At 47.4% G+C, this 72,089-nt stretch overlaps 1 long non-coding RNA gene across 1 annotated transcript; it reads left to right on the top strand.

Moving 5' to 3' along the window:
- Positions 1–44,218: 44,218 nt before the first annotated feature.
- Positions 44,219–49,038, top strand: LOC119250198 (uncharacterized). The gene is made up of 4 exons (XR_005126301.1): positions 44,219–44,265; positions 44,349–44,502; positions 45,857–46,058; positions 48,958–49,038. It is a non-coding gene; the product is annotated as an uncharacterized LOC119250198 (long non-coding RNA).
- The last annotated feature ends 23,051 nt before the right edge of the window (positions 49,039–72,089 follow it).

Raw genomic sequence — 72,089 nt, 5'->3', positions numbered from 1 at the left:
TCAGCCCATGTGGGACATAAAGTGTTAGGGCCAAGATAGGTCAGCATTATACTGGTTTCAAGAGCCAGAACTCAAATTAGCTTTTCATGGAGGAAGTTTATTGGTTCTTGTAACTGTGTAGTTCATGGAAAGGCCATTTTAATTGGGCTGGACTCGGGGATTTTAATGGCATCCTCTCTCACTTGTCCAGTTTCCTGTTAGCTTGTTCTCAGACTAGCTTTCTCCAAGAAGGGCCCCTGGAAGCTCTGGGCTTATATTTGCCTCAAAGCTCATATTATGGGGGAAAAAGGATTTCTCTTCCTTAAAGTTTTGACTAATGTCCCCAAGTTGAGTCTGGTAGGTTCCAGGTAGATGGAAGGTTCTGATTGGACAGGCCTTGGTCATGTGCCCATGTGAATGGAAGGTAGCAATGAGGTAGAGCATGGGGTGAGTTCCTTTAAACCCTGTGGGTTAAAGTGGGGCAATGGGAGGGTGGTGCTCTCCATGGAGAACACTGTGCCGATATCAGATGAAGGGACGGCTGTCGAGGCAAGAGGTGTCCTACTCGCAGGAAGGTTTTCTGAGAGATTGTTTCCAGCTCTGCCCCTCGGACGCACTGTGCTGACCCAGGTGCTGGTGGAGGAGGCCAAGCTTCCCCCAGGAGGCCTCCCTGCTCCCTGCTGCCTCCACCATCAACTGCATCCTCTTCTCTCATAACTCTCTTTAGTGTCCACGCTCTTATCCTGCACGCCCCCCCACAAGCCAGGAAATTTCTGTGCCCCTTCCTTAGAGCCCCCACTTCCAATCTCCACCAAACCCTTTATTTTGTGTTAAGCATAAGCCCCCTGCTACTCCTCTCACCAACTGGGAACAGGGAGCCTTAAACCTCAGTTCTATCCGTGGAGAAGGACTAATAGGAGCCTTCCTAGGGCTGCACTGAGGGCTTCTAAGTTACTCTAAGCAAAGCACCAAGCCCTGGCCTGGCTGCACCAGGCCTCATGCACACCAGCCCTTCACACTTCACCCCTCACCCTGTACCAACCCCCCTTCCAACACCCCAACTCCCAGCCATATTGGACTCCTCCCCATGCCCCAAGTAAACTGATTTCCTGTGGTTTGGGGGGTCAGTCTCCCCTCACAGGTGTGTTTCCTGGGAGTGGGGCTGTGTGTTATTCACCTCGCAGCTCTGAGTCCTTGGCACAGAGCCCAGAACATGGCACAATGCTCAGAGCTAGTCGGATGGTTGAAAGACATGGGTTTATCTGCTTGAAGCCAGGACAGTGTCTAACAAGCCTTTGTTTCCCCAATACTGGCACCCAGTTGGAGTTCACCAACCCCCCAGCCCATAGCTGAAGGCTGCAGGAGGCAGGTGTGGTTAGCCATGGGGGGGGGGGGCAGGCAAGGGATGAAGGGCTGGAGGGCAGGGGGATTTGGGTGATGGGATAAAAGTGATTCCGGGTGAATCCAGACCTCTGTGAGAGGACTTGGGCCGGGACACCAGGCCACAGAGGCTCAGCCTCCGTTCCCTGGTCTTCCCTTTTCTTGCCATGTGGGCGGGAGGCGAGCCTGCCCTTCCCCAGGAGCTGTGAGCTCGGCACAATGACTCGCGGAGTGTTTCACGGGCTTATCTGTCAATAATAAAAATGAAATTATATTAAAAATACAACAATGTGTGGGTTGCAGGACAAGTTAATGATTCCTCATGTAGTCAGATGCATGTCCCTTTAATTGAGGCAGGTAATGACCTTGCTAATAACAGCCTGGGTGTGTTTATGGTTTCTTTCTTCCAAGGAGCTCAAAGCACTTTCTCTTCCTATCTCATCTCTCCCCTGAACTTCCCAGGGAAGTGGGTCTTATTATCTCCTTTCTCAGGTGTCTGTGACTCACGAGCTCGGCTCCTTGTCCCCTGGCCTGGGTGGGGTCTGTGTGCCTCTCGCTTTTCGGGGCTCTGGGCCCAGAGCACCCCCCATCTCCTGGACCCTAGAAGGCCTGGATCACTGCAAAGGGTACTCTGACGTGTACACGCAAAGGGAGCTAGTGCACCGCAATGCTCGCAATGCTCGAAGCAAAGGGATAAGGGCAGATGAAGAGGGGGCGGCCTCGAGGGGAGACCTGCAGAGAATTGGAGGCACAGAGACAGCAGAACACTAGGCTCCCAGCATTCTGAGGGCAGGGACATGTCCTATTCTTCTTTCTGTCCCCAAGACCAACAGTGCTTGGTGCAGTGTGTGACAGATTCCTATAGCCAAGGTATGGTTCCAGCCCCTGCTGAAATCTCACCTTCTCCTAAGAAGATTTCTTTGGTCTGTCCCTGGTGTCCCCAAGATGCTAAGGCTGGTCTCCCATGGCCCCCTAGAGATGTATTTATTGCCCCTCAGAGCCCCAGCCTCTTCCCAGGCAGCTTTTTGTTCAAGTTCACGGTTGACTCATGTGTCAGCCTCTGGCTCAGATGCATGTCAGACTCATCCCATCCCTCGGGGCCTGCTAGCACAGGGTGCTCGCACAGTAGGGCTGCACACAGGGGCTTTGAAATCAGACCACCCAGATTCAAACCCTGCTTGGCCTTCAGCAGCTGTGGCATGGGAAGCCCCCTCCTTATCACCGACTGTGGCCAAGGTGAACCACAGAGCTATTGCTTGGCGCCTAATAGGAACTCGGCATTCACTTCCTGTGAATAATTTTAGATCGGGTGGTTCCAAGCCCTGGCTCCACATCCACATCAGAGCAGGCTTTCTTAGAAACAGATGTGCTTGGAACACCCCCATCTCCCCTACCCTGGCCCGGGAAATTCTGAGCCTATAGGTCAGGGGTGGGGTCAAGGGCACCACCATTTACCACTTACCTCTGGTTCTTGTGATGTTGAGGGTCTTGTGGCTTGTTGATGGAACATATGATTGGACATAAAACAGTACAAAAGTCATCGATTCCTGTGGTTTCTAAGGTCTACAGAAGGGATAGTTAAAGCTCATGAGTAAAATGGAAACCCAGGGGGTCCCCTGTGGAGGCAGATGGTATGGCAAGGAATTCACCTTGACTGCTTCATGCTGGCTCTGTGACCCCAGTCAGCTGATCACCCTCTCTGAACTCCATCCCGCTGCTTTCTCTGGGGTAGAGGCCCAAGTCTTCCGGGTCTTCAGTTTTTCTCGAGACCCCTGTATACTCCAGGGCCACCAGTCAGCGGGGCCACGAGTTACCGCTTGGCCTTCGGGAAAATTTCCCAAGTTTATGAAGAATTAGAGCTGGGGAAAAATGTTCACAGACATTTATAGCTCCCACTGGCATTTGAGAGAGAGCTAAGTCTGCAGACTGGGCTGCCGGCTGAACATCTTTCTGAACAGCACCTGGAACTCTCCCAGTTCTGGGAGGGGATGACCCTGGAGAGGTTAAAGGTGGGCACCATAGAAGGAGTCCAGGTTGTGAGGCCAGGCTCTCCCTCCCACTGGCTATGTGGCTGTGTGTGGGCCAAGAAACCTTGAGATATAAGTTGACATTCTGATAAAAGAACGTGATGCAGAGGAGAAGAGACATTTGTCCCAGGGAGGAGAGCAGCCAATGACCAAGAGTAGAAGATCACAAAGCCCCCTGGCCATAGTGCTGGGCAGGGTAGGGAGCAGCGTCTGGAGGGGGGAGGGGAGAAGGGAGTTCTGGGACCCTGGGGAGGCTGAGTCTGGCACCAGCTCATGGGAGGTGCTTTAGGGTCATAAAACTAGAGGCAGCAGCCCAGGAGGGAGAGTGGAACTGAGCGCTGCTGGACATTTTCTTACAGGCTCAACCCAGAGACATTACCGCATCATGATTCAACATTGGTGATAACCAACTCCGCTTTACAGAAAACTGAGGGTCAGAGAGGTGAAGGTCCCCAAAGTCACACAGCTCTTGGATGGTCCCAGAATTCAAACCCACACGGGTCTGACTAGGATAGTTGTCCTTTTTCTCCACTAGAGTTTACTGTCAAGGTGTCGGCCCCAAAGCACTTGGCTTTCTCAGCATCTGTCTGCAGGGCTTCTTCAGATGTTGCCCCCAGGAGAGGCAGACACTCTCCTTTCCTGGGAGCAGGTGACCCTCAGTGTTCGGAAGGTAGGGAAGTGTATGGAGGGGTCAAGGCCATCAAGATGGTGCTTTCTGTCACTGGGGGAGGCAGGGAGGAGGTGGAGGCCTGTCCCTGCAGCTGGGCCTGGGTGGTAGCCCTGAAGGGGTGATTGTTAAACTGCTCAGCAGGGAGGCACTGATCTGCAGACTAAGCATTACCCGGGAGGCTCAAAGGGTAGGATTGCGTAAGGACAACCTCTACTTGGGCCCAGAAATCTGAGAAAGTCTGCCCCTTTTTGTGAAAGGTAAATGAAAAACACTTCCAAGAAGCCAAGCCATTCTTTGCAGCTCCCCTCCACACCTCCCCTCCCCCAACTGCTTCCAGCTCAGAGCTGCAGCCCTACCAGGGCAGAACGGACCAGGGGCGAGGGCAAGATGTTGCTGTTACGTGTCTTTCTCCCTTTCTCCATAGGGAGCTTGGGGCTCAGATTGGATGGGAATGGCCTTTCAAATAGGTTGGACCTTCTGCCCCTGACTATTTTGTATGTCACTCTGTGGGGCCACGGCTAGATATCCAGCTGGTGTGGGGAGGCTCACTGTGTCTAAGGCGCAGAAATGGGAGGTATAAAGGCCAAAGAGACTGTGGTGCAACCTGAGGGACAGAGTAAAGCCTTGTGTTCCTTAGTCTGTCTTCCTTCCCTGCTGGCTTCTGAGTCAGGAATCTGTTTTCAAGTCCTTGCTCCTTATGGTCCCTCCTCCACGAGCTACCCTCTAGCCCTCAGATCTCACAATTACACAGCAACCTTGAGCAAGGCACTCCAACCTACCCAGCCTCAGTTTTTCTTCATCCAGATAGTGGAGATAGCATTGCCTGCCTCTCAAAGTTGAGAATCAGCAAGCCGATTCTGCAGAAGAGGTGGCCTGGCTTTCGATCTATCCCCTTGCTCCATCCCTAACTCACAGGGCAACCTTCTCCTCTCTGAGCCTCAGTCTGCTCATCCTACACTGACCCACTTCATGGAAATATAAGGACCAAAGAAGATGATGCTCCTGGCATCTATAACATGCCCAGCAAAATTGTTAATTGCCTTCTGCTCCCACGCTCACTCCCTCATGATTTAGCTGAGAAAGTTGGATCTGTATATGTCAAGTTACTCCAGGGACTGATTTCTCTGGGTTCCTGATTCATAAAATGAGGCAGGGCTAGTGTGTATCTGGAGAGTTGTTGTGAGGTTAAGTGAGTTGCTGGAAGAGTGCTAGGCCATGCTGGGATAGTGCCCAATACATAGGAAATGCCCCACGAAGGTCAGCTTTGTGGCTGCTAAAAATAGTTCTTTCTGCTGGTGATGAAGCCTTGACTGGTGCCCTGGCTCGAGTGGTCAGGGCTGACCAGACTGACAGGCCTAGGCAGACAGCCCAGGGAGGTTTGCCAGGAGCAGCTGTCTCCTTACTGTCCCCCAGAAGCAGCTTGAACATTGTCTTGTAACAGAGATTGCCCTTGCCCTTGACCAGTAAGAGATAGTGGAAAGAGGAATGTCCATGATCATTGGATGCATCTACACTTTTTTCCTGGTTAAGAAAGCAGATGAGGGTGATGGCAGGACAGATTGTGGTCCTTTACTGGATGCTGATCAGCACAGAGGCCATAGCTAGACAGCAACTGGAGGCCTCCTACCATGGTGGGGAGCAGTGGGCACTGGGTAGAGCCATTTTGGCCAAGTCTGACAGGACGTGCTTCCTTTGTAGGAGCTTGGAGTGATGGGCTAGATGAATTTTCAGGGGTTGAGCCTGTGTTTCCTGACTCCAAGTCCAGTGATCTTTCCATGACACTGCAAATGCCCAGAGTCACCCTGGTTGCTCAGTCACTGATTTGATGGCCAACTGGATGCTCAGGGAGCACAGGGAAGAAGTGCAATTGGAGAAAGCTTGTGGAGGAGGTGACCACTGAGCCAGGCTCTGTAGGTTGAGAGGAAGGAGACAGCAGTTGTCTGTACTTCCTCATCTCCTCCTCATTCCTCTGCCTCCACCCGCTGCGATCTGGCTTCTCCCACATCATGGAACTGCTCTTATTGAGGTCATCAGCCACTTTCTTGTGGCAAATCCAATGGGTGCGTCACAGCTCTCCTCTTAACTGCTGTGTGGGGTCACACTTGACACTGAGCTCACTTTTCCCTTGAATCCTGGCTCTCCTCTTGCCTCCCCCGTTGTCCCTTTCAATTTCTCTCGTGCTCTTGTTACTGGGTAAAAGGGTCTAAAAACAGCCACCAGGTCAGAACCTCTCTTAGCAATTCTGGGTCTGGCCACCTGCCACCACAAATGCAAACAAAAGGGCCTTTGGTACAGCAAAAAAGAAAAAATAAACCACTTTATTTGAAACAAGAGGATAGAGGCAAAGGGAGGATTAACAGGGTAGATGGCGAGGAGGAAGGCTCAGTTACAGATCCGTGTGCATCAGTGGTGCAAGGGGGAGTTGCAGCCACAGCCGCTGGCAAGGTATGGCAGCTGAGGCCTGAGGACCCCCAATCCTGGGTGTGGGGTGTGTGTGTGTGAAGGCCCACTGCCCCACAGCTGCCTTCTACAGCATCTCCAGCAAAAAAAAAAAAAAAAAAAAAGAGAGAGCCATGCCCCTTACTTCTTTTTAAAGATTCCCTCAAAAATGGCCACTTAGCTCTACCCCCTCCTATGACTCCATCCTCAGAATGTCAGGGGCAGAGTTCAGACCAAGGCACTGAGCGGAAATGGTTCCAACCAGCATGGCAGTGCCACACACCAGGGGGTGGAGCATGGCCCCTCAACTGCTCCAACAATTTCATCATTCCCTGCTACCTGTGTATCATCCATCCATCCACCTACCCACCCCCTGCTTACCTACCTACCCTTTTGTCCTTCTCTCTCTCTTTGCAATTAAGGAGTTTAATGAAGGCATTATTTATACAACTAGGGAAAGATTAAGGATACTGGTGGGAAATAGTATCATACTCTTGGACAAAAATATCATGGAGCCATTATTAGCCCTAGGCCTGGAGGGAAGGTCAAGTGGTTGTCAGAGCCCAGAGAGTGCAGCTGTAAGCGGGGGCTTCCTATTAATAGCTTCCATAGAAGGACAGCCAGCCAGAGGCATCAGTGCCCTCCTAGGGTCTTCACTGTCCTTGATGCTGCCCACAGAACTCAGCCTCCTGTGCCCCTTACTCTAATGTGGGCCCCCTGTGCTGGCAGTCTCCTCTCCCTCCTGCTACTCTCACACCCTGAGGATGCTTCTCTGCTCCATGGCTGACACCCCAAAATTGATATCCTGGGATAAACTTCTCTTCTGACCACTTGAACACCCAGCGGCATACTCACTGGCCACCTCTGGCTGCTCTACAGGCATAAACTCAGCATGTCCCCAGTGGGACTCCTGGCTTTCCCCAAAAAGGCTTATCTTCCTGTATTTCCTGTCTGCATAAAAGGCATTCTCGAATCCTGCCCCTCCTTTCCTCTCCATATCTCTCCCCAGTCCTGTCACATCCACCCCCAGATAGCTGACATAGTCCCGCTCCCATTCCCTGAGCCCTCATCTCTCCCTGGATTGCAGTAATTGCTTCGCAACTAACTTTGCAGCAAGGGCTGCTAGTTGCTTCTAAAGGTCCATTGATTCTTTCTTCCTTAGTTAAAGAGTTCCAGTTTTCAGTTACATGGCCAATGATCTAAAAGACGACATTTACCAGCCTCCCTTGCAGCTAGAAATAACTATGTGCCTAAATTCTGGCAGACAGGTATAAGTAAAAATTTCATGTGGAAATGCTGAGGTTTCTTTAAATTATGTGTGTTGGGCGGGGCACAATCTTCTCTTTCCTGGCTCTATCCTGCTGTGTGGAACATGGATATGATGGCAGCTACCTTGGGCGATTTGGAGAATGGTTTTCTACAGTTGGACAGTGTTTTTCAAGAACTTTATCATCCATTAGCCACTTTCTGGACTTAAATACAAGTGTGAAATAAGCCACTATTATTTTATGTTTGTTTGTCTGTCATTTGCATGGGTGAGAACAGATTTCTTACCAGTGCATTTTGTACCCAGGGGAATTGTCGCAGATGTTTTTGTGCTGCACATCCCACCATGGACCACCTGATTTCAGCACAGCTGTGTGAACAGTTTCATGCATGATGTCAGTGTCCTATTTAAAATATGCAGGGTTTGTTCAAAACCACAGAAACCAGTCAGCCCCTGCCCAGGGAACAATCTGGAAGAATGTTGGGTGGGGTGAGAGGCAGTGCCTCCTGGAGGCAGTCCTCAAGCACTGACCACATGAAGTTCATTAATGGATTCTCAGAGGGTCTCCAGTAGGACAGAGTTCATGCTGCTCACAGAGGTAACCAGTTCAATAATGCAGCCCTAGATATTTATGCCTGCCAGTCTCTAGCTCAAGCTCCTTTCTCTGTCTCTGCTGTTTCCTGGGGTCACCTTTCAAATAAAGCACCTCCACCTGTGTTCTTTCTCAGGTTCTGCAACTGAATGGGAACAACAGGGTTTTCTGTAATATGAGCTCTATTTATGCTTCTCTTGCCCAAAGCCCATCTCTGGAACCCCATTCATTCCTGGATGGTGGTACAATTCTTTGTCCTCGCCCCGTGGCCCCCCATCTGGTTACCTCTGATAGGGTAAAAAGGAAATAATCCCATACCCTCTGGGTTCTTCTCAGCTGTCAAATAATCAAACAAGTATCATATCAATAAGAGAAAAGTAAAAAAAAAAACCACATCTAAATAATAATAGCACATATACCTTCTATTTAGATGGAGAGACCCAGCAAGACTGAGTAAGTGTAATTTATCTAAGTCCAGAGAGGTTGGGGGGAGGGAAAAAGGGAAGGTATTTAAGGAGGTTATCAGATTGGGCACAGCCAACTGAAAGATATGAAGATTAAGCTGTGACTTCTTTAATTATAATAAAGTAAAAATCAAAATCAACAAGCAACTATAAACCAGAGACCCACTACGGGGGTGGGGTATGGAGAGGAAGGACTAGGGTCAAAATAAGGGGGTGGGAATTGTATGGGGAATATAACCAAGATGAAAATGCATACATTGTGCAAAAATAAAAAATGATGTAAAATATATATATTAAAAAAAAGAGATAAGGAGATTAGATCTTCCTGGAAGAGACCCTTTTAGAGAGAGATTTACTTAAAAATATCAAAAACAACCTCCACCCAGGCTTTATTTATTTATTTTCTTACATTGTTGTTTATTTTTGTACAATAATTGATTTCTCTGCTTGTGTGTTGTCTCCATAAATTTCCCGTGACAACATCACCCGTGAACCATCTCCATAGTCCCTTGTGCTCTTCCCTTCCCTTCTTTGACCCCCCCCCTCCCCTGCTGTGCCTCAGATCTATCATTTACTGGCAAGTTTTGTCTCTTTTTTTGACCCATTGTTTGGTTCCCCTATATTCCTCTGTAAGTGAAACCATCCAATATTTTTCTTTTACCTTCTGACTTATTTCACTGAGCATAATCCTTCTAGTTCCATCCATATTGTTGTGAACAGCACGAGTTTTTCTGTTTTGATTGCTGTATAGTATTCCATTGTGTATCTATACCACATCTTCTTGATCTAGTAGCTTGTTTTTGGACATTCAGGTTGTTTCCATGTCTTGGCTAGTGTAAACAGTGCTGCAATAAACATAAACATGCAAGTTTCCTTTCAAATTAATGTTTTTGTGTCCTTTTGGTAGATTCCTAGGAGTAGAATCACTCACCCAGGCTTTAGAACCTCCCCTCCGCTCCCCCATGAAATAACCTCTTGCTGAAAATACATCACCTCCTTCACTGAAGATCTGGCCCTTGCCTGTGGCCCACTATGTGCCCTTTGCTCTGGCTGTGCTAGGGCATACACAGTTTCCTGCTCTGGTGTCTTCTCTCACACTGGAACATTCCTTACCTTCCCCACTCAAAGGTTCAGGTGCCCTTCACCATGCTGCTCATGCTTCCATCTTCTGGAAAGCCACATTCACCCTACACGCAGGGTGGAGCTGCTTCTTGTCCAGCCTCATTCTCTCTTCACACCCTTCTCCAACCATCTGCCTAGTTGCCCTGATTTCTCTTGACTCTGTGCTTCTTCCTTAGGCAGAGACATCACACTCTCTCCTCACAGAGCTGAGACAGAGCTGGAACTCAGTGTTTGTGGAGTGGCAGTGTGAGCAAGTCAGCACTGGAGCAAGGAAAGCCCGGACGGGCATAGGTGTGCTGCATTCCTGGATTCATCAGTGGTTCCCCCCAAAGGCCCTTTACTGCAGCATCGAATTTCTCCAGAATTAGGTCTCTCTTGTGCTTTAAAGCTCAGAACCTACAACCTCTCCCCCAGCTTAGCTTGAGCTCTAAACACGCCCATTTCCCCCCAGACATTGGCTTTTAGGCCATCTGACTTCTCATGGATTGTCCCCCCTACCTCCACCCAGGGAAATTCTCTCTGTCCTTCAAAGTATCAACTATACCTTTGATATCCATAAGCCGATTTTTGCCAGGAATTGTGCATTTCAGGTTGCAGTTTCTTAGAAAAGCTTGTTGCGTTGGGAGGGGGAAAGCTTGCTGTGTTGGGAGGGTTGGAAGTGTGTGAAGGGATGTATTTAACAAACATTTACATGGGGCTTAATAGCTTCCAGGCCCCATTCTACATGTTGTACACATACATATCAATTAATTTAATATGCATAACAATCTTATAAGGAATCTGCAAAGGGTCCATCATGGTATCAGAGAATGGAGGGACAAGCATCCCAGGCAGACGACCAGCAGAAGTACACATGGTTTTAGGGAGGAATGTGAATTGATGTTGGGGAATGGGCATCAATGGGTTGGGTTGGGCAGACCTGTCCGTGGAGGTAGTACTGGCTCTTGACTCTTCTGGGATGCGTGGAGGCCTAGGAGGAGTCTGTGCATGTTGGCTGATGAGCAAGGGGCTCTGATGCTGTGCCACCTGGGTCTCAGCAGTGCCACTTGCTAGCTGGGTCACTGGGGCAGATAACAGGACCTCTTGGTACCTCGCTGTTCTCATCTATAGAATGATGATGATAAGCGTAACTGCCTTGTGGGAGACCATGGAGAGCAAACCTGCAAATGCCTACAACCCGCTTTGAATGGCACCTGGCACGCGATGGCTCTTCTCATGCTGGCTGTCGGCTCAGCCTTGGTTTCCAGTCCTGCCGCCCCGTGTGCTGGTGGATGATGATTTCATCAGCTGGTTGTGGGGAGGGCGCAGTGAGCAGTGAGGTCAGGGTAGGAATCAGTCGTCACAACCTGAAACTGGGAACTGAGAGGTATAGGGCTCCTGGAAATGCAAGAAGAACTTGCCAGCAAGCATTTCTGTGAGGTTCAGGGAGGCCCCGCTCTCCACAGGGCACCCTCCGCAGCCTCATAGGTTTGTGACGCACGTGTGGGAAGGAACCGAAAAGGGGACCTGAAAGATGTGTTTTCTCAGAAACAGGCAAAGGGGGCAGCAGGGGTGGAGGGGCAGAGTTTCGAGCGCCTCCGAGGACCATCAGGGCTGAAAGGTTGTGGCTTTAGAGGCCAAGATAGCAGCCACTGAAGAGCGCTGGCTTGAAGACCTGCTTTGCTTGATCTGGTAGCGATTGATAAGATTAAAAGATGATTCTAGTCACCTTTATATATAATGCAAGATTTTTAAAAAAATCCCAGATGTCCAGCTTCTGGTGAAAATCAGAGAACCTGGGGCCTGCAGGCTGGCACGCCCATGCAGCAGTCATCAGGGGGCGTTGAAAGGTCCCTTCCATTCTTGTTCCTTTGAGGGAGGCATTTGCATGTAAGGATGTTGAGTTGAAGCCAAAAACCCTCATTTTAGAGATGGAGAAACTGAGACCGAGTTGGAGATGGGACTCATCCAATGTTCTACAAGCGAGAGATCAGGTTCAGACGGGACCCCAGGTCTCCAGCATGCTCAGCTGCACACCCCAGCCCTCTGGTTTTCTTCCCTCTCTAAGTCCCTGCTGGGAAAGACAGAGGCGTCCAGGACACGGTCTACTGTTAGCTTAATGGATGATCACTTTGGATGATAATAGGAGTCGTTGATTAAATACCTATAAAGGCTGAGGAGCTTCACATATTTAATCCTCAAAACAACTTTGGGAAGCAAATATTTTTATTCCAACTTTTCACATGAGGGAACTGAAGCTTAGAAAAGCCAGCCCGCAGTCCATAGTTGCTATGTGGCAACTGGGTCTTGAACATTGGTCTAGGTGCCTCTAAAGCTCCACAGCTTTCTTTTAAAAAAAAAAAAGATTTATTTTTATTTATTCAAGAGCTGGGGACAGGCCAGAGTCATGGGAGGGTGAGAGAATTCACCAGAGACAGAGCAAGGAGCAGAACAGGCAGACAGACTGAAAGCACTGCTGAGGGGAGCAGCGGATGAGACAGGAGAGGTCTGCCGCACCATGTGGGTTGCTCCCTGGCCAGCCAGGAATTGAACTGGCACTGCAGAGGCTGCAGACAGCTCCACAGTGCTGCGCTCAAGCCTCTGCGCCACCTGGGACGCCCTCCACAGCTTTCTTGCGGTCCTGATATGAATGGAATGTCAGGTTAGGCTCTGGAAGATGCCAAATTTAGAAAGTTCTGGAAGCCACAGAGTGGTTTACCAGTGGCTAGTTTGGGTGGTTGAGGACATGTCGGGGCTAGGGTTTGAATGATTGAGTATCTCCCAAGCTTCATGGGAGACTTGACCTCTTTTCCTGGACTGCCCACCCCTTCCTTCTCAGGCAGTCCTCATCGAGGGAGAGGGGCATCTAGAGAGGAGAGCTGGGGTCAGGCCTCAGGAAGGACAAAAGGTCTGTGAACCAGAGACATCCTACACGTCTTTAAGAGACCTACACCCAACTTCCCAATATCCCTGTGCTGGGTTAATGGCCCCGGGTGAAAGCTCCTGGCACCATGAGCTGGCCTTGAACATGGTGGTTGTCACTTGGTGGTGAGGTTTCCTTTAATCCAGTCTCCCTGCCCCAGGCCAGGGCCCTGCCCCATTTATTTCACCGACTGTGGTGTTTTACCCACAAGGGTTTTTTGAATGAACAAGTGATTGTCCAGTGTGGGAGCCATTTCTTCTTTCTGGGGTTAGTCTTCTAGGATTTAAATCTAGGCTCCATACTTATTGAGTGACTTGGAAAAATCATTTCAGCTCTGAGAGTTTCAGTTTTTTTATGTCTATAAAATGGAGGTGATAACCTTGCTTTACCTCACTGCCTATTGTTAGGATTAATATATACCCCATGAAGTACTTCGCACAAGGTCTTCTATAGTGCTGTGCAATACAGTAGCCACTAGTCACAGGGGGTGGCTATTTAAATTAGCTGAAACTAGACATTCAGTTCATCAATTGCACATTTCTAGTGCACAAAGGACACATGTGGCTGGTGGCTACTATACTGGACTGCACATAAAGAACATTCCATTGTGACAGAAAGTTCTGTTGGACACAACTGGCCTAAAACATAGTATGTTACTATAATTCTCACTGTTATTGTTGTAGTAACAACAGAGTGGTGCATGATACCAGGGCTCAGCTGTAAGGTAGAAATTTGCCCTCATGACAGGCCAAGCTGAGCTCATTCCCAGGAATCCCTTTCCTCTGAACTCAACCTGGGGGCACCCCACTTGTGTCCGTTCCTGGGCTCAGGTTTTAATGAGCCTCCAAGAGGAAGATCCCAGTTCAGAGCCCTCACCTCCCCGATGAGGCTAGACCCTCCTCAAGAGTCGGGGTTGGGTTTTCTTTACCCCCATGGCCCCAGTGCCTGGCCTTTGGCAAGCCCAAAATAAATTTGTTGGAGAATGAGTAGCTATGTTTAAAGATTTCCAAGGATCTGAGACAGCATATTTGCTCAGTTTGTGGCCACATCAAAGGGAAGAGAGAGCCACAAGGAAGTTGGTCTTGTTGGTGGTCAGCAGGCCCGAGCACGGAAACGTGGGCCAGATGAGCAGACTTCATGGCTGATAGCGACCACCAGGGAAGCACAAGGTGGGTGGCCAAGGGAGGTGGATTACAGAGAAAACTGTTTTATGCCAGGGGGCCCCCCAAAGTCTTCCTGAATCTGAAAGGAAGGGCTGAGTTTTCAGAGCATGCCTGCTGGGGGAGGGACAAGCCACAGGCTACATTTCTTTCCTCCCATCGAGTCCCCATTTGTCTTCATTTTTGCCCTAATGAGGCCTGGGGAAATGAAAGTTAACCAGAAAGAAATCTTTGTGTCTGTAACCTTCAAGACTCTTGCGTTTGGCTTCCTCAGCACTAGAGGCTATTTCTTTGTGGGTGTGACTTCTCTGCCAAGTCTGCATTGTTTCAAGGAAAAGTAGGTCTGGACATCCGAGGTAAACTGTTATGTTTAACTTGAGTTCATTGGTCCCAGTCTCCTTTAATCAAGCCCCAGATCTCGAGGCCGTTCCAGGAGAGAGATTGCCTTTGTTCCCTTTGGCCATTGAAAGCCACCTCTGCCTCCAGGTCTTCTGCTCGGATCTCTACCTAGCCCTGCCCCCACCCACTCCCCTTTGACCTTGGGGTAAGCCCAACCTCCACATCGGGGTTCATGTGGACTTGTGTTGTCACCCCTATGATGGGTTCACCTGCAGCTCTCACTGCTCACCTCCACACACTGTCCCATCGGCCTCTCGGCTTTCTGCTTTCCTGATCACTCAGCTCGTCATTACCCTGGGGCTTTGCTCCTGCCCTTTCTACTTCCTTGTCCACGCTGCCCTCTGCCTTGTCATCTGGCCAACTCCTACTCCTCTGAAATGCCTCTGCTTAGATGTCACTTCTCTAAACCTGTCACCGTCCCCACCCAGGACTTGGCAGTGAGCTGGCCCACACCTGCCACCTCTATTGCAACTATCAGCTGAGGCCCCAATTGCTGTCCAGACTCTAGTTTGAGGCAGGCAGGGCTGCGACTGTCTTGCTGATGATTGTACACTCAGTGTCGGGCCCGAGGCACAGAGGGCACTTGGTAATGCTTGTAGAATGAGTCAAAAAGGTGAATTAATGAATGTCATCATTAAGTTCATGAGGCAGGCTTCAATTACTGGTTCCGACAGTCTCCATAATGCTTTTTAAGTTAAATGTTGAAATGACTTACCGTAAGTGATGAGTTTATTCATTTACTTGTTCCAAAGGGATAAAATTATACCAGTGATTCTGTGTTCTTTTACTTTTACAGCATGAACTTTAGAGCCAGATTGTCTAGATTCAAATTCCTGTCCCATCATTCAGCAGCTATGTGATGTTGGGCAATTTACTCAGTTCTTCTGTACCTTCGTCTCTTCAGCCAAAGGATGGAATTGCTAACACTATTTATCTAGGGAGGCTGTCATGAGGATTAAATTAGTTTATATTTGCAAAGAGCTTAAAACAGCCCCAAACACTCTGATGCATTATGTAAAATTTGTTAAAGTAAACAAAGGAAAACTATGGGGCTCTCTCAGATGGTAGCAGCCTTTTAGAGTAAAGCTTTACTATAGTGTGAGTGTTAGCTCAAAACCATCCCAGAAGTAAAGTTCAATTTCAGCATGGGGCAATCCTCTGCTCCTACCCTTTTCTCACCCTCTGTGGCCTGTTTGTAACTCCCAGGAGCCTCATCTTTTCTACTATCTCCATCAAAGCATGGCTTGGCAATACTTGCTTTCAGAATGGTGGAAAGGTAATTCATGCTCTGGTGTAAATGACTACCCACTTTTTATAGGACTCCTCTCCAAAATCACCACCTTAGCATGAAAGTCCTACTTCCAGGAATCCAGGAGGACAAAAATGCACTTTATGCTCATTCTACCTGTCTAAGTGCAGCTGACCTTGGCAGACTTTATTTATCATGCCTCTTGGAATAAGGGGTCAAGAGTGGAAGGGCGAAACCTATGGTGCTTAATGTTGAGAACCCTGGAGACACATTGGAGGAGAGAGGAAGACACACCACTGAACATTTAATAACAGCAGATGGGGCCCAACTTCTAGGTATCTACTCCAAAAATGCAAAATCACTGATTCAAAGGGATATCTGCACCTTTATGTTCATTGCAGCATTATTTTATTTTATGTATATTTTACATCATTTTTCCTTTTTGTACAATGTATGCTTTCTCATCTCAGGTATAGTCCCCATAGAATTCCCACCACCAATTCACCTGTGCACTGTCACCATAGTCCTTTGTGCTCTTCCCCCGCTGTTTTGATCCCTCTCTCTCTCCCTCCCCTGCAGAATGTCTCTGATTTATTGTTGCCTGTTAATTTTGTTTCTTAATTTATTACAATTATTTTTTTTCCTGATCCCTTATTTTTCCCCTACATTCCTCCTGTGAGTGAAACCACCCAATATTTTCCTTTTTCCTTCTGGCTTATTTCACTGAGCATAATCCCTTCCAGCTCCATCCATGTTGCTGCGAATGGTGTGAGTTTATCTCTTTGATTGATGAGTAATATTTCATTGTGTATATATGCCACATCTTTTTGATCCATCCATTTTTTTGGCATTTAGGTTGTTTTTATATCTTATGGGCCTTTTGGAGCCCAAATTCTTCAATTCTGGAAGTGCCCCGTCTGGTGGCCACTTCAGTTTGGATGCTGGTAACTTACAAAATGAGGTCACATTGGTCTTAGTTATTCCTCAGGATGACCCTGCCTGGGTGGTTTGGATTATTAGACGCATTTTATTGAAAGGGAAACACCAACTGACAGAAATGTAACCTTCCTTGCTCGAGGTCATGGAATGAGGAAATGGCGGAGGCAAATGCAGGACACAGGGCTCTGTTTGGCCATTTGACCTGGGAAAGAAGACAGAAAGGAGAGAGGAAGGCATTCCTGACCTTGGGGAGGGCTGAGAGCCTTTCTTATAATGTCACCTGGAGTTTGTTGAATGTGTCAAGAGAAAACAAGTAGAGCATCTGGAACAAAAGAGTATGAATTCTAATTCCAGATCCTTGTCTCCCTAACAGTGTGACCTTCAGCAAGTTACCAAACACTTCTGAGCCTCTCCTTCCTTATCTGTAAAATGGGGATAATGCAGTGTCAGGTTGTGGTGGGAAATAAATCAGTTAAAGCATGTAAACTATGCAGAGCCATCTGGCACATCTTGAGTGTTAGCTCTATAGCATCCTTTGACCTACACTCTTTTGTTTTGGGCTTTCCATTTATAATCACAGGGAATTATTTATGTTTATTCCAGTCTAACAGATGATGAAAGGAGGCATGGAGAGATTAAGTTATTTGTAAAGTAAAGCAACACACCTGGGGTTGGTCTATCCAGGGCTTTCAGTGTGAAACCTGTGTGGCTCCCACTTGCCATGCTGATTCTCCGCTCCAGAGTTCTGGGACTTTCCTGACTTTACTGACCTCAGGTGCCTTACTAGGAACTGTATAGCACCAACACTGAGCGGAATAATGACAGGAGCATCATTGTCCCCAGATTTCACTTACAGCCCAATTCCCTGTGATGGTGGAAGCCTCCACCTCCCTGCCAGATGCTCTGTGTTCTCCTGCCCCAATGGGTGTGAACTCATCCACAATGTCTCCTAGATCTCAACCATCCCCCAGCAGTCAGGATCCTATGGCAGTGGGCCCAGTGAGAACTGACACTACCTTAGATCAGGTGGAGGTGGTGGTGATAGAGATGGATGGATTTGAGGACTCTGTAGGAGGTGAAATAGCCTGTTCTAGGCATTGTTACAGGCACTGGAGATAATAAAGATGAATAAGACATAGAAACCCATCTTAAAGGAGTTTACAGTCTAAAAAGAGGGAGGCACCCATGTATCAAATTTGTATACACAGGTGTAACTGGCTGTGGTGGAATGAGTGTGGAAGTAGTTCTTTGTCCTGTGCTATTGCCACACCCTTTGTGGTGTGACTTGCTGACTTTTCCTATCAAGCTGAGGCTATTTCCACACTCCCTTGGATCTGGGCTGATGTGATGTGGAAGTGACAGTGAGCCCAGTTGTAAGCCTAAGCTTCCACTACTCCTGGGAATCTTGCAAAACTTCTAGGAAATCAAACTCGGGCTAGCTCCCTTGATGAGAGACACAGGGCCCAGCCATCCCTGTCACCTTTGCTGATAGCAGGCCAATTACCAAGAATACAAATAAGCATCTTTGACCAGCTAACACCAGGGTATCTGACCAGTTGACCATAGACGTATGAGTGAGCTCAGCCAAGATCAGTAGAGCCAAGCCCAGACAAGCAGATTGGCTCAGTCAACTCACAGACTCGTGAACCATAACTGCTTATTGCTCAAAGCAGGGATTGGCAAACTAGGGTGTGTGGACCAGCAAGCAACCTCTTTTTTAAATACGGTTGCATTAGAATATAGTCATTCTGATTTATTTATGTGGTTATAGTTTCTTTTGAGCTGCAAAGATATGACTGAGTAGTTGCAACAGAAACCATATGATATGTAAATCCTAAGATATTTACTATCTGACCCTTTAAGAAATGTTTGGAGACTGCTGGTTTGAAGCCACTAAGTTTGGGAATCGTTTGTTACACAGCATTGACTAATTCGTAGGTACTGGCACAAAAAGGCCCATGGGAACACAAAGGAAGGATTACTTAGTTCTCCACTGAGCAGGACATGGAGTAGTTGGGAGAGGCTCTGTAGAGGAAGTTGGCTAAGTATATTTTGAGCCAAGTGTAGACTTGGGCTTTGAAGGAAATGATGAGGAAATCAAGGGTCAGAATGATTGTGACCAGGCCAAAGTCACATGGCAGAGCTCCTGGTTCCTGTTCAGGGAGTTTTCATCTTGTCCAAGTAGGCAATTTAAACTTTTGGGTAGAGAAAGGGTCATGGGTCCAGACAGAATTGGGCTGGGATTCCAGGTCTACCATTTCTGAGATGTATGACTTTGGGTGACTGAATTTCTTTGTACTGGTGTCCTTAATCATGAAATGGGGAAACTAATACTAGTCTCATAGAATTGTTATGAAATTAAATGAGATGATGGACACAGGTTGTAGTTTATGATTTATGGTTATGAAGGAAGCTGTAGAGATAAAGGCAGCTTAGAAATGCTTACAATGGGGATTTCCATTTTAACCAGAATGAGGGATTTTGGCTAAAGGAAATTTTCTGTGCTGCTGGAATTTTTGGTGGGATGGATGGCCTTGGACCCATGAAAGATATACCAAGTGGAACCACCTGCTCCCCTGCTGAAATCCCCTCATCCTGGGGACTCCCAGTACCAACACCTTGTTGGGGACCCCACTCCAAGTTGCTTGCTTTCTGTTTTACAACCCCACCTCATGATAGGGGAGCCTGTGGACTTCGGGACTTTGATCACCTGCATTTACCTCTAAGTTCCTATTTCTCTGGGCCCAGGCTGAGCCCTTTCACAAGGCTATTTAAAGAAGAAGGGTAAAAGAAGGTGTGGAACAACACTTGAGAAGGGGTTCTTCCAAGAACCCACTATACATAGGCCCCGTGTTGAGTTCTCAGAATCAGAAACAGCCCAGAGTGGTGTCTCATCATCCTAGAACTCAGAAGCCACTGGGGAGGTAGACCAGATGTTCACAAAACAGTGTGGTGAATTTTGAGGCAGAGGAAAACATGGGACTCCAAGGGGGTGCAGTATAGCTTGGGGCTCTGGAAATGATGCCCAAAATGAATCTGATTGAGTCTTCCAGTCACAGGAGTTTTCTGGATAACAGCTGAGTAGAAACACATCCCAGCCAGGGGAATCAGCATGAGTGATGTAGCCAAATGGCATAGCCTAACCTGTGCAGGACATAACAGGAGCCTAGTGTTGTCCAGCATGGGTTTGAGTCAAGAAAAATGAGGAAAAAGTGAGAGTAGCAGAGGTGGCAGGAGCTGACACCCCACAGTCTTCAAAAGGATTGAAGCACAGAAAGTTTTGGTGAGTAGGTGCTAGGGACCCTGCCCATGAGCCACCATCCTGGCAATGGTTTCTTTTTTTCTGGATCCCAGAAAGGGCAGGGGTAAAGAACTTTCCAGTATCATCAATGACCCACCCAACTCTGAAGCCCACTGTGGTTTCCCCACAGGGTTACATTCTATTTCTTACCCAACCTAACAGAATTTATCATGTTACGTTATTACATATGGTGGGACACAGGGTGCTGAGATACTGCTGAGTGCTTGAGTAGGGGGTGGGCAGAGGGAAAATTGGTGGAGACATCCCACCCTGTGCCTCCTGGTTCTGAGAGGTATCAGTCAAATTCTTGGGACAGGGTCAGTCTTCAGTGCCCCTAGAAGACTTTGACTTTGGTATTTGGAAATCCTTTCTGCTCTTCCACAGGAATGAAGAAGTGAATCCAAACCTGGAAGTGGAAATAAAAAAAAAAAAAGTCCCATCATCACTTTGGGATGTCCAAGTGTAACAAAAGAAAATTTCTCAATGAGGAACTGTCCGGCAAAGGCGAAAAATACCCTTTAAAAATACTTCCTGCTAGAAGTCAAATAGTAGGCAAACAAGAGTTGCACCATCCCAGCAGTGTTCTTTCTGGGTTCATTTTCTGAGCTTTGAGTTGGCTGATTTCTACTAATCCAGCATTTTGACCTTCCTCCGCCCCAATTGCCAACCCCCAAACTCCAGCCACAGCAGCTTGAACTTGGAGCTGACACGCTTGGGTAGGTTATGGTTGGCATTGACATGGTCCTTGATGATCCATCTGTAGGGAGGGAGGAGAGAGACAAGCGCTTCCCTGGTTATCCTGGAATCAGAGGGACCTGGGTGTCGGAAGATCTGTGCTCTGTCCTGCGCAGTCTTGTGGGGACCACCTCAAATCAGCCAAGAGCAATTCCTTTCTGCACCCAGTAATTTTGGGTTGGAGACAGTCAATGAGCATAACCAGGTTTGCAATCTTTCACTCATAGGGGATGGTTGGGAAAACTTCCCTTTGCCGCTGTTTGTTAACCTCCTACTGCCTGGCAGGTGCTGTGTGAGGTTGAGAGATGGACAACATGGTTGTTGAGGGCATGCACCTTTGGGGTGACTCACTGGGGGTGGAGCCCTGGCTCTGCCCTTCACTAGTTGAGTCACTTTGATAAAACCATGAAGTCAAGGGAGCCTCGATTTCCATATCTGAATTATAGGGACACCAATATTCACCTTAGAGGGACTAAATGAAACCAGAATGTATAGGACCAAAGACATGATCGACGTGGAATAGGGGCTCAATCATAGTGCATAGGTGCATGTCAAGACTTTTAGGCCCCTTTAGTGTTTGTGCCAAGTACTGAGGACAAAACAATTTATAGAAGACACTGGGGGTAGGGACTGGGGTACTGGTCGAGTCTCTGTGGGGCTCTCCATCGGGCAGTGAGCAAAGCATCGGCTGGTTATTAAACTGTTACCTGGTTCAAGGTCTGCCCACATCTATTTCCTGCCCTGCTCTGTACCCTGGAGACAGACCCTGCCAGCGGTCTTCCCAGGCTCCCTTGCTACGTGTTTTTGGGCTGAGCTTGGCCGTGGAGGAAGCTGGCTGGAGACCAGAGGGCAGAGACAGCCGTGCTCTCCACCATGGCATTTCCCATCAACTTTCTTTTCTCTTGCTCCATCCTTCAGGGGGGAAATGGCATCTCCCTGCAGCTGCCTCAGAGCCTCAGCCTCCGCCCACCTCCGTAAATGCTCCCTACATCAAGCACTCTGCATTTGTACCCCCTGGGGTGACTTCTGTTTTCTGCAGGGTTCTTTATGGATATAGATTTATCTGCTGTTCTCGTTGTCTTGATATTATCTTGATATTATCAATACTTTGTAAGACTTGCGTCTCCATTGTCTGGGATGAGCTCCCAGCCCCTCCTTTATTTCATCTATGTCATAAACAAAGAGAGTCTCAGAGGTTTGCTCTCCAGATTCTAGGTTTGATTTTCAGTTCTCTTGACTGCTGCGGGGCAGGGCTCAGCTCTGGGTGGTTCCTGGGTGCTAGCTCTGCTTCGGGGAGCAAAGGGGGAGGATCAGCATCTGCACCCAGCTGTGCCCGGTCAGGGGCACCCATGGGCAGCTGTCAGCAGCTCCTCCAGTTCCTCCTTTAGAAAGGCTCTGCCCTCCCCTCCACTCCCCTTCCTACTTGACCCTGTCTGCTCTTTTCTGAGTTCTCCCTTCCCTTTCCCAGGATGCCCAGAGGAGCCTGACAGCTCATTGTCTTGTGCAACAAATATGCATCACTTGGCTCTTGTCCAAGTGATGAGGACACAGCACTCAACGGGACAGGTAAGGCCCCTGCCCTCCTGGAGCTTATATTCTAGTGGGATACGGGGTAAAGAAAAGAATGTCCCATCCTAATTTGACAAATACTGAAAATGGGACAGGAGCTAAAGGGTAGGGGGTGGGCCGTGGGGCCTGTTTTATGAAGGTCATGGAGGGCGTGGCTGAGCAGGTGACGTCTGAGTCTGGGAGGCAGTGAGGTCGGGGCCCTACAGAAGGGAGGGGAGGGTACACGGGGCAGAGGGGACAGCAAAGGCAAGTGGAGGGAGCGTGTGATTGTGCTCCAGGAAGAGTGGCTGGAGTGAGAAAGTGAGTGACAGAGGAGAGGAGGGATGAGGGCTTGATAGGGCTCAAAGGCCAGGGAAGGGGCTTTGGATTTATTGGAGTGACTGGGAAGCCCTTGGGGCAACAGAGGAGTGACAAAGATTGAAGGATAACTCTGGCTTTGTGTGGAGAGTGTGGGAGGCAAGAGAGGCACAGGAAGTCTCGGAAGGACCTTCACCCACTGCCACCACCGCCCTGTGTCCAGAAGCACAGCGCAGCCTCCACTGTTGGCCCACGGGAGGTGTCAGGTTCCTCTTCTCTGCATCGGCATCCTCATCATCACCCCACGGTTGTGTGAACCTCTGCAAGTTCATTTTTTCTGTCTGAGATTCGGTTTCTTCATCTGCAATATGGTGATAATAATATCTACAGTCCTCCCTGCTCATCCACGGGGAAGACATTCCGAGTTTCCACTGGATGCGTGAGGTGGTGGGTAGTGCTGAGCCCTATTGAGATTGTTTTTTCCTATACGCTCATGCCTGTGCTAAATCTTAAGGTATAAACTTACAGTTTATAAATTAGATATAGCTATTAATTTATAAATTAGACACAATAAAATGATAATGAAAGTTCTAACTAGAACAATGACAGCAATACATTGTAATAAAAGTCCTGTGACTGTGGTTTCACATTGTCTCTCTGAAAATATCTTATTGGATATTTTGGATTAAACAAGTATTGATAATTGGATTATCAATTATTAGAATATTTGCCAGTTGCTGCTGACTACGGGGAACTGAGGCAGCAGAAGCAAAAACGAGGCCAAGGGGGTCTATTGTACCTTGTGGACATTTCTATCACTTAAGTATATAAATGCTGTAGGAAGCGCAAGAGATAACTGTTACTCCCATTTTCAGGACCAGGAAATGGAAATGCCTTTACTTAACTGAGGCTGTAACTTGCCTACCCGATTCTAAGCATACAGCTCCAAAAGGAACAGCCCCAAATCTGGGTCTTCATAGATATGCCCCAAGTCTGTATCTCTGCTCCCTTGGCCAAGGTGACTCCATGACATTATTTTCCTGGTCCAACAAGAGTCCAGGCTTATTCCACCATGGATGATGGAAACTAAGGTCCAACTGTCTTTGACCATCATGAGTACGTAATTCCTCCTTCTTGGCTCTGAAATAATGCTCATCATACTGGAGGGGCAATCCATCGTCTGTGCTTCGTGCCTTGCCTGGGCATCCCGAGAGGAGTAGCTTCTAGAATAGTAGTTATGTTGTAGTCTGTATTTCCCAGTGTCAGGCACTGTGCAAAGCATCTCATTCATGCTGTCTCATTTAGTCCACCCCAGAACCACCTGTACAAGGTTGTTATTCCCATCTGTGTGTTCCAGAGGAGGACTCGAGATTTAGAAGGGTTAAGTAATTTGCCCAAGATGGTGTCCTTATGGCAGAAGCAAGACTTGATTCCAAGACTTTGTAACTTTCCTCTAATCTCCTCTTTTTATTATTCTGTTGAGTACATGGCTTAGTCAGAATATTCAGTCATGGGTTAGTTAGATAATTAGTACCTTAATGAGTTTGCTTGATTAAAGAAAGTTTGCAGATTAGGTGCTCTGGGGAGGGGGGAACGGAGAGAGAAAGGACAATGGATGGGAGTGCGATGAGTAATTGAGGACCCGGGCTCCTGCCCTTGTCAGCAGTGTGGTCCCAGGAACATGTGGCTGTAAGGACAGAGGCCCACCAACGTGCTCACGCTTGCATTCCTGGAGTCTGGAAAATGTTACCTTATGTAGAAGAAGGGACTTTGTGAAGGTGAATCAGGTTATGGACCTAGAGATGAGGATTTGTCTTGATGGCCCATTTTAAATATGATTCTTTAAAAATGAGGAAACTTCTGGCTGTGTTTGGAGGGAGAGATGTCAAGAGTGAAGAAAGGTCAGGGAGACGCAATAGGAGAAGAACCGCACCTGCTGCCTTTGGCTTTGAACATGAAGGAAGAGAACCATGAGCCAAGGAATGTGGATGACCTCTGGACTTTGGAAAAGGCAAGGGAATAGACACTTCCCTAGAGCTTCCAGAAAGGTACACAACCCTTCTGACATCTCAAATGTCACCCCATGACATTTGAGTTAGACTTCTGATCCACAAAATTGTAAGATAATAAATTTGGGCTATGTAAGCCTCTAAATTTGTGGTAGTTTCTTATGGACACAACAGAATGAGAACAACTAAATTTCAGGCCTGGTGGCTTGTGTTCTCTCCTTGGCAAAATGGGTATCACAACCCCTGTATCCTTGGGTGACTGTAAGAATGAAATGGGACTAAGGCTGATAGTAAACCAATATGGAGCCTGTCACATAGTAGGTGCGCAGGGATTATTGGCTAAACTGGAATTTGAAAGATGAGATGTTGAACCCTTCTCTGAAACCAGGCTGTTAGTGACATGTGTCCATCAGGGCATAACATCAAGCCCTAGGGTGGGAGGTTCAGGGGAGCAGGCAGTGGACTGAACTGGTCAGAGAGGTTTTCTCAGAGGAAGTGAGGAGACATCGAGGGAGATAACAGAACTACTTTGCACATGTAAGAAACTAAGGTCAATGTGAGATCCAAGTTATTTGTTACCATCCGATGTGCGTGGGGTGATGGCTCCAGGTCAGGTGCTTGCTGAAGCAGGGGTTTGGGTTGGGAAACACTGACTTTTGGGTTGGGAAACACTGACTTGCGGTCCTCACTGAGAAACTTGCCAGCTTAATATTGTAAGAATAACAACACCTATCCTATGCATTTGACAGGAGGATGAGATTGTGAGAAGTTGAACACACGTGTTCGTCAAAGGCTGCACAGCGACGTACAAAACAAAATCATGGTTTTTCTTTCCATTACCCACTGTCACGTTTTCTTGCACTGCCCTGAGGAAAACCAAAGGTGCATTCTGTAGCAAATGGCCCAGCAGAACATGGTTTGATTTTTGGACCATTCTCTTCAACAGCTTCCAGAACACACGCCCACTTCCTGCCATTCCCCTGCTCTGGGAGCCTGATAGCAGGACAAGGTCACCCATGTTCTCTGCGTGTCGCCACAGGAAGGCTGTTCCTTCCCTCACCTCCCACTTGCCAGGTGACTAGGGAAATGGTGTCTCTTTCTGGGCCTTCTTTCCTTGTCAGCAAAATTGAAATGTTGCTCAGATACCCCTAGCTATAAAATCTCTGAGTCTGTGTGTTTCAAAGATAAAGCAAACCAAACTAAAAGCGAGATCATTGCTTCACCACTTGAAGCCTAAAATAATCAGGGTTAAGCTTTACTTGTCAGGAACCTGACACTGAGAGCTGCTTTTTCTCCCTTCTTATTGTATTGAGGTAACATTGGTTTATAACATTATATAAGCGTGCAGCCTTTTAAATCAACCTCTGACTATAATGTATTCTGCTCACCACCAGAATCCTAATGTTCACCCATCAACATACAGCTGGCGCCTTCGACCTAACTCACACCCCCTCTTTCCTTCTGTTAAGCATTATCTTGTTCTTAAAGTCTAAAAGTTTGTTTTTACTTTACTTAATTCATTTGTTTTGTCTCTTCATAGACCACATGTGAGTGAAATCGGATGGTGTTTGTCTTTCTCTAACTGACTTATTTCACTAAGCATAATATACTCTGGGTATATTCACATTGCTGAAAATGGTAGTATTTCATTTTTTTTTTTTTAAAGTTAACTACTTTTTTTTAAAGATTTATTTATTTTTATACAAGAGCTGGGGTACAGGCCAGAAGTTCTGGAGGGTGAGAGGATTCACCAGAGACAGAGCAAGGAGCAGAACAGGCAGGAGGACTGAAGACACTGCTGAGGGGAGCAGTAGGCGTGACAGGAGAGATCTGCCACGCCACGTGGGACTCTCTCTGGCCGGTCGGGAATCGAACCCGTGCTGCAGAGGCAGCAGACAGCTTCATAGCGCTGCACTCACCCACTGCCCCACTGGGGAAGCTCTCATCTTTTTTTTAAGAACTGCATAATACTGCATTGTCTACATCAATGTAAACCACATCGTCTTTATCCAGTCACCTGTTGAATAAAGACTTAGGTTGTTTTCAACTCTTCTCTACTGTAAATAGTACTGTGATGAACATGGGGGGTGCAACTATTTCTTTGAATTAGTGGTTTTGTATTGGATACTCAGAATTGGATAAATACCCAGAATTGGGTTTTTTGGGTCATGTGGTATTTCTGTTAATTTTTGAGGAACCTCCATATTGTTTTCCCTAAATTTTGAGGAACCTCCATACCAGTTTATGTTCCCACCAACAGCAGACATTGCTCATTTAATCCTGACGAGAACTCCTAAAGGTCAGTGCTATGCTTATTCTCGGGCATGGAAGTTAGACTCTGGCTTTGGATGTATGTGGTATGACTGGGCTTCAGCCTCAGCAGTATCCTCTTCAGACCATGCTAGGAACCCAGAGTCTTGCAACCTTTTCATTCTCTCCTCCATTTGAGAGTCATTTTGAATCACCAGCAATAGCCCGTCATGTCATCCTTATACTCCATCTCTTGACTTTAACTCTATTTTCCAATATTGTCACATTACATTTTACTGTTTCCCAGAAATTTGGGGCTGAACTGGAAAGAGATTCTGAGATATTTAATACCCATGTCTTCTTAAGACTAAATGATCTACGAACCCCCCGTTAGAAATAGTTGTATTGATACCTATTAAAAAAATAGTTGTAGTCATAGCTGACATTTATTGAGCACTTACTATACGTAGGATTCATTTCAGAGAATTTAACATGTGTTAAAAACCTTTAATTCTCACATCCACCCTTTCTGATAAGGTCTGTTGTCTTACTGTCTGCATATTGAAGATGAAGAATTGAAAGCACAGACATGGGTAGAACTGGGTGCCCATATCACATAGAAAGTGAGTGCCATTGCTAGAATTCAAACCTTGGTTGTCTGGCCACAGACACAAGACTCTTACCCACTTCACCTTACTACTTTTCTCAAGAGGGCCTCTCTGGGTAGGAAGTCCATGGAGTGTTTTGGACATTTTGTAACAAAAGTATTCTGTGGTCAGATATGTCTATAAAAGTTGCATTAAATAAAGCTAAACAAGTTCCTTTACTCCTGGATTCCTCAGAGTCCTAAATAACTAAATGATGATCAGGGTCTTTAAGAGCAGAATAAACCAGGCATGCTTGTTAAACTCATTGGATCATGGGACTCTTTTGGCAGATCAGCTCAAAGGGACATATTTTGTGAAAATCAACTGTAGAGGCATTGCAGGGTGGGAAAGTTTCAGGAGGAAGAAGTTCCAGATTCTCACTGACCCTCTCTCATTCTAGTTCTGCTCCAAATAGCCCACCATCACTCCATCCCCAACTCCGCTCACCCTGCTCCTGGCATTTTCTCAAAGAAAAACCAAACAGATACTGAGTCACTGAAGATTAAAGTCACCTTCAGTGCATCAAATCAGTCATTTGCCATCTAGAAAATCTTTTTTTTTTCTCCTCTAGTAAATGATTTCTGGTAAAATGATCATGACTGCTAATTGATTTTTACATTTGGCAAATATGGAATTTCATGAATGAGGCTTTTAAAGAGAGGCACAGTTGAGATTTTCTTGTGGGTGGGAGGAGAAAGTTGGAAGGCAATGGAATGGCAGAACAGGGTGTGAAGCCACAGGGGTACAATTTGTGGTTTTCTCCCAAAGTCGTACAAAATAATAACATGACTTCTGCTTTTCATCTGCTATGGGTGGCAATTGGGGAATCTGGCAACTTGCTTGAAAGGACAGTTTGTTGAGTTGGAGGGCAATTTAATGGTTAAATCTTAGAGACTCTAACCTGTTGGCCTTTCTTTGCTCACAGCACCAGCTGGCATTTCTACAACATGCTGTAACTCTGGGATGCAAGAATTCCTTCTTGCAGAGTTTCATGTAGTCGATGTCCACATTCTGTCCTGTATGGGTTTGCCAAGCACCTTCCCTGGGCTTGCTATAGGCCAGGCACTGTAGGTTTAGTACCTGCTTAATCAGTCATACTGTAGTCCTAGAGCTAGAGGGTTGACTGAAACATATTTTATGATTTGGGGGGCAACTCGTTTAATAGAGATATAAGTCAAATACACAGCTGATCAAAACATTCAGTAGAATGTAAGGGTTAATTGCAGAGGTTTGAGAGATCACACCCAGGGGGTGGGGTGTAGGGGAACATGGTTCTGCAACATTTTCTTGATAGGGGCAGCAGTGGATTTGAACTTGACAACACGAGTAGAAGGTAGCTACACAGAGGAGTTGGTGGGAGAGGACTTGGAGGGAAGGGTACAACCCGAGCATGCAGAAGACCTGAGAAAGTTTAGAGGGTGTTCTTAGTTTGCCAGCAAAGTGGCAAGAGCTTTCAGTTCTTTTTGCTAGTTCTGAAAACAAGTGACCTCTCCTATGTTAGCTGCCTCCCAACACTGGGGGCAAATCTTCCCAGGTAGAGCTTCTAAAGAGCCCAGGTAAATAAGTTAACCTCTTGGAACTTCAGTGTTTTCATCAGTAAAAGGGATAAAGTACTTATCTCATGTGATTAAGATAAGGATTGAGGGTGAATGATGCATGTACCGCTTTGGGACTGTAGATGGCACCTAAGAAATGTTCAGTAAATACTGTCGCTATGGAATGTGCAAAGATTTCGGGAAATGACTGAGATGAGCTCCCTAGGGGCGGGCACATGTAATTACTTCTGCGATCACCAGTTTCTGAGCTGGTAGTTTTGGTCAACTTTTCGGATGACGCAAATGGCTGAATGGATAAATAGGAGAAAAGTATCCCTGCTCTTCAGAAGGCACATCTGCCTGTTGCCTCTCATTCACCCCGAGTCCGCAGACCCCAGCCTGAGTGGGGAGAACCCACAGTCCTTGGTCAGCTCTTTATCTTCAAGTACATCTTCTGTGAGTTACTCCTTGGTGAAGAAGAACATTTGACCCCGCTTCAGAAAGCTTGCCTTTCACAATCTCCCAGTTCCCTAGAAGGGACTTGCTGAGCTGACAAGTGCAGAGGAGAGCTCACTATTTTTAGGATGAACTAGAAAGATTAGAACTTTGTTCTCTTCTCAAATATCAAACCTGCGACTTGTAGAAATCCAAACAGGAATTAGTGGGGAACTGGCTGGAAGGAGGTGTTTGTTGTACTCTTCTTGCTTAAAATTCAGACATAAAAATAACAGATGATGATTAAAAAACCAAACAGATTGGTACGAGAGTATCTACTATGTGCTAGGCCCGGTGCTAAGTGCTTTGGTTGTACAAATTGTTTAATTCTTAGAGCAACCTCACAAGACGGGTTGAATTCCTCCTCCTTGACACATAGGAAAACTGAAGCATAGAGGAGTGAAGTCTCTTGACTGAAGCCACACAGGATACAGTGAAGCCGAAATCCTACCCTGGGTCTGTCTGACTTCAAGATCCAGGCCTTCTGTGAGGGTGAAAATGACACTAATCAAAACAAGGGGGAGAAAACAACACAGGCCTCTGGCTGCAGGAGGAAGTCATTGAGTCCCATGGACTTGCTGAGCTCATTAGTTTGCTGGGAAATGAGGGCGATTCACGGATGAGAAAGTCAGGGATTCTGTCTGGGGACCTCACATGCTAACAAGTGAGATGGAAGGCCCTTCCTTGTTTCATGCACCCAGCGCTCTCATTTTCTTTCTGGGATCGCTTGCCCTCCTTGGGGGCTGGTCACGCTACGTCCTGCACCCCTCAGTCAAGGGTTGGGCACTTGCCCCCAACTGGAAAATCAGACTATGGGCACACAGACTGGGGCCCAAGAACTGGAAATGATGAGAGATGAGTAATCTCCAGCCCCTCTTGGTTTCCGCCACCTGCCTCTTCTGCGTTTCCTTCTTCCGGAGAGTTTCTGTGCGACAACTCTTTCACTCAGCTCATACTCCGAGTCCCTCAAGCTCTGGTTTCTCTAGAGTGGATGACTTTACACTCATTTCCCCAAGCTCCTTGCTGCTAGAGGTGGCCATGGGACTTAGCCAAGGAGGTGCAGTTTCCATCTGCTGGGGGTGTCTCTCTCCTTCTCCTTCTACCTACTGGGATGTGAATGTGATGGTCGGAGCTGTGGCAGCCACCTGATGAACATGAAGGGTGGGTTAAGAGAATTTCGGGAACATCAGGCAGCATCTTCCCTCTGGGCTTCTTGCTGAGAACTCCTTACAGTTTTAAATGCTGTGTTAGCAGGGACAGTTACTTGCAAGCAGATACACCTCTGATACACAATCTGTCATCTTGTGTGTGTGTGATTTTTAATAAGGAGGGTATTTCAGGCAGGGAGAGTTTCAGTAGGCAACCAAGACACCTGACTGATACAAGGAAGAGAGGAAAGTTCATAGCAAACCACAACAGCAACCAGACTGAAATACACTCTCTCAGAGGGCAGAACTGTAACAGTACATATCCACGTTGTGGAATCTGTCACATTTTTTTAAAGAGCTTACTCACATCTCATTTTACATAATTTCCTTTGACTTTCCCAGACAGTCTATAAAGTACGAATTATTATCTCTATCTTATATATAAGTGAAAAAAAAAAAAAAAGAAAAAGAAACCTCAGACTTTGAGTGGAAGTGAAGAAAAGGAAGTGATTAATTCTAGCTGGAGAAACTGGCAGCTTCATGAAAGGGGTGGCTTTGTACTGAGTTTTGAAGGATGAACATACTTTCTATAAATGGAAGATGTGGTGGGGTGGGCATTCCTGGCTAAAGCAAGGACCACAGAGAGGCATGGAGGGGCTGGGTTTGTTTGGCAAATGTGTTTGGTGTTTTGGGCCTGGGGGGACTCTATAAGTATTTAGAGGAAGTAGGGCTGGAAAAATCAACAGGGGCTAGATCATAAAGACCCAGTGTGTTGGCAGCCTCTTTGGGCTGCAGAGGTATTCAGGTAACTTCAACTAGTGGGGTGCTTGTGAGAACAAATACAGAAATGAAGGAGCTCCAGAATTAGGATTAGCCATGGGCATACCACAAGTGGTGTCACAGGATGAGCAAGATCTTTGGGGTAAGCAGATTTTATGGGGTTTGGAAGGCACTTTGGTAACATAACATTGTTCAGGATTGAACCTGCTTCTCTAAAGTGAGTTGTCTCATCTTCCACTCTGTCACAGAAACACACTAGTTCTTACTGTAGAGCTTTGACATTAACCTGAAACCTCATTTTGTCCAGTACTCTAGGTAGCTTTAATTCAAATTCTCAGGTGCACACTACTTAGATTAACCTCCCCAAGTCTCATAGATTTACACAGTTACACAAAGTGTTACCTGGACCACATGGCCTCCAAAGTTGCTCATGGTGAGAGAAGAGAGGCAGGCACACCAGTTCTTAACATCTTTCATTCTTATCTACTACATTGGCCAGAAGTAGCTGCAAATTCATATACAGCTTGGTAATCAGTTGTCTCAAAAAAAGATTAAATTAATAAAAAGCAGCTAGGTGACCCCTCCTAACTGTAAGATGGTCTGGGAAAGCCAGGGGAGCACCTTGCATGGTGATAAGCAGAACCTCCCTCCACATGTGCGGATCTGGTCGCTCCCCCTCAAGCTGCTGGCACAGCACACAGGCAGGTGCAGCAGTCAGTTTGGGCTGCGTAACAAAAACACAGATTGGGCAGCTTAAACAAGCCATTATTTATCTATCCATGTGTTTATATTCACTCATTCATTTATTCATTCACTTTTTTTTTCTTACAGTTCTAGATGTGGGAAGTTCAAGATCAAACACCAGCAGATTCAGTGTCCAATGAAGGGCTTTCTGGTCCACAGATGGCAGTTTTCTTCTTGTGTCCTGCCCTGGCAGAGAGGGTAAGAAAGGGCCTCTTTTGTAAGGGCATTGGGGTACCCTAATCAGAACGCCCCAAGATTCTCAGAACCAGTCTGGCAGGCAGAGTATTTTGAGCTAAGAGCAATGAATCCTGTGAAGCAGAGGAGAAACTTCTGTCCTTGCCTGCATTCTTTGTCCCTCCTTTGACAAAGAAGAGATGACGTCCAGGTCTGCCTTTCTCCTAATAGGAGAAGAAATCACTGCTCCCCTTTTATGATGTAGAAGTATGTAGTTGTGGGGGGCGGGATCTCATCCAGTTGTAGATTTATCAGTGAACATGTCCTCACTGCCTAAGAATCTCATCTTCATTCTCAGAATAAGGCTGAAGTCACCTCTCCAATCTGTCATGTGAAGTCTCTCACTTTGTCCTTGATGCCCAAGTCCCCCAACACAGGCTAAATATTCCCAGTCCACTCCATTATTCTTTAGGGTTATAACTATATAGATTCTCCATGTGCATGTTATTAAATTGGGTTTCTCCTTTGTTGAGCTGTCTGATGCTGTTTTGGTGACTCGTCCATCCAAGAGGAGCTCAGAGGGGTGGGGGATGGTTCCTTTGTGCCCTGACAGCACTAACCCCATTCATGAGGACTCTGCCCTTGAGACTGAGTTACCTCCTAGAGGCCCATCTCCTAATAGTCCCACTACCATAGCTCTGGTGGTTGGGAATTCAACATATCCTCTCCACTGCCCCCCCAGGGGGTTGCAAACATTGAATCCATCATGACCACGTGGTAGACCCCCTCCCAGTGGTAAATTGGCCAGCCCTTCATCAAGTAGCTTCCCCTGACACAATGAGCAGGCCTGGGGAGCAGAGGCTGTGGTCCCTCTGACGTTGGCAGGACAACTTCCATGTGAAGACCCAGTGGAGCCTCTATGTTACATGAGGACTGAGAGTTTATTTACCCGCACTGGGAAGCCATTGAGGGTGCTAGCAGGGCAGGGGCGGGGTTTTCACTCCGCACAGGTCACTCTGAGGTTGGGCCAAGCATGCAGGATAGGAGGCGTGGGGATGGTTTGGAGGTAGAGAGACTGGCTGTGATGCAGCTGCTCTTGTCTGAAGAAGACACTGGACAGGAGCAATGTGTCAAGCCAAAGTTGGACTTGAAGACTCTGCAGAGGTGACACAGGCAGGAAGTCAAAACACAAGGACAAGGCACACACCTCACAGGTGATTTTGGTGAGATGCAACTGAGACCAATTTATAGAGCAGGCTTAGAGTCCTTCCAGAGGAGAGCAAAGATCAAGCTTTCACATTTCCTCTCCAACCCCCAACTGAGATCCCTCATTATTAAAATGAAAGGGAATAGAGGAGACAAAAAGACGATGGAATTGTGGGCAATTGTGCTGCCCTCCCTCCCACCTCCCGTACTCTTTCCGGTGCTCTTTGCATGCTGGTTTCCATCAATGGACTTCTGGGAAAGTGGACACCAGCTATTGATCCAGAAGATGGCTTTGCCTGAGCACTTCCTGGCTCTGTGCCTCTTTATTTGTATCTAGACAGAGGCAGAAAAAGATTTTTCCTCTTGGATTTCAGCAAATGCCCTGAAATACACACTCACAGGGCCCGTGTCTACCTGTGGCCCAATCACTGAGGCACACAGGTAGATTGAACTCAATGATTAGCTTGGACAGACTCTGAAGAATTGTTCCTTCGGGAGCACTGCCCTCTGCTCCTGACACTGTTCACTCTAAGAGGCTGAGGTCGGAGTTATACTTCATAGAAGCAGATTGACTTAAAGGTCGCACCTAGAGGTGCCATTGTCCTAGAGTGAAAACCGAGCTGAGAGGAGAATCCACGTTCCTGCATCAGACGTGCAGAGCCCAGGTTCCTCCCATACACTCACTGACATCTCCGACTAGAAACTTCTCTCGGGGACTCAGTTTCCCTCTCTGTAAAATGAAACGCCTTCTTTGACTCTGGGTCCTGGTGAAGGAAGTGCATGTTAGCTGAAGAGCTTGTTCAGAACACACCTCCCTGCTCACCAATTGTGACAGAGCGGGAAGAAAGCCTGTGGGTGCATCTCAGCAAGCTCCCCAGGCAACGTTGCATCATTGCCTCAAACACCTTGAAGTCATTGCCCTGGACCCTTCCGTTCTGGCTCGAGGACCTCTGCACCTCACCTGTCTGTGGGCTCCAGGACTGAGACAGGAAAGGCAACGGATGCCCCAGGGGAACCTGCCTCCTTCCTCCTGTGACCCAACCACAGAAGGAAGACGAGAGACCTAGGTTCCTGGCGGGGGCCCAGAGCACCAGGCCAAGACCCGATAGGGACTGCTGCCGGCCTGGCTGCTCTGACACCCTGGGTGATGCCGGGTGCCACACCCCCTCGGTGCCAGGAGAGCCCTTTGGCTGCCCATGGGTGTCTGCGAGGCAAAAGCATTGCATGCCTGCCCTCTACCACCCCCCTCTCTCCCAGGGCTCAGGTTACTGGATGTTTCTGGAAGGACAGGGCTTTAGAAGGAGAACTGGAGCTGGAGTGAAGACTCCAAGTTGGATTCCACGTGCTACTGTAGATGTGCTGGGTGACCCCAGACATGATGCGCCTCTGTTCCTCCCATGCGAGGGCAGGCGTGACCGTGCCCAGCCTGCTTTGTCTACAGACGTGGGGATTTAAGATGGTGAAGCAATGTGTAGAAGGACTGGGTCACCAGGCGTGTTCGAGGATTATTATTATTGTTAAAAATAATAAACGGCTTCGAAGTTGGAACCCCGAGGCTCCTGCGAAACGAAGCCACTGCCAGCCAGCTGCCGCCTTCCAGATCGAGATGAAGATAGAGGCAGAGGAAAAGCTGCTCCTGAAGGCTTCTTCCTGAGACCTCTTTGTCTCTGTTTTCCCTTCAAAGCCTGCGGGAATCTGGGAGGCTTCCAACTTCCACCACACTACCTGATAGGAGAATCTGTACTGCTCGCACCTGTCATCACCTCCAGAGACAGCCATGGAGGTGGGGAGACAGCACACAGGGTGGCTGTCCACCCGCACCCCCTTCACCTGCTTCCTCCCTGCCGCCTGGCAGGTCCATGCTCTGCTCCCAGCACTCCTGCTCCCCAGCACCAGGTCATTCAAAAGTTCATGCCCCAGGTGGGTGGCACCTGTGCCCCACCTGTAACATTGTTTCCTTGACAGTTGACATGAAGTCAACACACTTTCTTATTTTCGCATCAATGACTTCAACACAAACATGGCCATCCTACATGTCAACCCAACTCACTTGTGAAATGAGGCAAGTCTCTGTGACTATGCACAATTATTGCAATGAAAGTGTGCATCCTGGGCCTCCCCGGTGGCGCAGCGGTTAAGCGCTGGGTTGCGAAGCTGCCCGCAGCCTCTGCGGCGCCAGTTCGATCCCCAGCTGCTCCCCGGCCACCGGAGGAGGGTCCCGCATGGCGCGCAGACCTCTCCTGCCGCCCGCTGCTCCCCTCAGCAGTGTACTTCGGTCCTTCTGCCTGCTCTGCTCCCCGCTCTGGCTCTGGTGAATTCTCTCACCCCCTCGCGCTTCTGACTGTACCCAGTGCTTGTATAAATAAATAAATAAATAAATAAATAAATCTTACAAAAAAAAAAAAAAAAGACTGCTACACTCTTAAAAAAAAAACGAATTAAAAAAAAAAAAAGAAAGTGTGCATCCTGATAAAAGTGATCTCTGGCGCTTCCATGGTTTCACCCAGCACTTGGGAGAAAGTACCCGATACAGCGGAGCCCGTCAGCTCTCTGGGGGCGCTGGCCGATGGCAGGACCCTGCCCGGAGGTGACGCTTGTGATGTAAGGGCTGAGTCCATCCGACCTTGGAGACATGTGGCAGACAGCCAGCCAAGGTTCAGGGGCAGATGAAGTGACCTCCCCAAGGTTCCCAGCTTGGAGTGGGTAGGATTGGGGTCCACCGCAGATAGTGGGCCCCAGACTGATCTGCACTCAGGGGTGGCCAAGTAGGGGTTTTTGAACGAGCAAGGCCGCCTCAGGGAAGCAGATGCACAGGTTCAGGATACCAACACGGTTGTAGAATGCGGGGCCAGGGGCTTTCCAGTGTTCTGAGGGTTGGCTGAGGGACGGAAATGATGGACCCTCATTTTTTTCTACTTTTCCTTTATCAAGAATGGGTCCCCCTCAACCTTCTAAAATGATGGTTTTGAGTGCCGTTTCATGGGGAAAAGAAGAAAAAAAGGTTCATCGACCGAAACCAGGTTTCAAGAACCCTATCTCAGGTTTCTGATTTGAGTGTGGCCACCCCCCTTCCTGGCTGTGTGGGGTGGGATGAGTCAGTCAGCACCCACAGAAGTCACATAGAAGTGGAGTGCCTTCCTCTGTGCAGTGGGCCCCAGAAGCCCTCTGTTGCTGTGTCCAGGGTTATCCAGTGGGGGAGGCCTGCAGGTGTCCCCTGGGAAGAGAGGGGCTCAGGGGCTAGGAGGGCTGATTCCATGCACTCATCACAGTCCCGAGTCCCAGCTTGGGCTGCGTCTGACTCCAGGGCCCTGGCACAGAGTCTTAGGAAACAGAAATAAACAGGAGCACGCAGGCCCCTGAGAACAAGAGAAACAAGAGGCAGTTTCCATGCCAGAGTGACGTGTGCCGCAGCCTAAGCAGCAAACAGCCTGAGGATGGGGGCGCAGGCAGGGGGTGGGAAAGTGACATCTAGCACGAATCTTAAAATGGAAGCAAAAAACAACAGTGACGCTGGGTCCTCGGTGTCTGTTCCATTCAGCCCGGGTTTTAGCCCCGTAGACGCCAGGCTTCTGTGGCTGGGCATCTCCTGTGGAGCAAGGGTCTGGCGGGGACTAAAGAAAGTGCCGAGAATTACAGTGGGGTCAGCATCACGAACTCTCGCAATGAGTTTTACTCTCCCCCTTTTTGTGAACAAATATTATCCAACAACAACCAACGGCTGGGCAGGGCCCTGTCCTCCGGGGAAACTCCCGCATGTTCAGAACCGTTGTCTGTGAGCTCGGAGGGTGCTCCGGATGGCGGGGTCCGACATGCCTGCACAAATGAGCAAGCCGGGGCCCGGAGAGGCGAGGTGTCTTCACCAGGGCAGGAAGTACAGGACTCACGTTCACATCTGGGGGTTCCCGGGTACCGCAGGCTCCCCGGGCTCTGAAGGTGAGTACGAGGGAACAAGTCCAGGTCTGCAGGCTGAGGGCCAGGCCCGAGTCCCTCACTGTTTTACCCACAGTGATGGGTGTGTCTCATGCACAGGTGAGCTGTGTGCTGTGCATACAGAGGTCAATACAGCCCTTTCCGTGCTCTCAGTGCGGGGACGTGAGAGCATGAAGTGCGTGTGATGGGCTGGAAAAGCACCTGGGTTTCCAGCTCTTCCACTCCCTGTGCCATCTGGAGCAAGTTATTTAATCTGAGTCTCAGTTTGTCTATCCAGAAGATGGGCAGGACGATGCTCTTTGTCGGCACTGGCGGGTGATGTCTAGACCACTGCGACACTGCGGGTAAGGGCCTGACTCACAATCACATGGTCATTCCTCAACTGTAAGCACTCGGGCGCGATCAGCAGCTTCTCCCCGCCTGCAGGAACGCTGGGTGTTCTCATCTGGACTGGGAGGTGATGGACAGGTTTAACAAATGTCAGTTATCACACTTAGGATGCTGAGCCAGCCCTAATCAGGGTAGGGAAGGTAGCAGGGTGGTTTGTCAAAGACTGGGAGCTGCTGGTTGCAATCAGGACAACCTCTAGATCCCCTGCTGCCTCCTGGGCCTCTAACTTTCCCTCCACCATCGAACATTTCCCTCCACCATGCCTCCTGCCCTGGAACCTGCATCTCCTAAGCTTTGTCCTTCAGCTGGGAGGAGACTTGCCATCAGGGCTGAGAAAGAAGGCAGGCGTGCCTGGAATGCAATTGCAAAAGAGGTTACAAGAGCCTGGCGAGAATGCTGAAATCAAGCGATGTCGAGAGGTTTTTGTTATTTTTGAAAAAATGACTCATTCTGAGAAACCCTAACGGCCTTACAGAGGTTCACCTAGTGGCCTGTGTGTGCTGCAGAACCCACTGCAGAGAAACAGATTCTGCTGCCACAGCTAGAGGAGGGGGTGGGGCAGGGGGCTGGGACAGGAGCAGGGGCAATAATTTGTTGGAGGGAGAGTTTCAAGATGACACGTGCCCTCTGAGGGTCTGTTTTCATTCCCCAAGTCATTTGTCCCATTCAGAACTTCACAAAAACACCCTCAGGAGGTCCCCTGTGTCCTTTGGAATGATCAAGCTGGCCAGGGTAGCCCGAGTCTCCCCATTTGACAGGCAAAGAAAGAGGTGCCCAGAGTGCTTCTGCTACTCCCACAGGAGGCTGGGGGCGGGGGTGGAGGGCAAGGGTGAGAGGGAGAAAGAAGAGAAAGGAGGAGAAAAAGCAGGAAGCAGGAAGAGGCCAGGAGGGAACCCTGGCGACTAGAACCAAAATGAGGGCCACTCGTGTCCGGTGGAGACACCCAGAGGATGCTTCAGTGAGGGCACCTCGGGGTCCTCCCTCCGCGCTCAGAGTGAGGGGGGGGCTCTTGTTCCCCCTGGCTCTTAGCCAAAGGGGTGACTTTGGAGAAATAGGTCCCTTCACCAAGTTCCCATCTTTAAAGGGCTAGAGGTGGAGGGAGCAGACCTAAGAATATTCTGGAAAACTTGTTACAATACCGATCGCTGGTCTCCACTCCAGGAATTCTGATTCAGAAGGTCCAGGAGGGCCAGGCAATCTGCATTCCTGACAGCTCGATGAGTGAGTTGCTAGGGGCTGGATGACCTTGACTGTCCTTCCTGTTTCCAGCCTTCCGTCAAATGTCCCACACTCAGCTATCCCCCTTGACCTCGTTTCTGCCTTCAATGATGTGGAAAACTCAGCAATTCTTGGTCATCAAAGGCTGTGCAAGGTGCTGGGAATACAAAAATGAGCAAGATGTGGCTTCTGGCTCTTGGACCTAACAGTCTAAGTCAGGAAACAGAATAGCCACTGCCACACCTGGTGCCTTGAGGGTGAGCAGAGGTGGGGTGCGCAGCTGCCCCATGGCAGTCACAGGAGGGGACTTCGCAGGGAGGCTGCTGGGGAGCTGGTGCGTCTAGGCTGCCACTAGCCAGCGGACATGCCAGGGGCCAGCTTACGTGCACAGGGCAGTGTAGGCTGATTTGACTGGCCAAGGGAAAGCCTTGGCTCCCTGCTCAGTAATGGATGAGATGCGGCCTTGATGCTGCTTAGAGTGACCTTCAGTTCTGCCCTCCAGCAGCACCAGCTCAGATACAGCTGTACCCCATCTCTCTGGAGGGCCTGGGCCAGCATCCCTAGGGACCACAGTCAAGTATAATATATAAATAAGAATGAATGCTACGTGAATATATAACATGTCATTCATCCACGTATGTGCATCTATGTAACAATGTATGTGCACATATAAGCACACAATACACACATATAATACGTATAACATATATGCATTCAATATACACACATGCATACACATAGAATTGATCCTGGCGATCTGTGTCATGGTATCATTGTTGGGGGGAAAGGATGTCCTGAACGAACCCCACAAACACAGGTTTTATGGACCCAGACCAGAGAGAGCACAGACACCAAGGACTACAAATCCCATAATGTCATCGCCACCCAAGGGAGGATTGCTGGGAACTGAGTCAAGTTAGCAGCCAGGCTTGGTATATAACCAGACATGTGGGCTGTGGGGGGTCCTTGATTTTTTTATGGGTTTTCCGCATGCTATTGGGGTTCCAGCTCAGCAAAACTGGTAAGACACACTTACCAATTTTTCTCTCTTTCTCCCTGAGCCCTTCATTTCTTCATTTCCCCCTTTTTGTAAATAAACCCTTTATTAACCTTTCTGTGTGTGCCTCATTATAAGTTGAGCCCCCTTTTAAGCACGTGGGTGAGGACCAGTCAGGCCAACCCATGTCACATTGGCGCTGCCCTGTCACATCATTACTAAATTTAAAAACTAAGCCCCCATTCCTTGATCTGTGAATCCCATATTTGTGGATTTGCCTACTTGCTAATATATTCGCTCTTAAATTCCACATCAGCCAGGAGTCTTATGAGTGAACTCAGTTCTGATACTAATACTGATGCCAGGTGCCCCAGACTAAGGGCTCAGACCCAGGACTGCCCCAGTTCACACATCCATGCCGTCAGCAGTGATTAGGGCTCTGTGGAGGCTTCACCTCCGGGGCATGACTGACCAAGTCACTGCCATTGGTGTGGACCTCAATCTCTCCCCTCAGGGGTGGGAGGGTGGATTGAAAAGAGCCAACTCTTTAGTCACGTGGTAGGTTCCCTGGCAGCCAGTGCCCAGCCTTAGGCAACCAGGGGCTTTCCAAGTTATCGCATTAATATAACAAAGGTACCTGGATTGCCTCCTCAGCTTAGGAAATTCCAAGGGCTTGGTTTTGGGATGGAGACCAAATATATACATTTCTGTTAGAAAAAGAAATGACAGGTCCCAACGGAGTCCTTCGTGCTTGACCCACCGAGTAATACTTCACCTAATTGCAGTTTCAGTTTCTCCCCAAAGTAGAATTTTAAACCAATCAATCTGGGGATTCCTTATCAGCACTAGTGAGGTCATCAGGCAGATAAGACCCCATCCCCTTAAAGGAAGGTGGCCTTGCTGAGGGATCCTCCTTTTCTTTTGCTAATGACCTTGTCCCCAGCTCTTTCTGACTATATAAACCTTCTATTTTATACAATTTCTGGTGGAGCCTTCCTACTCATGGTGTAGGGTGTTGTGGATTTCAGGAATAAAGCCTTTTAGATCTTCAAAAATCGATACAGTTGGATTCTTGTTATTTAACGTGTCTTGTTATAAATGATAATCTCACAACACATTTGCAGAAATTAACTCCTGCATTTGGTTGACTGATTTAGTGTTTGCTGTCAAGCAAGAGATGGTACCTAGGCTCGAGGAGGCTTCCTTTGGGCCCCTACTGTGGACAGGGAAACTGAGGCACAGAGACAGCTGGAGCCAGAATGTGGCTGAACTCAGTCGAGAGCCTCTGCAGGCTGGGACAGAGACTCCGCGCCTGGCCGTTCCCGTTCTGTGCCCAGTTCTCGACCATGTTCCCAGGCTACATTAGACCTTTCTGGCTTGTTTCTGAGAAATGTGCGGAGAACACGAAAGGCCCCTTCAGGCCCTCACAGGGTTGGAAGTGGATGTGATTCCGGGGCCACCACGGCTGAGGGCCCACAGCCTTCCTGGCTGTGACATCCCTGCCTCCCACTAGGACAGGTCATGCTGGAGGGAGTCTTGGGGGCTCCTGGGCTTCCGTGTCCTCCTGTGGGTCTGTGGGGACCTTGTTGGCCAGCCGAGCGGGAGGACGCTGAAGAAGCAGGCGGCTGGCTGCCATCCCACATAAACACGCTCTGTCACTGTAAATTATTTACGCACCATGCGGAGGCCGGACAGGCTTCTTGATGGGGCTCGTTAATTAGAAGCCTGCGGATCCTGCCTGGGTCCAGATTCCTGGGGGCAGGGGCGGTGGGGAGGAGTAGCGGCCTCGATTTCTCTTCACTCAGCATCCCCTAGTGGGAAACCTTCTCCGGGATATGCGGGAGTGATGGCTCCCCTCTCGAGGCTCAGGCAGGACAACTTTTCATCCTTCTCTGCAAACGATGACATCATTCGCCACCCCCAGCCCTTTGCATCCTGGGCTGGCCTGCCCCCCTCCTCTTCCCTTCCTGGAATCCCTTCTCTTTCTCAGCATCTTTGAAGGCACAGCTCAAACGTCACCCCCTCTGTGAGGTCGCCTCTTCTGCTCCTTGCTCCTGTGCCCCCACAGCTCTGCCTCTCTTACTCAGTGGTCTCCATTCTGAAGCCAGACACCAGCCACACCCCAGTGTGCAATCCTGGGTGTCTGGAGTAGGACTTAGACCCAGTGATGGTGTCTCCCTGGGGCAAGTGAAACGTCCCACAGTGTCTGGTGCCCGGGAACTACACCACAGGCACTAGCGCTTCTGGATGATGACGATGAATAGAGCACTAATTTCCCTCTGGTGTGATCACTTTTTCATCAGCTCCTCCTAACAGATGCTGACCTACTGGAGTGCTTGTGCCCTGGTCTTCCTCATCTCTGCACCTTCTGCTGCCAACCCAGCGCCTGGCACTTAGCAGGTGTCCAATAAAGAGTGAATACTCAACAGTAGCACCCAAGCACAGTAGCCAGCATTTACTGAGTGCTGATGTTCTGCGCAGCTGTGTTCTAAGCCCTTGACGTGAGTGACCTCATCTAATATGATGGTCTGCCAGGACAGCTACCATCACTGCTCCCATTTAACAGATGAGACCGAGGCTCAGAGGGGAGAGCTACCTTCTGTGGAGTCACGTATCTGGTGAGGACCTGAGCTGACAGCCAAACCCAGACAGGTTCGACCTCCATTGTTCCACGGCCTCTGACATTTCAACGCTCACGGCACAGCATGGGTGTTCATGGGTGACTGCCTGGTACACAGTAGGTGTTTAGTGAATGTTGAGTAAACGTTTAGGGTTTCTGTCTGTCTGATGGCCCAGACTAAAGGCAGGCCAGTCACACAGATCAGCCACTAAAATGGATGAATGTTTCTATTTGTTAACTGCCCTCTAGAAAATGTTTTCTAGAATTTCTGGTCCTGGGCCTTTTCCTGAGCTGACCTCCTGCAGACCCAGCATGTGCCGAAGGGAGGAGCAGCCTGTGTCTCCCAGGCAGGCTCTGAGTCCAGGCGTGTGGCAGCCTCACTGCCATCGAGATCCTTTCTGGAACATTCAGTCCCTCAAGACCCAACTCACACTGACTCCTCTGGTCACTTTTTCCCAGCTCCCATCCTGTTCCTCAGCCCCAAACCCTGCACACAAGGCTGAATGATTTGTATATGCTTGCCACAGAGGTGGACAGTAAGGGCTTTGTGCCTGACACCTGGCTTCAGTCTTGTTCTGTCACCGGGACAAGACTCCCCATCTGTGAAATGGTGCTAATCATAGCGTCTGCCTCAGAGGCTCACTGGGGTTCAGTGGAGGAGCACACAGAGAGCACCTAGACTTGAGTTGTGAGCATAGCCATGCACCGGTGCTCCTGAACTTCCACTCATGTAGAACGAGCCCTCCGGGTCTTGCATGGCTCCCTGGCGTCTGTGTCTTTGTCATCCAGTGCTCAGGAGAGTGCCTGGCAGGCTGCATGTGCTCAACAAAAGAAAACACAATTCAATTTAAACAAAGGACACATGCACCAAGCACCAAGGCTAGGTATGCAGGGATGGGTGGCAGCTAGAGGATGCTTGCATACACAGGTAGCCAGTGCCAGGCAGAATGGATGCCAGTGGGGAAATTTTGTTGGCTCATTTAGTCATGAAGGCTTATGTTGTGCCAGGCTCTGAGGACACAGAGAGGAATAAAATGCTCCCCATATCCAGTTTACCTTATAGGTTAAGATCCTAGAGACACGCCTGGCACATAAGGTTCCAAGAAGGTGGACAAGACCACTGGACGGCTAAGTCTGCAAGGGCCTGGGCAGGGGTCTGGACGAGGTGGGCTACACCTTTGCGCTTGCCAGCTTTTTTGTTTGGGATACTTCTTCCTGTCTCAGATGACAGTGAAACCCACCTCTCTGTGGCTTGCCCTGTTGATTTCATCACAAGCACTCACCAGGGTCGTAGAGAACGGAAGCAGGGGAGGAACGGAAACTAACGTTTCCCAGAGACCTACTGCGTGCCAGGCTCCCTGCACTTCGGTGGAGGGACGCTAATTAATTAATTTTCCCTATGCTCCAGGGGCATAGGTGTGATTACCCTCAGTTGGCAGACTATAAAAGAGGCCCAGAGAGGGCACATGCCTTTGTCCAAGGTCACCAGCTGGGCAGTGGTGGAACTGGACTTGAAATCCAGGGCCAGCTGCCTCCCACACCCATGGCGCTTTCAGAGATGGGGAGAGGCCAAGGAGGCAGGAAAGGAAATGGAATGACTCGTCGACTGCCCCAGGCATTTTCAGCAACAAGTAAGTGATTTCCCCTAATTCCCGGCTGCTGCTAATGCAGCTGGGGCCAGGCAGCAGAAAAACAGGTTTCCTTCCCAACTCAGCAGCACCACCTGCAGGATCTGCGGGGACAGGCTGATTGATCGGGAGCTGGAGTTCTGGAGGGGATTCTGAGGAAGGGAACCGGGTCATCATCTCTTGACCTTTCATCTTACAAAGGAGCAACGTGAGACTGAGAAAGGAACCCACAGTCACCACGTGAGTGATGGCAGTTTTGACGCTGTTTCTCTTCTGACTCCCAGTTCAGTAGAGTTCTCCACTCTCCCTTCTTCTGCCCCCTCCCCCATCCTCTCTCGTGCCTCTCATTTAATTAAGCACTTACTATGCCTTGGCATATCCCTACTTGTGGGTTATAAATACTGAGGGCTAACATTCACCTTTTAGGATTAGTGCTGCACTGATTGATGGCCATTAACTGCTACTTGCTCTACTGCTAAGATGCATTGAGCGTTTGTATCCTGCATGCACTAAGTCATTCGCTCAGCGGGCCCCACAGGTGAGGAAACTAAGACTTAGAGAGGGTTTTTGGGTTTTTTTTAAGATTTATTTTTATTTATTTATCTGTACAAGATCTGGGGTGTAGGCTAGAGGTGTGGATGGGGAGAGGATATACCAGAGACAGAGTGGGGAGCAGAATAGGCAGATCTACTGAAATACACTGCTGAGGGGAGCAGTGTGAGACAGGAGAGGTCTGCTGCACCATGTGGGTCAGCTCCCTGGCCAGGGATCAAACTTAGGCTGCAGTGGATGTTGATAGCACTGAGAATTTAACCCCTGCACCACCAGGGATGACATAGAGGGATTTTGAACATGCCCAGCATGGCCCTGGAAGTGGCAGGGCTGGGATTCAAACACAGGCAGAAGCAGAGATTTTAACACCTAGATGTTATATTTACTACTTAAGCATCAAAGGTTAATTCAAGAAGTATCCACACTCTAATTAGGATTTTGCTCCTATTTCAAATAATTGCCTATTTCTTAAGAGTGGCATTGACTCTTCCCAAATTCATGCTTCAATCCCTAGAGGTTTATATTGAGGTTCTGCATGTACCAGGCACGGTGCTAGGTGACAGGGACATGGAAGTGACGGCAACTCGGGGCGGAGCCCATGGCCTTGTAAGGTGGCAGCCTAAACACAGGGCCTCAGAACACAGGTTCGGATAGAGCACCATACAACTCCAGGGGTGCCATTCACACTGCAGCTGATGGAAGTGGCACCTCCTGGGGTAGTGCCTTATGGCGGTATATGGTGGCTCAGTGGCATGGGGACATGGGGCAGGGCTAAGGGGTGAGGTGGGGAATATTCAGCTGCACTCTGCAGCATAGGGATGTTCTCCAGCAAAGGAGACTGGAGTGTGAATGCCGGGGAAGCTGCGGACATTGCTTTCCCGTCCTCATCAGCCCGGGGGGAGAGTTAAGGTTTGAAGGAACTTGTCTCTGTGTTGTGATCATCAGAGCATAAAATATATTTCAGTTTCCATTTCAGCTATAGTCACCAAGTGGCATGTCATTTTGAAATCCCAGTAATTTTGCCCTTATTCTCACTTGGCAGGGGCACTGGTTTCTCTTTTGGGGTTGGCTCTTGACCTTGGAGCTCCCCCAGAAGATCAAGAGTGGCCAGCCTTGACCTGTTGAAGGAATTGTCTGCCAAACCTAGAGGGGAAGCCACTGCAGCTCGGAGAAGAGGCTGCTCCTCTCACAGATGGCAACCCCCTCCTCCAGCTTACCCGAGTCTCACCATCGAAGGGCCCTTGGTGTGTGTGCATGTGTACAATTTTTACTTTGCTTAACTTAAAGTAGGAAAACCAAAGGATATTTTTCATTTTCTGAATATAAAATTCTCTAATAATGATGCTATTTTATACCCCCAACCCCCAAAGCAAAACAAAACAAAAACCCAGAATCCAGCTGGCCCTGTGGCCATAGCATAACCCCTGTGGGAAGAGGCAGTGGTGGCCAAAGAGAATCTCCTCACCCGATGGAGAGCAAGGGCCTACCCCGTCCCCTCCTGCTCACTAATGCCTCGGCCAGCGTGGCAGAGAGGCAAGATGGGAGAGAATTCTCTTCCGGTCTGCCCGGGGAGAAAGATGCCACTCGGCCTCTTGATTTCTCATTAATTCAGTGTAGGAAGTTTCCTTTCCTTTCCCAGTTGTGGGATAAGTAGCCATTCAGTAGCCAGCCTGGGACTCCATCAGCCAAGGTGACCTTGTTTCTATGCGATTTTGAGTTCTAAGGTCCAAACAACTCTTATAAATCAGCTATCAGAACACAGTCTTCTGTTCGATGGAAGAGCCCTTGCTATTCACTGTTGTGAAGCTGATGCCGTGGTGAGAAACTCAGGTGCCCATGTTCTGGGCTTCCCCTTGGCACGTGTGCCTCTTGCCACCTGACCTTGGGTGAATTATATTTTCCTCTGGGGCCTTCTCTGTAGAACTAGGGCTGGACCAAAAGAATTCCCAGGAACTCTTGGCGTCTGAGTCTTTGGGGCGTTGAATCTTTTTGTTGTTACTTTCATTTCTAGCAAATAACTGCATTTTTTGCCAAATAGCTCACGCCTTTGGTCCAGGCTTGCCAGTTCCAGACCTGTGTCACTTCTGTGTCAGCTGGTTTCTGGCTGGGTGCAGCCAGCGAGGGGCATGGGGCTGTGATTGAAGGGTGTCAGGAGAAGAGAAACCGGGTGCTTCTCCTACCCTCTGCCTTCAGAGGTGTCCCTGGCTGAGGGGAAAGTTCTTCCTTGGCTCCAGCTTCTAGTGTGCTTCTAGAATCTTAAAGCCTTGAGTGTCCAGGATCCTGCCTCTCCCTTCTTTGTCCCTCCAGCCAAGGGGTGATTGTGACTTCCTGCTATTGTTAATCTCTGGGCTGCCTCATTATTTCCTCGTTGACTCTTCAGCCTGCCCATCGTCTGGGTCACCCACTCCCTGTATTAATTTCCCCATTCCAGATACGTGGAGTGGTTTCTGTTTGCTTGGTCGATCTTTGATACATTCAAACTTTTGTTGATTTTACCTTGTAACAGCCAGCAATGAAGATGATGATGATAATGTTGATGATTATAACCCCTCACTCGGTATATAACCTCATATATTACAAAGCTTTCACTTGGGTTCTGTAATTTGAGTCCCATAATCACAGTATGACGTAAGAAGGGCATTTATCATTAATTCCACTTTACAGAAGAGGAAATGATCTCACCGAGTTCACACAGCTGCTGGGTCTCCATAGAGTTGGAACCAGGACCCAAAGCTTTTTTTTCATCTAGTTTCCCCCCTTCCTACTTGTTCTACTTCTCATCCTCATCCTACCTACCCTGTTAGGATGGTGCCTCAGTGCTGTTCCTTAAAGATGGTGTTTACTAAGAGCAGCACACATCAAATCTGCAAAGTTCTTAATGATCACTTACTGACGTGGGTCTGCAGTTTGCTTTTTCAATGTTTATGGATTTTGACATTTCCATAATATTTTACTAAGGCTGATGAGTCTCCTGTCTCCTACTAGAAAAATCCAGATAAGGAGCCGCTGAATCTACCAAGAAAAATTTTAATCATGTAGGAATCATTTTCTCACATTCCCTACAGCGAACCCGCCTTAAAGAGGACTGTATTCCTCATGGGAAAGTTTCATTTATCATGAAAACTGCAGGATTGGAATGATATTCTTTTTCAACTTTCTTACCAAGGCTTGTCGTTATTATCATTAAAAACATTTAAGTGAAGAAAAAAAGAAAGCGCAGAGCAGAAACCATCTTTTGGAGGGTGCATTAATTATCGACTGCTGTGTAACAAATTGCCCCAGTGGTTGGTGGCTTAAAACAGTATCTTTTATGATTTTGGAAATGGTCTGAGGTGCGTTGAAGCTCTCTCCTACCCACATTTTCTGTTCACCTTGAGTGTGAGAAGTGAGCTTTGCAGTTGGACTTTCCAAAAATTTGAGAAGAGGCCTGCTGTGGTGTGATGAGGAGGGAGGCAGTAACTGATATTCGCCCTGCACAGCCCTGAACACACAGGCTTCTACACTCAGTAGACCCTGCAAAAAAGCAGCCTCTAGCCAATGGACAAGAGGGCAGAGCTTGAAACTTACTTGTGTTGGAATCATTAAACAGGAAACACCACGGTGTCTTTCCCTGCATCCTTGAATTGTAGGAACTTCCACAACCATTGAAAAGAAAAATATTTTATATTCGATCTGCTTTCTAGCTCTCTTGTACAGTTGCTGGCAGGATCGGCTTTCTTGCTGGCTGTAGTGTTGAGGGCCTCAGTGCCTCAGGAGCTGTTCGCTGGAGGCCTTCTTCCATTCATTGCCATGGGCCCTGGTTTTGGGGGAGGATCAGGGTCACCATATTCATCACACCCTCCACTTGATTGAGCATCAATACATATTTGTATTTCTCTTATCTACCCTCGTACCAGTCACTTATCCCATTGCCTGGGATTCACTGCCAAGGATCGTACTTCAGTTATTTCTGAAGTTTTGGGGGGATGGTTCCTGTGTACATGTGAACTCTGTCCTGCTGGCTCCCACTTAGTGTTTACTCTTCTCTCAGTTGTAGCTTTCAACTCCGATGTTTACAGCCAAGTTTTGGAAGCCCTTGCTGACACTGGTGTGGCTGGTGGCTGGCATCTGTGTTGAGGTTTCAGTGTCCATTTTGTATTCCAGGTTGACCAGAAGAAAATGCTGTGTTTGTGTCTGCTGCTTACCTGTGCTCCAAAGCAAGGTCACCCTGCCTCTCAGTAGCTCATGGAGATTTTAATAAACTAATTCTATTTGATTTCTCTTGTTTCAGCTTCTAACCTCATAGATTCTGATATAAGCTGCCCAATGGGTGCAAAGTGCTAGATCAGGAAACTTCTGAGCCATTACACCCAAGTTGTTCCAACTTCTCACAATGGGTATAGTGCCTTCACACTGATCCTTCAGGCTGGGACTTCTACAGTGTCAGGCACAAACAACTGGTGGAGGGTGTATTAGCTACCTATTTCCTCCTTGCTGTGTAACAAATTACACCAACACTACGTGACTTAAAACAGTGTTACCCAGTATCTCACAGTTTTTCTGGATCAGCAGTCTGGGAGAAGTTTAATTAGGTCCTTTGGTTCTAGGTCTCCCACACAGCTAAGGTCATTTGAAAGCCCAACCAGGAAGGATCTGCTTTCTAGCTCTCTTGTACAGTTGCTGGCAGGATCGGCTTTCTTGCTGGCTGTAGTGTTGAGGGCCTCAGTGCCTCAAGAGCTGTTGGCTGGAGGCCTTCTTCCATTCCTTGCCATGGGAGCCCCTCCACAGCTTATCTCACAACATAATATAGGCTTCATCATGATGAGCAAGTGAGAGGGCAAGAGAGAATGCAAATAAGACATAAGTCATGGTCTTTTGTAACCTTGTCTTGGAAGTAACATCCCGCCTCTTTTGCCAAATTCTAGTAATCAGAAACAAGTAACTAGGTTCAGCCCTTGCTCAGGAGGTGATTACATAAAGGATGAATAACAGGAGATGAGCGGGCCCATCTTAGAGGCTTCCTCCCATGGGTAGGAGGGGAGGGTGAAGTAAATTTTGATATTAGGAAATACTTAGTCATTAGCCATTTATTTAAAATGCAACTGGATGTTATTACTGAAGAAGAGGCTAAGTTAAAAAAAAAAAGGGAGCCAATTTAAAGGAAAATAAGAAGTATAGCTTCATGAATGTGGTAAATATCAAGAATGTGTGGCAAAGATGAGCAAAGTTTAGGCAACTTTTGCTTGGAATGAATTCCTTCCAGGAGGCTCTTTGATGGTTTGTGCAAGTAGATTCTTGGGGAGCCCATCCTATAAACCCTCCAGGCAAACATTAAGGGATCGGAAAACTAGGATGAATACAGTCTGAATTATTCTTCTCAAAGACAGTTACATATTTCCGTATGAGAAAACATGGCACATCTCCCTAGTGCTGGTTTCATTGGAAGACATCATGGGGGAAAATTAGGACATCTAACCAACAAATATTAAATACACACACATGTCTTTTTTTAATTGAGTAAACATTGGTTCACAGCAGTGTATGATTCAGGAGAACAGGCTCAGACCTCCCCACATATATTTCCCCACACCCTACGACTAACAAGACATCCATCTCCCTTTGCCTTAGACCACTGTGCTCCCTCTCACCTTTGTCCCTACCCACCCCCTGTAGTAGCCTCAGTTCTATAGTCTGTTGTCTAGGGTTTGTTCTGGTTTAGTTTTTTTCACTTCCTTTGTTTTGTTTCTCTATCTTCCACATATGAGTGAAATCATTTGGTTTTTGTCTTTTGCCTTCTGACTTATTTCACCTGGCATTATCCATCGATGTTGTTGCAAATGGCAAGAGTTCATCTTTGTATCTATATAGATATATAGATATAGATACATGTATATCTGAGTAGTATTTCATCATGTCCAGTCACCAAATCTTGTTTATACAAGAATTTACATTACGAGTTGAATGTGAACGGCACAAGAATTTCAAAGACAGGGACACATGATTGCAAAGGCATGAAGTGCTTGGTGGTGGTGACGGGTGTGTGTGCTTGGGATGGTTCCCCTGCTGGTGATGGGATGGAGAGTGTGAGGTCATCGTCATCTGCTGGCTGGGGCATCCTGCTGGCAAATGTGAGTCATGGTTGCTCAAGCTCAAGCAGAGATCCCCACTGTAGTGGGCCTATGGTAGGGCGATCGCCATGATCCTTACCTCTTAGTGTTCATGCCTTTGTAAAATCCCCTCCTTTTTGCCTGCTGGAACTGTGAATTGCTCCTAACCAATAGACTTTGACAACAGTGATGGGATGTCACTTCCATGATTCAGTTATATCATATAAGATTATCATAGCAGAGATTCTTCATGAGGGCTCCAAGAAATAAGTAACCATAAGTCCACATGGCAAGGAACTGTGGCTGGCTTCTCTGAACTGAGAACAGTCTCTAACCAAGAGCCCTGAAAGAGCCTCCTCCCATATTGCAAACACCTAAAGGAAATGGATAGCCTGAATGAGCTTGGACATCTATTCTCTCCCAGTTGAGTCTCCAGATGAGACTCCAGCCTGACCAGCACCTGGATTGCAGGCAGGTGAGACTCTAAGCAGAGAACGTGGTTAAGCTCTCCCTAAACTCTTGATCCGCAGAAACTTTGAGAATAATAACTGTGTTGTTTAAGCCTCTTGTGTTTGTGGCAATGTGTTGCATGGCAATAGAAAAAATGACTGCATCTTCTTTAAGACACATGAACATCTGAAAAGCACTTCAGGGCACAGCACATTTGAATATAATTTTGTTTAAAAATTCTCATTAGATTCCAAGTATTTATAAAAGCTTCACAAGGACAAAGACCCTGGAAGCTGAATTTAACAAGCTTTGGTGGAAAATAGGTCTGTCAGAGAAAGCTTAGATGCATCCTCAGAGCTGGGTAGGGTGCTTTTTGTGATGGAAAGGGTCAGCAATCTGGGAGAAGCTTAACTGGGGCCTTTGGTGCTCGGTCTCCCTCACAGCTGAGGTCATTTGAAAGCTCAACCAGGAAGGATCTGCTTTCTAGCTCACTTACGCAGTTGCTGCCAGGATATGCTTTCTTGTGATGTGTGTATCTGGGGGAGGGAGGCTAAAAATCAAATAAGTCATTGAGAAGATGCCTTGCCTCAGCTAAGTGAAGACTTCCTGAGACTCACGCAGGTAAAGAACTAGAGAGTGCACTGATTTTTAACTTTAAAGTTTGTGAACTGGAAGGAAAAGGGTGAACAAAAATGGCAGAAGTTGGCATTGAGTGAGCTGATGAGCAGCAAACTGTCTCAGTCCTGGAGAGTCTAGTTAATTTATTTCTAACAGCTTAGCACTCCCTGGTGACCGGCTCAGGAGGACTTGCTTCATAGTCATGACTGAGACCAGAGTGACAAGTGAGTAAGGCCCTGACCTTGAGCTAACTGGGTAGTTGGTATTAGAGGAGTCTACCGAGAGCACTGCATTGTCCTCAAGGGTTTTATCCTCTTAAACTTACTCCCTGTCATAGTCCATGTTTATCTAATACAGTAGTAAGAGAAATGATTTGTAATCCTTTAATATGAAAACTTTTTGTTGAAGAATTGGTCTTTGTGTTCCCTCAAAGCAGTCCCAGGTAGGGACTTGGGGTACAAGATTAATTTGGAGATGGTCCAAGGAAGCACCTTTAGGGCAGTGAGGCAGTGGGCCAGCGAAGATTCATGAATGAGCTGGTTGCTACTGTGGGCACCTGGTACTCTGTTGTGCTGGGGACCCTTTAGGGTCTTGGTTTATCTTTGAATTACCCCATGAAGGATGAGGCAACTGGGGTATTTGAGTACTAATTCTTGTCATGTATTAGTGGAGGGTCACTCATGGAAGCACCACCTCCCTAGCTTACCCTGAAGAGGGCTGCATGTGCTCCTGGGTCACAGCAAATCTCAGAAATGTAGGGGTATGGAGTAAGAAGAGAGTAGACCAATGGGATGTGCTGACAGGCTGGGGCACGACATTGGTGTGTATGATGTGAAGCCAGAATCCAAAGGGAACAGCAGCCTCTCTAGGATTGGCCTTTTCAAGCACACTGAATGATTAGGGAAGCACATTGAATGGAGAGGAAGTCTTCAAGGTCAAGATCCAAACAAGAGCAGAGTAAGGTCCACAGGTGCACATGCCTCCTGCATCACACAACCCACTCTCTTGTTATCTGCTTGTGATTGGGTGCCCTTCTGGACACACTGGTGACCAGGCAGCTGTGGCATGACTAGGGAGGGACGTGGTAGGGTCCCAGGTTGAATTTTAAAGCCGTGACAAGTCGGACCTGTCTCTGATTCTACAAGTTTTCTTGCTGTAACAAGTATCCTTTACATTAAGAGTAATACATCAACTCCCATTTAAAACACGGTGTGCCGAGGAGGAACTTGGTTGTATTGTTAGTGGCAATCTTGGGCTTCAGAACAAGCTAACGTGAGAAGACTCTGGAAATATCTGATGTTGCATAGGGCAGATGTGTGCACTACGAGGTTGGAGAAAACTTGTGGACCACTTCACTTCATGCCCTAAAATTCCAAATGTGTGTCCACACTGCCCAGAAACAGTCCATCGTCCATGGAACGGGAGGCTTTGAGTGACTGTGTCCTGGGAGCTGGGTGACCAAGACGCTTATTTTGGGTTCCACCCTTTGCTGGCTGTTTGACTTCAGGCAAGGGACTTAGTCACCAGGGAACCTACTTTTCTCATCTGCAAAATGAGGATAATGAGACCTGACTCCTGCCTTCCTCACAGGGAGGGCAGGAGGCTTCCTGAGATCACCTCCCCAGAGCCTTTTGATCTGCTTGAAAGAATCCTCCTTAATTGCCCAGCCAGGCACTCGAGCAGCTGGGCGAAAGTTTTATGACCTGAGATTCCCACAGCCCATAATCCACATGGTCCCAGAAGCCCTCTGAGGTTTTCAACGACAGATTTGGCTGGCGAACGTTCTGCTGGGCCATCAGCGCTGATTTCTCAGAGCCTTAGTCATGTAATAGGCGGTTTCCCAGGGCGCTCTTGCCAATGCCTCCACATATTCATGTAGTATTTCTTAAGAGTTCCTATGCACACACGGACATTTCTCACCCCTCCCCAGACTTGTCCACAGCAGTCATTTCTGGCATCATGGAATGCTGCGAACCCTCAAGGCCACTTGGCTACTTTAGCTGGAGCTTGGATGTGCTCTCTGCCTCCGGTTCCAGCTTTTGAAAGGATTCTTTGAGTAGTGTGTCTGTTTGCTCATTTCTGGCCTGGACCATCTCAAAAGTTCCCTAGAGACTCCCCCTGCCTCCAGCTCTGTGTTCTCTCTCCCCCCCCACCCCACACACACACACTCTGCAAGTTGACAAACAAGACATCTTGTTTTCCTTCCCAGAAGCCTTCAGTGCTTCCCCGTCAGCCACACAATACTCACAGAACCCACTGACCTGGCTTGAAAGCTCTGCCCTGGGCCTCCTAATGCAAAGTCTGGCCCCTGATTGCCTTTCTTCTTAATTTCTCCTCTCTTCCCAAGGTGGGCTCATTTATTCAGTCAACCTCTCCACTTGGCCTCTTGCAGACCAGGTGCTACACTCCGGGCAACTAAACAAGCCCCCGCTGTCCCGCAGCTCCCAGCCTCCGGGCAGACCCAGACACACACCGGTGAATGCGTGCGGTTTGATAAGCACCGTGATATGGGAATGGGGGTTCCCACCAGAGCTCGTGGAGGGGAGCCTAACTCTGCTTGGGGTGGTGGTAGGATGCTTGGAACTCAAGGATGACAAGGAGACGGCCCGATGAGGAGGCAGGAGTGGACCTTGGGAGGCGAAAACGTGGCCGGGTGTCCCAGCGGGAATGATTCAGATGTGGAAGAGGGTGCAGGGAGTGGGGAGATTGACATGATGAGGGCAATTTATGGCTTGGCAAGATTCCCAGTTCCTGAAGGCCCCTGTGAGCCTTGTTCACAGGCTTGGGCCTCACTTTGGAAGGACAGGAACCGAAGCAGGGAGGTGACGTAGCCAATGCCCTTCTGACTTGGCCGCCTGGCAGTTGCCCACAGGTGCCCTCACCACGCTAGTCTTTCCTCCCGAATACCCTTCTCTCCTTCCCTCACACCTTGCCCCACAGTTCTCCAGCTTCATCCTGCCTATTTCCTTCCAGTGCCCTCTGCTCCTTGAAGACTTCCCTGATCTCGGTCAAGAGTCATTGTTCCCTCCCCTGGCCACCCAGGTCCATCAGTTGTAGCCACTGTGGGTCACTCTTCCCCATGCAGCTCCCGTCTCCCTCACGGAGGGCCCCTTCTCGGGCATATTTACCCTGGAATCTTTATCTTTGCATTTCCCACAGCACTTGGCATCCAGAGATTTGAGCCAGGCCTCCCTTCAAGCTCCACTTCCATCGCTTATTAGCAACTCTGTGATCTTGGACAAGTCACTTTATCTCTTGCACCTTGAGTTGTCTCATCTATAAAATGGGGATAATGATTTTTATTGCACAGGATAATTGTGAGGATTAAGTGAAGTACCTAGTTAGCACTCAATAAACATTAGTTGCCTTCCTTCTTGCCCTGGACTCTGGCTCAGAAAGATTGCAGCAACATCTTGGGAGAACATCCCCGAGGGAGGGGCACCCCTTTTTCCCATGGGTCCAGAGGAAGTGCGGGTGCACGTACACGATTCCCTCAGCGCTGGCTCATGGGGTGCCCGCTGGGCACAGCAGGGAGCCTCGGCTGTCAGTGGGTCTTGCCACCCATTCTAGTCTTTGACACCCTCCTGGGACACTGAATGTACACAGAAAGAGAACAGTAGAAATGATTTGCAAAAACTGATAAGGTGAGTCTCCTGGTTGAGGATTGTGCCCTCACCCAGGTATGCTCCTGGGGAGGAGAAAGAGCTCCCTGCCAGCCCGTCTGGCCCTTTTGTATTGGCCACTGCTCAGCTGTTGAGAGAATCCGGCTGTGGTGGTCTTGTTACCACCAGCAGCAGCGTCCCCACTCCCCACCATTACTGCCATTTGTATGGGGTACGGGGCTCACCACACCATTCCATACAGCCCCCCAAGTGTGTGCCTAGCGTTGTAGGCCGCTACCTTGCTTTTACACATACTCGATTCTTACATCTGCCTGCAAGGCAGGCAGAACAACCTCCTGAATCACCAAGGATTCGAGGAGCAGAGATGTGGGGAGACTTGCAGCATAGGCTGGGAGTGGAGTGAGGGCCAGCTGGGCTGGGGCTGGGGCTCAAGTCCTCGCTGGGAGCCTGACGCTTTGGGAGAGAAGCAGCATTGTTCTGGGCCTGACGCTTTGGGAGAGAAGCAGCATTGTTCTGGGCGAGGCTTTGGGAGAGAAGCAGCATTGTTCTGGGTGGCAAGCCCTGGTTCCTGCGGCTTGAATGTCACCGCGATGGCTGCAGAGCTTTCTATGTCCTTGTGGAAGCCAATTCCTCTTTCTGTCTCTTTTCGGCTCTTGGTACTGCTGCTGTGAGCCTGGGCCAGGGACGCGCTGGAGGCTTGGATAAGGGTTCAGGAGCACATGCTCTTGGGTTTATGGAGCTGATGTAATATCTGGATGAATCTACAAATGCTCCCCAATTCCTGCCTTGGCTCATAAACAAGTGAAATCGTATGGATGCATTTGTCCTGCATGGAAGTGCTGGGAACAGACCTTCTCTCTGCTCCATCCCTGGGGCGGCAGCAAGGTCTGGAGCAGCCAGGAAAGACCGAGGTCCACTGAGTCATGCTGGTCTCTTGAGTAGGGTTAATATTTTTTCGTTTTTTAAATTAAAATCTAAAGTTTTATTTTATTTTTGAAATGTTTCTCTGGAGGTAACCTTGGTTTATAAGATTACAGGGGTTTCAGATGTACCGTTATAAACCAGCATGGGTATTTCCCACCTTGTGCTCACACCTGCAAGCCCAGTCCTCTCCATCACACAACTGGCTCCTTTCGCCCGACTGCCCCCTCGTTCCCCTTCCCTCTGGTGGCCGCTCTTTTTTTTTTTTTTTTTGATTTATTTATTTTTATACACGATCTGGGGTACAGGCCAGAGGCGCGGGAGGGTGAGAGGATTCACCAGAGACAGAGTGGGCAACAGAACAGGCAGACTGATGAAATACATTGCTGAGGGGAGCAGCGGGTGAGTCAGGAGAGGTCTGCTGCGCCATGTGGGTATCTCACTCGCTGGCTGGGATCGAACCTGTGCTGCAGAGGCTGCGGACAGCTTCATAGTTTTGTGCTCAACCCGCTGCACCACCGGGGAGGCCCAGCCACTCTTTTTAATTTACATTTTTGGTTACATTTTGGCTCTGCCGTATGTGGTCATGTCGCCCTCACCCTCCACCAAGCCGCCCTTGCAACACCCCTATGCCTCCCTCTCCTGCTGCTCCTCCTCCCCCCCCTTTCTTCTCTGGTAACCATTAAACTCTTTCACGAAGCCCAAGATGTATTCTTGCTGCATTTTGCTTATGTATTTTTGTTGCTGTTTTTGTTATTTATATTTTTTTGTCTATAAACTGAAGTTTGTTTTGCTTTATTTTGCTTCTTCCTTTTTTTTTTTTTATTTTTCTTTATCTTCCAAATACGAGTGAGAGCATACAGTGCTTGTCTGCCTCTGCTGCCTTTCTTCACCAAGCACAATACCCTCAAGGTCCCTCTGTGCTGTTGCAAATGACAGGATTTTAGCTTTTTTTAAATAGCCAAGTAGTGTCCATCATGTATCTATCACATGCTCTTACTTCACTCACCCACCGGTGGACACTTAGGTTGTTTCTGACTCTCAGCTACTGTGAATAATCGAAAAGGATGAATACCCTAAGCCTGCAGGTCCCATCCTTCTGGGCCTGCCTGGATTCTGATCCGTCCCTTGTACTTCTCCTTTTTGTGCTTCAAACTGCCCTCCCTCTCCCTGTAGATGTTTTAGGAATAAAGGTGATTCTTGCCAACCCCAATCTTTTAATTAATTTAATGACAGCGTGTGAAAGGGGTAGAATTCCAAGACATACCAGTGAATGGATTTTTCAACAGACACTTTGCATTTTCTCCTGAAGATAATAATTGAGTCGGTGTCACCGTCATTGTCTTCTAAGTCCTCTGAGAAGGGCTCCATCCTGGTCAGGGTCCTGGGACACAACCTGGTGCCTGTTTACCTCGGGGGCAAAGTGAACCCGCCTCCGTCTTTCATATTTGAGATAATTGACAACAATGACATCCAATTGCTATTTTCTTCTTTCTTCTTTGGGGCTTTGGAAGCTTGGTTTCCTCTAATCTCTAATAGGTTTATTACAAAGTAGCAAGCATGGAAAAAGTCTCATGATTCACAGCAAGATAGGAAGACTTTGAAGAACACCTCATCTTTCATTTCCTTCTCTTTGTTGTGACATCCCCAAATTATCTCTTGGGAAAGTAGGAGCCGCAGGCTTGACATACTCCGTTCTCCTAGATAGAGATTGTCAAGTCCATGTTCTTTTCAAGTGAAGGAAGGAAAGTCACATGGCAGTGAGCCAAGATGCTTGACTTCAAGGCTGGGGCTTCCAAGTCCGGGTGTGTGTGGGTGGGGGAGGTTGATCGACCTCTAGCACCTTGACCTGTGAGTGCTTTGTGGGCGGGCACCCTTTGGTGGGAGAAGGAGGTGCCCAGCAGCGGTTCTCAGCCCAGCTGCACGTGAGAGTCGCCCAGACCACTTTGAATCAGAATGCCCGCAGGTGTGCCAGGCCCTGGGCCTTTAAAAAAAGTTTCCTTGTCTCCAGAATATAGATATGGATTGCATAATCAGCTCTAATATGCAGTGTGAACCTCTATTCCCAGGCTTGCTCCAATTCTAAAGATTATAGAACATTGAAATCAATATTTTCATCTCTATAGCCAGTTCCTGCTAGCTGTTATCTCCCCATCAGCCCTCTGGCAGCCCCCTTGGTAGCAGTGTAGAAGCTTCTGGATGACAAAATTTGTGATGGTAACCACAAGGCCAAAAGTCCTTTTCTCTTGACCTAAAGTTGCGCCTGGTCTATTTCTAAAATATCAGTATCCAAATCAATCCCCTCAGCCTGCCCTGCACAAAAATGGCATAACATTTTCAATCTGATCTGTATCCTGATTTAAGCTTGGAAGTAGCACTCCTGTGCCTGTAGCCCCAACTGACCTCTCGTTTCTGAGAATCCCTTTAGGAACTGGGGACTGTCATATGCAAGAAACAGAGTTGTGGACACTGCGCCACTTACTGTCTGTTCCTTCCTATTTGCTGTGTTCTCTTCGGCAGGGAAATAGTTGAGAGGCCAGCATGGCAGCTGATGAGATGTCACAAAACCTGTTGGTCTCCACTGAAAGACAATTAGACAAAAAAAAGTACAAGAAGATGGGCTTAGCAGAGGTACAGTGCTATACATTTCGGATTTCGATTCACAGAAAACTCCATGTACACCAGCAATATGGCCTGGCCTTCCTCCGCCACACACCGGATGTCCTAGGTGATTCCTGTAAGTGTCTTCTGCTCTTGAAAGTCAAGCTTCTCTGGGTCCTGGTCAGTTGCGGGCATTGGCTGAGAGAAAAACATAGATAAGAAGTGCTTAGCAGGTGGCAGCTGGCAGGTTAGAGGGATTGTGTAGATCATGCAAAGAGCGATGGATGTCTTCTTTCTGGCCTCAAGGACTGTTCATGTGTGTCAGGCTAGATCAGGCTGCAGTAACAAAATAAGCCACAAACATGGCTTCATACAATAGTGGCCCATCTCTCGCCCTGCAAACATACAGGGTAGAGTGTGGGTTCTCTTTCATTTTGTAGTATCGCCATCTGCAGCATTCCACCTCTGGGGCAGCTGCTGCAGGGACGAGAGGGCTGGAAGAGGTGTGTTAGCTTCAAGTGGTCTCAGCCTGAATGTGACAAGCCACATGACCAGTGCCCAAAATATTTATTCTCTGATATTTTGCAGAAATTGTTTGCCAGCCCCAGCCCTGACACATAGAATCGGCTGATTTTTGAAGTCTTCCCTTTGTGTTATTTAACATTACTTCTGTGGCAACGTCTGACAAAAAAAGGCTTAATTATTTTACAGATCCAAGTCAGTGAACCCTATAACAACGCCATTAGGTGGGTATAGCTACCCCTATTTTTCAGATCAGGAAACTGACATCTAGAGAAGATAAATGAGCTGTCCCAAGTCATGTGTGGCCAGAGCCAGGCCTGGGGTTCCGGAATCCTTGGTCTGACTACTTGTTCTAATCCTTGCTGTAGATAACTGCTATAAACAGGCTGGAGAGGTCTGGGGTGCTGAGAGGTGGGTATCTATGAAATCATCTGCTCACGGGGAAGCAGAACTGGAAAGAGCTTGGAGATGACGGGAATCCATGCCCCCGTGTTAGGAGATGGCAGCTTCTGGGGAAACTGAAGCCCAAGGGGCTTAGGAGGGGTTTCAGCTGAGCCAGCAAGATCTGTGTCGTCTAGGAGGTTAAAGGCTAGTGAGAGCTGACTGAACTAAAGCTCTTAAAAATGACAGCAAAGGTATTTTATTATGGAAATTAAAAAATGTTCATAAAAGTAGAACGGATGTGTTCATGGACTTGGGTCTCCTTCACTCCAGCTTAACAATCACCAACATTTTGACAATCTCACTTCCTCAATCACCTCCCAGTAATTTTAGAGCAGAGAGCAGAATTTTAAAAATAAATCTCAGACATCCTGTTATTTTTCACATAAATATCCTGGTGTCTGCATTCACTGAGATGGGGGCTTGGGGGAGAAAATGAGGCAGAGCCCATTTGCAGGACAGAAGCGGCAGCTGTGGTGGGGCAGAGGCTGGTGCTCTCTTGACCCTCAGAGGATGGTTTGCTCACACCCCTCCGTCCCCAGCCTTGATGCCAGGCTCAGGCCTCCCTCCCCTGTGAGTAATGCCAGGGCCTGTCAGACGCAGGCACCTCCTGGTAGAAACAAAACAAAACAAACCTGCTTCTGAAATGCTGTGCACAACCAGGCCGAGGAAAACACTACACCTAGTGAGGCATTGTTCACATTTCTCCCCTTGTCCCCGTGAGGCCTGCCGGGTGCGGGGCCTCTGGGCCCTTCCGGCTGGGTGTCGATGTCAGCTGAGTCACCCTGCTCGTCCTCTCATCTTATTTACCTGTGTTTGTCATATTTTAGTCGCATGACTCACCCGACCTCCCTGAGAAGGAGGAAAGCCTGGAGAAATGAGTCTTATCAGAGCGTCAGAGCCCTCCCCTTGGAAGAGAAATCCTTTGCCTTTGAACGAGTCTCACCTGAGCATACACCGAAGGAGCATGAGGGGCCCAAGGGGTGTTCGGGCATTTTGGAAGGGCAGTTGGAACAATGAAGTGGGATTCTGGAATCTGGTCTCACTCTGTGACCTGCCTGCTCAGTCTTTCCAGAGGGTTTATTCCCCTCAGGGCCTGTCTGAGCCCTTCAATGGCAGAGGAGAGAAACATCTCTCCTGGGCACCCAGGAAGCATCCTGGTCCTGAGGTGGCCCCTTGAGGAGAGGAGACGGGGCCCCTGGGGCATGTCCACCCTTGCCCATGCTCAAGCTGAAAGATAACAATGACTTCTTGACCCTGTTGGCCTCCTAGGTTGGGCGTGGGCCCCGTGCAAGGGTTCCTGGCACCCATTCCTGCTTGGAAGAGGCCTGGGAGTCCTGTTATGTTGTCTCTGGGCTGGGCAGACATCAAGTCTCCCACTTTCTGGGTGGCGCCCCATTCCCTGTCACCCAGGGCTTTGTTCATAACACAACAGCTGGGTGATCCTCATCTCAACACTCCCCTGTTTAAAAGCCCCCGCAGGCTTCCCTAATACTTAAAGTCCAGATCACCACCGAGACCTACGGCCTTGATATTCAAGGTGTGGACCACCAGCCTTGCGGTGGAGGGATGGGGAGAAATGCCTTGTTAAAATGCAGGGTCTCAGGCCCTACTCTAGACTTGTGAGTCGCAGCTGAGGTTTAATGAGATTCCCAGTGATCTCTCTCACATCAAAGTGTGAGGTACCCCCATGGTCTTCAAGGGCCCTTGTTTTCATTACCTTGTGAAATTGGACATGAACACCTACCTCCAGAATCGTGGTGACTCTAGGAGATGATGCTGGCATAAGGCCTGATCACACTGAGCCTTGTGTGTGCTGACATGAGCCATGTGTGTGCTGATTCTATTAGAATACCAGTCATGGCCACCATCAAATCATGTCCTTGAAATTTTACCCTATGTGTAGCAATAACCTTGAGAAACAATCCTCTCCCCCTGCCCCCACCTCCAAGGGCAAGGTAGACCCACTCTTCTGGTGTTGAGGACATTGAGTAACTGAAGGTAAATACAATGGGCCACCAGACAAGGGACACCCCAGCCCCCATCTGAAAGGACGAGGGTGGGTTCTGGAATCCCACTGTGTGGTGCACGTAGGTTCTACCCCTACTAGCTGTGTGACTCTAGGCAACTGATTTATCCTCTTTGTTCTTCATTTTCCTCACTGTAAATTGGAGAGAAACATGTAAAGATGGACTGAGTGAATATATAAAGGTGTTAGGAGTTGTGCTCAGCATAGAGCAAGGGCTCCATATTATTCACTCTCCCCCACACCCCCAAGGTAGCTGAGCTGTCTCCTTTGTGCCCCCACCTAAAAAGTTTGTAATGTTCTGTTTGTTAATCTTGTTTCCCCATGAGATCATCTCTGTGTTTCTGATGCTTAGCAGCACAGAGCCTGACACATACTCGGTCATGACTGTTATTATTATTATTATTATTATTATTGTTATTATTAGTCAGAAGGAATCAGAGAACCCACTGATCACCTGACATAAGCTTGAGGCTGCAGACTAGTATTACAGGAATTGGCCCAGGGGTGCCTACTTCCAGCTTAGAGTAACTCTAATAGCTTAATGGGGAACACTGGGACACAGCAAGGGAATCACTCTACCCCTGTTCTGTACCGGAGGCTGGACACACGCACACCCCTCACTTAGGCCCATGATGCTGGAGAGGTGGGCAGGTCGTAATTCATCACCAGAGAATGCTCTGACTGCAGCCAATGGTGGAGGCCTTTGGCTCTGCTTTTTTCATCAAACTGTCCATGCTGAGTCAGGCAGAGGGGGAGCTTTTAGCCTCTTAGACTCTCCAGAGTGGAGTATCAGAAAAACAAACTTTTCTCTGTTAAAAAGGATTGATGTCTCTCGTGCAATCATATTCTTTTTACAAAATCATAAATCTCTTGAGAGTCCCTTCCTATTAGGTGAGAGTCTCCCTTCCTCATATTAATTTTAATTTAACAAATAATCATATAGAATTATTCTACCAGATGAAGTTTAAGTACTTTATAAATATTAAGTTATTTCAAAGTTCATAATGACCTTTGGAACATTATCCCCATTTTATAGATGAGGAAACTGAGGCACAGAGAATTAAACTAAACTGTCCAAGGTACACAGCCGGTGCTATAGAAGAGAGAGATTACTAGTGTGGCTGCAGGATCAGAGTCAGATCCCTGGGCTATCATCTCATTTAAATCCCACCACCATCCCACCAGGTAGGAATCATTCCCACTGATTCAGAAGGAGCTGATGTTCAAGAAGTTGACGTTGCTCAAGGTCACACAGTTATAGGTGACAGGGCTGCAGTCAGATCTCATTGTTGTCTAACTCCCAAGTGCCAGCAAGCTGAGCTCACTGCTCTGTCTACGGAGGAAGGGTGTTCTAGCTTTACTGGTGTAGATGCCGTGAGTGCTTTCCTCAGGTCTCCTGTAGACATTCAGGAGCTCTGACCCCTTGAGGTCCCCTTCTCTCTCCTTTTCTACTCTATATCGTTCACTGTAGTTATCAGTGTTGGAGCCTCTAGATGAAGGTTGAATGGCGTGGCTGATCATCAGGGGCATCTTTGCCTTGCCTTCCACTCTCTTGGTCTTCCTCTTCTTTGCTTATCTCTCCCTCTTCTTTTCCAAAGACATTGATTTACCAAAGGCTTCTTGGTGCAAAGGTAGGGGATGTGTGGATGGTGGCTCTGCTTCTTGTTTGCAAGAGAAGGTGGACAAGTGATGGAGCTTTTCTGATTTTCAGTGTTAACCTTCAGAGTTGGGTAAAATTTAGGGTGGGTGAGTATATTATTTATTTCACATTTTTAAGCTGCAGAATAGTTAAATTTTAAGAAGTTTTGAAGTGCTTCCAAATACAAAAGTCATACCATACTTGTTATTGTATCGGGGCTGCAGAGGATTCCACAGAGCTTAAGGTTAGAAATCACTAGACTTGATAATAAGTCTTATATGATCATGTGAAATTGACAGGGTCAGCATATTAGTTTCCAAAGCTGACATAACAAATTACCACAGATTTGGTGGCTTCAAATAGCAGAAAGTCATTTGTGTTTTGGAGGCCAGAAGTTTGCCATCAGAGTGTCATTATGCTTGCACTCTCTCCCCGGGCTCTAGGGGAGATGCTTGCCTTGTCTCTCCCAAAGCCCCCTGTGGCCCCAGCACTCTCTGGCATTCCTTGCCTTGACGCTGCTTCACTCCAATCTCTGCCTCTGTCTTCATGTGACATTCTCCTGTGTGTTCTGTGGCTTTGTTTCTTACAAGGACACTTGTCATTGGATTTAGGGTCCACCTGGATGGTCCAGAATGTTCTCAACTCAGACAATTTCCACACAAATAAGGTCATATTCAGTTTTCAGGGATTTGGATGTGGACATTTCTTTTGGGGGCCACCATTTAACCCATTCCAAACAGTGATAACTATTAAACATCTACTATGTTCTTGGCACTGTGCCAAGCATTCCAGAGAGACAAAGTCAAGAGGAGGTGGTTAGTCCCTGGGAACCTCCAAGCTCATTTGCAAATCTCTACTTAATCTCAGGCCTCAGCATTGAGGTTTGTTGGGCTACCCTCTTGCCTCCCACTCTTCCTTCCTCCTTTTGAAAGATGGTTTCATTGAGATATAATTAACATACAGTAATATTTACCCTGTTTATCTATCCAGCTGAGGAAATAGATCTAGAGAGGTAAACTAACTTGCTCTAGCACACACAGAGAGGAAGTGGCAGAGGCTGGGACTTGAACATCTGTCCTCAATCATCAGGGCCTGCATACTAAATCATCGGTCTCCAGGGCTGCCAGCTCCTCCAGCTTCTCGTCTACCAAATGAGGAGGCTGACAAGAAGCATTCTAGAATCCTTAGAGTGCTGACATTCAAGATTGTTCAAGAGTCCCAGGGTGAAGCACTGCGGAGCACTCCTTATGCAGTAGGTCCCTTCAGTGTGAGGAGAATGTCTCCACGTGGAAATTTGTACGCCTCCCACAAGCATTTAGCCTACTTGTGTAGGTGTGCTCAGTTAAGTGGATTTATGGCTCATGATATCTCATTTCAATTTAACTAATCCTTGTAAGATGGACAAGTTATTTAAATGATTCCTGTGAAGAAACTGCAGGCTGGAGAGAATATTAATGATGCCAGCCCCAGGGAACGGCAGGAGAGGGGCTGCCTTCATGCTTTTGCCATGCCTGCAGCTTGCTGCTTTTCACTAATGACAGGATAGAAATAATGACAGTCTAATTCCATCAATTGCAAAATTGGTCAAAATGCTTCAAAAATATCAAGATGATTATTTGAAATATGGTCTTTCATCCACTATCATTAAGGATGACTCTCTCCTTGAGTGAATTTTGTATCTTGACATAGCTAATGAGAGTGGAAAGCTGTTCCGACTGGTTCAATCCTGCTATATTCAACCCCACTCTTTACCCAATTTGATTGCATTTGATAATTTTGAATTTATTACTTTACTGTGAAAGTGAAATTCTGTAATTCATTAGTCAAACACTTGATCTTTTTGTTATGGTAGAAATGACTGAAGAGATATCTGAAGCTATAGAGTGACACATTAAAATGAGCTCCTTTGTCAGTGAACCCTCTTGGAAGTTATCTACAACTTGTCGGAAGATATCTAGAACTTGTCGGTAAAGAAATACTTTTTCTACAATGCTGGAAAATACAGGTGTTTCCAACATATTTAGTTTAATCTTTAGTAGATTCTTCATTTCAATACTGAATTATGTTGGGAGAACCTGTCTTGTGAGCTCTTACAGGAAAGACACACCATAAAAAAGAACATTTTTCATAGTAAATGAATTGCCTAACAAAAGGAATGTTTTGGCATTTTGTTGACTGGGATGAAAAACAATGGGTAAATTAAATGAGCTAGTACCTCATGCAAAATTTACTTACTGCATTTTTGGTAGTAAGTTATTGGAGTTAAGAAGTTAAAATCACAGAGTATAACATGTGGTAGATCATTGGGGTGGATTCTCGAGACAAGCAGAAAGTTAAAATGCTGCAGACTCTTCACAATACTTTGTAACAAGGGAAGGGAGTGCACCTGAAAATATTTTGTGCAAGCAAAGCTCCTTTATTCTCTTTTGAAAAAGTATTTAAAAAGTAAATTGAACTTTAAATCAAGGATTCCAAATTATTTGCTCTTTTTGAGGTTGACAAGTGATTGTTGGTAATCAATCACAGCAAATACATTTGAAAAACACAAACACATGCTTGAATGATCCTTCTGGGAAGAAGTCAAGACTTGATAATGAGTGAGACCATCATTGCTTTTCAAAAGAAATTTGTAAACCTCAGTAGGCTATCATGATGAGCACCCCAAAATAGCTAAAATGAAGCAGACAGATAATAGCAAGAGGAGGCAGAAATGTGGCTCACCCAGATCTCCCATGAGTGCGGACACGTAAATTGGTAATATCGGCTCAGGCAATTGTTTGGTGATATCCACCAAAGCAGAACATAAGCAAACACAATGAACCCTGCAGTTCCTCTCTGGGGTATCATGCCCAACACAAATGCAAATATGTATTCACTTATAACTAGTCACTGACATGAGCACAGAAGCACTGATCCTAATACTCGATCACTGGAAATTACCCAAATGCCCACCAGAATGAAAAGGATCAATTTGTGTGTTCACCTATAATGAGAATGAATGTCCTTGACAACCTCAGAGACATGGCTGAAACTCACAAAGGAACTTTTTTTTTAAAGATTTATTTATTTATTTATTTATACAAGCACTGGGTACAGTCAGAAGCGCGGGAGGGTGAGAGAATTCACCAGAGCCAGAGCAGGGAGCAGAGCAGGCAGAAGGACCGAAGCACACTGCTGAGGGGAACAGCGGGCGGCAGGAGAGGTCTGCGCGCCATGTGGGACCCCCCTCCGGTGGCCGGCGAGCAGCCGGGGATCGAACCGGCGCTGCAGAGGCTGCGGGCTGTTTCGCAACCCAGCGCTCAACCGCTGCGCCACCGGGGAGGCCCACAAAGGAACTTTCAAACAAAAGGAGCCACATGCTAAAAGGATGCCTCCTGTGTGATCTCAGTCATATGAGATTAAAAAAATTAAAACAGGCAACACTAGTCTGAAAGTTAGGCTATTGGTTACCCTTGGGGGGAAAATAACTGGAAAGGACACAAAGAGGCTTTTGAGTCACAGATATTATTCTGTCTTCTGACCTGTGTTTTGAACAGGGTGTGTTCACTTTGTGAAAATATGTTGATATGTAAAACTTCCCACATGGTATTATTCCTGAATCATATGAATCATATGCAACTCTCCCCTCCCAACATTTTTGGAAGGTAGTTTTTGACCACCCATCATTGGAAATACTTCCAGCATTGACATTGCTAAAAATGACATATATGTCTAACTTATGTCTCTTCACATAGTCTAACCTGTTGCAAATTTCAAAAGGAAATGTTCTAGTGGATATGGGGTTAGTTTTTTTTTTTTTAATTCCAAGAAATTGTGTGCAAGACAGATTGTCATCAGTAAATTTGGGAACTTACTAGCCACATTTTCACCAAAATTCTTAACATAACAGGTAGAGAAAGTTGAAAAGAGAGAATAATGACTGAAAAAGGTAATCATGCTGCACTTCTTTTATTTGCAGTGCTGTATCCCTGATGCCTCTATTCCAGCAATGACAGCTATTAAAAGCAAATATCCGAATAAACTAAATTTAGGACTAAACCATCAATCATTATGTCAAAAGCTTAAATTAAGATCGGAAAAAAAATTAAGGAAGCATGTTCAAAATCATGTTGCTTTCACTAAAAAAATTTTATCCTTAATAATTTTTCAGGAAAGCAAAAACATTCTTAGGTATTGCTAATTAAAAGTAAAAAAATATTAACATGGTTTAAATCATCTTGATCTCTATCTTTTAAATTGACATTTTAATGTATATTTTATGATATCAGTGACAGATTTGAATAAAAGTATGCATATAGAAATTAGAAATACTTATGCATCCATTGGAGGTGCACGCTTACAATTTTGATATTGGTATGGTGCTAGCCTGAAAAAGAGTTCAGAGATCACAGGCCTACACCAGCACTTAGTCTTTAGGAACAGTTTATTTTAATTGATGTGGGTGAGGAGCCAGGGAGATGAAGTCTTGAGTCTTGCATAATTTTTAGTAATTTAGTCAATTTGGGGCCTCCCTGGTGGTGCAAGGGGTTAAGCACCGTGCTATGAAGCAATCCACAGCCTCTGCAGCACGAGTTCGATCCTCGGCCCACCAGGGAGCAACCCACATGGCGAAGCAGACCTCTCCTGTCTCGCCCGCTGCTCCCCTCAGCAATGTATTTCAGTCAGTCTGCCTGTTCTGCTCCCCACTCTGTCTCTGGTGAGTCCCCTCACTTCCCCGCACCTCTGGCCTGTACCCCAGCTCTTGTATGCATAAATAAATCTTTAAAAAAAATTTAGTCAATTTATGTGGAGCTTGATTTTTTCATTAGTTGAATGGGAAATCAACACCTATCTATAAAAGTTCATTGAGATGACTAAATGAGTCAACATGTATACATTTCTTAGTACCTTCACTGGATTATGGAAGTTTAATCACTAGTCACTACTCCTATCATATAGTCACTTCCTAGTATTTTCTAAATTTGCCTCATAATGAGATCTCCTCGGCGCTTGTTAAAACTATTTAGGTCTTATCTTGAGTTTTCAGCATTGGAATTTTTGAGGATGGGGTCTTGGAAGTTGTATCTTTAGAAGGTGATTCTTAGGATCAATCAAGTTGGGGAAAGTTTGATGTTTAAGTGTGACATTCTCTTTCCTTTTGTGATAATCCTCCACATAAAGTCATGTCTCCTAATTGCCACGGACTCCCAGAGGGCTGTCTCTGTCCTGCATGGCTCTAGCAGGCTGTCCCATTAACCATTGGGTGGTGAAGGCCTCCATAACTAAGATGATAAGGGAAAGATGGATTCCAGCAGACAGAACTAGTGACAAGGACACAGGCTGAGACTGCCGCAGGAGAGAGGCAGTGTGAAGAAGCAGGTGAAACTTCCTCCTTGGACTTGGGACTCAGAAGTAGAACTAGGTCCTTGGGGGCACAGGCTGGGGGGGTATTGGAAGCAAAGCATGCCCCTCAGGGACACAAGTCCTTAAGGTCTAGGTCTCAGGTGGGAATGAGCGGAACTGAGCAGACCTGAACAATAAAGTCAGATAGCTCCAGGCATTGGAGAGACTTAGCATTTTATCCTTTGATCTTCATGGGGATACATCCATTCCATTTCCGCTGGCTTAGGAGAGACTGCTGCCTGAGTTGTGTGCTTGTCCTATACAAGTTGTGTGCTTGTCCTATACAAGTGGTACAAAAGCATGGGAGATTATTCATACTGGTGCTTAATAAATGCACATGTTCATACAAACTAGGTGCTTAAGAGGTACATGAGCATTTCAACATGCAAGCAGGTAATGACACATGCCAAATCTTCCTGCCAAGTCGTCTTCTGCATCTTCTTATTTTCCTCATCTCTCACCTGGTCTCCGGGGACTACCATCCCAATAGCGCAGCACTGAGAAAGCACTAGTCTCCAGCACAGGCTCCCTGCTGTGTCCTGACAGCTCCTGGTTGCCTTCCTCAAGCTCAAGGTGCGGATAATTAAGCTAATGAATGCTTTTCCACTTGCCGCTGAAAGCCTCATTAATCTACACACATGTTGCCACAGGCAAATTATGGCGTCAAGCATGGCAGGATCAACAAAAATATCTTCAGAAATTCATTAATCAGACTTAGTCAAGCATGCTGTTCGGAACTGAGAGTTCTTACCCTGCAGTGGCCAGAGGATTAGATGTGTTTTGTTGGTTTTTTTTTTTTTTCAATGACATGAAAGGGACTTCTTAAGCAATATTTCGAAACATCTAGATTATTGTACTGGCATTTATGACTCTTGCAGTTGATGTTAATGGAATCTGTCCAAGGACTTCAGTGTGGAAGATTCTAGAAATTTTAACTATGCTAAAGTGGATGATCAAGTTTCCAAGCACAGAAGAGGGAAAACATGACCACAGATCACACACAGAAACACACTCAGCTATGGCAGAGAATGACTACACCAAAGAGTCATTTCTCCCCATGTCACAGGTGCCTTTGAGTCAGGTTGGAGCTATGTGACTATTTCCTACTGATGGGTGGTGAGCAGTGTTGGCTTGCCTCCTCTGGCCCTCATTTTTTTCTGCTGTGGCAGTCACAGAGGCCACATTTCCAGACAGCAAAATAATAAGAGGGGGGAGAACTGGTTGACCCATACTGAAATTCACATTCATGAAGAACAAAGTATTATATTAAGCTACTGAAATTTCCTGACTTAACTCCAACTGCAACAGATTCTACTCCAGACTGACCCATGGGGCAAATACTTAAGGCTAGGGACATGCCTCCTCAGCCACCCAGTCAGGGGGGTTAGACTGCTTGTGCTGTGACACCCTCAGAGCACGTGGCTGGGTTTCAGACTGAGATATGTTGGAGGTCTTTTTCAGACAAGTTGGAGCCATAGGTGCTGGGTGAATAAGCTGTTGTGTGGACTCAGATTTACTTGTACAGCCACTGACCCTAATCATGCTCATCAGCAAATCAACATGGGCCTTAGGAGGGCATTTCAAGAGCATCAACCCGCTCTGTGTTGTTCTACAGCTTCATCAATGGCCTGGGTGAAGCTAGAGTGAGACCTTCCTTTTTTTGTTTGCTTGGGTGACAGAGAAGGGACACACACGAGTGTCTTCCCTGACAGATTTAGAACACAGACCTGACAGGTTACAATGGTCCCAGGGATGAGACAGGAAAGAAGCAGCACATAGGAATATGGGACATGCACATCTGAACTGCAGAGAGGAGGGGGCGGGTTCAAGAGCATTTTGAAAATAGCTGTAAGTAGGCTGATTTATTTATTATATTATTGTTATCAATTATTATTACTGAAAATAAGTGCAAGCAGACCATTATTATTATCATTGTTGTTGATTATAGTTGTAAGTAGGCCAGTAACCAGGATCAGGTCTAAGTGTTCTCTGGAACCCTCCAATAATACATCCACCTAAAGACCTACTTATGAGGCTGGGGTAGAGGTGGGATGGGAAAGCTTAGGTGGTCTGGGATTCAGTTGAAATGGTTTCAAATTTTTTAATGGAGTTGAACTCAGGTCCTTCAAAGTTGGCTATGAAGGGAGAATCTTCCTAAAGTCAGAGTGCTGGTTATAAGAACAGCTAGGAATTAAATTATATTCCTTACTCAATATGGAATAAAAGAGAGATATAGAGTGGTGAAGAGTAAGGAAGAAGGTGATCTGGGGTTAAAAGTTGGAAAGTCCTAAATGCCAGGGATTTCAGGCCTTGGGAGCCATGGACAATGAGAGAGGGAGTGATTTGATCCAGTTAAGTTTCATTTTTCTTTCCATTGCCAATGTCCAGTCTCTCCTTTCTGTGAAGGATATGGTCAATTTGTTATATTTCAGTCACTGTTACATGTATTGATACATTTCATCCTCACAACAATTATGAGGTAGGTTTGTGTATAATCATTTTGCAGATTAACAAACTGAGGCTCAGAGAAGTAAAATTTGTCATAGTCACTCAGCCTCTCTCTAAATAGTATAATATGTGCATGGGAAGCCTCAAAGATACAATGACTCTTGTACCACCTTGCAGGAAGCCATATAGAGGAGGATAAATCTGGGGGAATTATAGGGAAGGGGAACCAGAGGCCTAATCAAGACCTTCCTGAAGGCCATGCTACATTTTTTTTTTTTTTTAAATTGTGTGTAACTGAGCTTCTGAGTGATAGTTTGAGTTGAGATATCGAGACAAGCTTACTGATTGGAGCAAGTCCTCTGAAACTCTGCATTACTGGGTGCTGTCAGTCACTCCTAGAAACTTTCTTCCTTACTGGTTTCTGATCTACCACACAACTGCTGTCTTTGCTTTTTTAGTTTCCTTTGCTGGAGCTTCCCTTTTAGATTTTCTCCTTAGTCTCTACTGGTTCTCAA

This window comes from Talpa occidentalis, unplaced genomic scaffold (assembly GCF_014898055.3).
Source record: "Talpa occidentalis isolate TD23 unplaced genomic scaffold, MPIMG_talOcc4v2.1, whole genome shotgun sequence".
NCBI classification, from domain to species: Eukaryota; Metazoa; Chordata; class Mammalia; order Eulipotyphla; family Talpidae; genus Talpa; species Talpa occidentalis.
Note: the sequence above shows the minus strand (reverse complement) of the source record. Positions and strands in the feature narration are given on the sequence as shown.